Source organism: Filicampus tigris, chromosome 13 (assembly GCF_054856515.1).
Source record: "Filicampus tigris isolate MCC_2025a chromosome 13, RoL_Ftig_1.0, whole genome shotgun sequence".
Taxonomy (NCBI): domain Eukaryota; kingdom Metazoa; phylum Chordata; class Actinopteri; order Syngnathiformes; family Syngnathidae; genus Filicampus; species Filicampus tigris.
This window is the reverse complement of record NC_141229.1, coordinates 20,842,669-20,914,757: the sequence shown is the minus strand read 5'-3', so window position 1 is coordinate 20,914,757 and position 72,089 is coordinate 20,842,669. Positions and strand designations below refer to the sequence as shown.

The 72,089-nt window shown below is 42.1% G+C and overlaps 3 protein-coding genes across 10 annotated transcripts in view; 1 reads left to right on the top strand and 2 right to left on the bottom strand.

Annotated features, from left to right (window-relative positions):
* The window catches only part of dglucy (D-glutamate cyclase), an 18,093-nt gene extending 6,936 nt beyond the window's left edge, over positions 1-11,157 (top strand). For 2 of the 3 annotated variants that reach the window (XM_086049183.1, XM_086049182.1), the window contains exons 4-16: positions 176-262; positions 608-761; positions 884-1,034; positions 1,109-1,231; positions 1,960-2,172; positions 3,701-3,818; positions 3,900-4,042; positions 7,758-7,857; positions 8,750-8,898; positions 9,068-9,208; positions 10,215-10,372; positions 10,448-10,598; positions 10,752-11,157. In XM_086049183.1, the coding sequence (XP_085905309.1) occupies positions 176-262; positions 608-761; positions 884-1,034; positions 1,109-1,231; positions 1,960-2,172; positions 3,701-3,818; positions 3,900-4,042; positions 7,758-7,857; positions 8,750-8,898; positions 9,068-9,208; positions 10,215-10,372; positions 10,448-10,598; positions 10,752-10,753 (1,690 nt within the window). In that variant the 3' untranslated portion in view covers positions 10,754-11,157. The remainder of the gene's footprint in view (positions 1-175; positions 263-607; positions 762-883; positions 1,035-1,108; positions 1,232-1,959; positions 2,173-3,700; positions 3,819-3,899; positions 4,043-7,757; positions 7,858-8,749; positions 8,899-9,067; positions 9,209-10,214; positions 10,373-10,447; positions 10,599-10,751) is intronic. The other variant, XM_086049184.1, reaches the window with a different exon arrangement.
* Positions 11,158-23,719: 12,562 nt separating this feature from the next.
* gpr68 (G protein-coupled receptor 68) lies at positions 23,720-55,649 on the bottom strand. 4 transcript variants are annotated; one of them, XM_086050222.1, is made up of 7 exons: positions 55,565-55,649; positions 45,233-45,501; positions 40,885-41,034; positions 33,241-33,374; positions 30,303-30,525; positions 25,262-25,457; positions 23,720-25,175 (listed from the first exon to the last, which is right to left on the bottom strand). In XM_086050222.1, exons 2-7 carry the CDS (start codon positions 45,317-45,319, stop codon positions 24,793-24,795), a joined length of 1,173 nt encoding a protein of 390 aa, XP_085906348.1. In that variant the 5' UTR covers positions 45,320-45,501; positions 55,565-55,649; the 3' UTR covers positions 23,720-24,792. The 4 variants fall into 4 exon arrangements, with proteins under 4 accessions (XP_085906348.1, XP_085906347.1, XP_085906349.1 ...); XM_086050221.1 differs by lacking the exon at positions 55,565-55,649 and adding an exon at positions 46,194-46,421; XM_086050223.1 differs by lacking the exon at positions 55,565-55,649 and adding an exon at positions 46,194-46,419 and having other exon boundaries at positions 25,262-25,442.
* A 4,968-nt stretch (positions 55,650-60,617) lies between these two features.
* ccdc88c (coiled-coil and HOOK domain protein 88C) overlaps positions 60,618-72,089 on the bottom strand; it is a 65,330-nt gene continuing 53,858 nt past the window's right edge. For all 3 annotated transcript variants that reach the window (XM_086049692.1, XM_086049693.1, XM_086049694.1), the window contains exons 28-31: positions 70,339-70,452; positions 70,149-70,271; positions 68,985-69,223; positions 60,618-63,064 (exon numbers count right to left, since the gene is read on the bottom strand). In XM_086049692.1, the coding sequence (XP_085905818.1) occupies positions 62,288-63,064; positions 68,985-69,223; positions 70,149-70,271; positions 70,339-70,452 (1,253 nt within the window). In that variant the 3' untranslated portion in view covers positions 60,618-62,287. The remainder of the gene's footprint in view (positions 63,065-68,984; positions 69,224-70,148; positions 70,272-70,338; positions 70,453-72,089) is intronic.

The window sequence follows — 72,089 nt, the reverse complement described above, 5'->3', positions numbered from 1 at the left end:
GTTTGGTAAAAAACGCTGAATCGACAAAATCATTGACACATTAATCAATAATTAAAATAATCGTTAGTTGCAGCCCTATTGTGTAATGCTATATGTTATATACATGAAATAGTTGTGCAATACAGTATGTAAAGTATGCAGATTTTCTTGCTTTTTTTCCCCCCTGTGTAATCAGGACAGACATCTCACAGTACAGAGTGTATCAGGATGGTGTTCTGGTCAACAGTGTCTCCAGCCTGCTGAACTACAGCAAGTCACTCAGGTGCCCTCACACAGAAACAAACACACAAAGGAATTTTTTCAGATACGCTTAGATATAGTAAAAGTTTTTTTTTCCAAGATAGAGTACCGACAGAAGATGATGCATTTGAATAAATAATTGCACCAATGAAGCCCAAATCCAGAGTCATCTTTAAATCTCTGCTTAATGAAGCAAAGGTGGAATTGTTTCTTTGTTTCATTTATTACAAATGTATAGACGCATTTGTCTTTTTTTTTGGTTTCTTCTAGATTGTAAGATTTGATAGCGTGTGAATCTGCCTGTAAGATCCTTGATCATAGGTAACATTCGTATTTATTAGGATTCCGACTGCTTATCTGTTCTTAGGACGGTATCGCAGAATCCGGCTGTGCCATCTGTGGAGTGGTCAGACATGGTTTGCTTCTATCTGGGCTGCAGCTTTGGCTTTGAGGGCAGCCTGAAGAAAGCTGGAGTTGTTGTCAGGAATGTGGAGCAAGGCAAAAATGTCAGCATGTACAAGGTATGGAAGTGAAGCAAACGTGTCAAGGTCCTGTCTGCGCATTAAGTTAATCATAAGTGAGTTGAAATGCTAAAATGGCCTCTGGTCATTGCCAATGTCAAGGTGATTGCTTGTGTTTCTAGACTGCTGTTTCCTGTGTTCGAGCTGGTGCTTTCAGTTGCCCTCTTGTGGTGTCCATGCGTCCGGTTCCACCTGCCATGCTGGACGCAGCAGTCCAGGTCACGAGCCTTAACCCACAGGCACATGGAGCCCCCGTGCACATTGGCGATGCAGGTGTAATAACCCGCTTTTACAGGAAATTGCTCTTCTGTTTGAAGTAAGTGTGACCTTTAGCTTCGCATGTTTAGCTGTCCTAGGTATACAGGACCTGTCCAAACCAGATTATGGGGATCAGGTTGAACTGCAGCCCGGGGATGTTCCAGTCTTCTGGGCCTGTGGAGTGACTGCAATAGAGGCAATCGTCAGCAGCAGTCAGTCTCTCATAGTTGAAGATATTTCATACTGTACTATAGGGATGTAACGATTCACTCAAACCCAAATTCGATTTGGTTTTCAGTTCCCGATTTTCGATTCGATTTTTAAAAAATCGCTACCATGCTTGTCTCTGTGCGCTAGTGAGGTGCTGCAGCCATCCACAAACACAATGATGTTTGGCGCAAGCACATAATTTGATGTACACATTCAAAATGTGCTCTGCATCTGGAATGGAAAAAAAAAAGAAAGACATCTCTAAATTTGTATATTCTAATGATCTAGGTGTGTTATGTGTTTTGTTTGGTGTTGCTGTGTAGGGCTTGTGAGTGCTGAGATGTCAGAGTTCGAATTGTCTCGATTCGAATCGATTATTCAATTAATCTGTTTGAATCCATTTTCAATCAATTTTCGATTAATCGTAACACCCCTATTCTACTACTGTTGATATGTTTTGACACTGTTATCTTCAACATTTGGTGAAGTTTACAGATGAGGTCAAAATTGTGCCATATTCAAGACAATCCACGATATTTTCCTTCCACCAATATCACCTAAAATGCTGGAAGTGTCAGTGTGTGTGTACGTGGCTTTTACAGCTGGCTGAGAAAATAGATTTCAGAATCTTGTTTTTCTTTTCATTTTCAACATAAGGGTTCCAGATTTGTGTCGCTGATGCCCTGCTAATTGCGCTGTTGAAAAAGGCCTCATGTTCCTCGATTTCCAGGGCCATCATTGGCATTCAGTCACTCACCAGGCTGCATGTTCTTGACTGACGTGCAAGACTCTTCCGTCATATCCAACGGCGCTGAGAGCAAGCAATCTGAAGCCGCAAGCCTCTGCTACCAGATCTCCGAAAATCCCTTGCTATACAGTCTAGCGTCACAGGAGGCTGTGGCAAAAATCAGGCAGCTGGATGCAATCATAGGAGAGGACCCAGGTATTGTACATGAATATTTGCAATGTACAGTGTGATTTATTTTTTCACATCACAACATTCCTATACACTATTAACCCAATAAAGCCTGAAGCCCCTCGTGAGACATCTCTTTAAAACCTACGGTCGTCTTTGGAGTCACCCTTGAAAACCTGACATTTTCTCCTCCTACAAAATAATTAATGTCTCAGCCCCTGTAGCAGATTGAAACCTAATTCCAAAATAATTTCAGACCTTCGACATGTGGCTTTCACACAGGCCCGAGTTTATTCATCTTTACTGTTTCAATCGAAAATGCAAGTGAAGCACTATTTTTGATTTTTAAAATCGAGCGGTAATTACTATGCCGTATTCTCTAACAAAGACGTTGAAATCGTCATTGTCTACAAACATATATCTTAACCATTCATCACGTTTGGATGGTTTCACGGCTTTAAAGTCCGCGAGTGTGTCGTCTATATCGCTGCCGTGACTTATAGCAGAGCTCCCGCAGCGTACCCCATTACTCCTTGGAAAAAATTCCGGATATGCTCCGGCAATTCACGACACCTTCACATGTATATTCTGATGCATTTCATTGGCTAAGAGACCAAGAGTAGGATTCAAAAAAGAAAATGACGTATACGCTTTCCGGCTTTAAAGGGAGAAACACGCAACAGTGCTCAAGGCTTCAGTAGTAGAAATGCCGTTATGTGCTCCAGTCCTTAATTAATGGGTTAAACTTATTTTATACATTTCGTTACTGAGTAGAGAGGGACCAATTATTTTGATTATTTTATTTCTTTAAAAATCCGATCTTCGGTAAGAGATCAATTTCAAAGAGGGTATTTGGTTGTTGAAATTTCCAGTGACGTTCCTGAGAGTCTGCTGAGCCTGGGAACTCTCTGCACTTTGTTTTTGTTTGCCAAGTCTAAATAAGTAATAAGTTTAACATTTCACTTATGTTAAAGTTTTGGAACACTTGATGTACTGTCAATTTTTTTAGGGAGCTATTTGTTGAAGTTTTCATTGAACTTTCTAAGACCAGCTGCTGAACCTGGACACTCCCTGCATTTTCTGTTGGAAGTTGATAACAAAGTGGTCTATATGTCTGAAGATAAAAAAGAAAATGCATTCGTTATGCTGCAAGTGTTGAAATGTGTGTTTTGAAAACCTTTGATGAAATTTTCCCTTTTACCGCACATGAATATTGGCATATCAGCCTCCTTGACAAGTAATAATCGGCATTGGCCTGGGAAACAAAACGTAACGGTCTATCTCCTTTCCTGAGGTGATACACCTTGTCGCAGCCATTTCATTTTAATTCAGAAGTGCAGTTATTCATTCAAATGTGCCTTGCTGAGATGATGTACTGCTGAATGGAAGAATGAGGAAAAGCTCAAAATGCTTTCCAGCAAGTTGTAAAGCTTTTCAGTCTCAGATAAGAACTGTACTATGACTAAAATGAAATGACGGTAAAGGTGGCGTCCCTCGACACGCCTGAGTGGTCCTCCGGGAAATGTCTTTCACTTTTTCAACCTCTGTCAAACAGGTCAACGGGGGATCGAGGCTTTGTTTATTCAAGATGATCTTCTCCGCTCCTGTCTGGCACTCTCTCACGCGTCCTCTGTTGCCATAACGACAGGCTTGCCCACACACCACAAGCACAGGTAAACCTTTCAAACATGGGATTTTCTCAGCGTCACAATTTGTTCACAAATTCAGGGCATTGAATTGTTTCACACCATCAGTCCTCCTGATGAGACGGATGGCCCACCTGGAGCTATTGCCATGGCAACCATGCTGCTTTCCCTTGGCAAGCAAGTTACACTGGTGACGGACAAGAGAGCCCTGCAGATGAATCAGGCCATCATTGATGAAGCTGTGAGGACAGGTAACATCAAGATTTGTGATTGGTCGATATAAATGTGCCAGCTAGCTTTCAACACTTTATGGGCGGTCAAAGATGAGTAAACATGGAAATACTACATGAAAATCACATTTTTCTGAGAGGAGTGCAAAGAACAGACAAACAAAAATGGCGTCACGAAAAATGGCGGTAACAAGTCAGTTGTCACATACCTACATAGAACGGTAGTTGCAGTAAGCACAACGCACAGCCCGTCGTACGAACGAGCCAATCATTTCCCGGAGAGTAACATTATGAAGTTATAAGGACATTAATCATTGTCATGTCATTGTCATCTACTGTGTTACCAGTAGTTCAATGTTGGTCAAATTTGACGCTCACATTTATGTAACAGTTTTGTTTTGTTTTTTAATTTTTTTTTAAACACACCGTGACTTATAGCGAAGTCAACCCAAATTTTTTTCAAGAATATGTTCCCAGCAGGCCCACGAGTTGAAACAAGGCATTCTGATAAACATTGCATTTGTGAAATAAGGGTTAATCCACCCGTTTTTAGCCATCTCTGGGGGCGGCCATTTTGTTACTTCTGTCCACTGAAAATGACATCAAAACCACTCAGGGCTCAGGTAACAACCAATCCCGGCTGACCTGTTTTCTGAAGCTGATCCATGATTGGTCGTTACCTGAGCCCTGAGCATTTGTGATGTCATTTTCAGTGGACAGAAGTGACACAATGGCCGCCCACAGAGATGGCTAAAAACGGGTGAATTTTGCTGCTTAGCTCATATTACACAAACGTAATGTTAATCAGAATGCCTTGTTTCAACTAGTGGGCCTGCTGGGACATATTCTGGGAAAAAAATATGTTTTGGTTGATTTCCACTTTAAAGAGGAAGTCAACGCAAACATTTTTTTTTCAAGCATATGTTCTATGCAAACCACTAGTTGAAACACGGCATTCTGATTAACATTGCTTTCGATGAATATGAGTTAAGCAGAAAAATGCACACCTTTTTAGCCATCTCAGGGGGCAGCCATTTTGTCACTTCTGTCCACTGAAAATGACATCACAAATGCTCACAACGACCGAGGACGGCTCAGATTCAGAAAACAGGTCAGCTGTGATTGGTCGTTGTGAGCAGTTGTGATGTCATTTTCAGTCGACAGAAGACAAAAGGGCCGTCCCCACAGATGGCTAATAACGAGTGCATTTTGCTGCTTAATTCATATTCCACAAACGCAAAATTAATCAGGATGCCGTGTTTCAAGTAGTGGGCCTGCTGGGAAGATTCTTGAAAAAAAATGTGTTTGGGTTTACTTCCGCTTTAAGGTTGTGTGTAATTACCGGTAATAGTGGCATCTAGGTCAATTCCTCATTTCCATCCGCAATGCCTTGAGCATTGCTGTCATGTTATTTAAAAGCATCAATGTTATGATGTCAATTTCTCTGTAATCACCGTATCATTGTTGATTGTTGGCAGTTTCTGTAAAATGTGTGCATGAGTGCATAATGATTAAGATCGATCATAGATCACTGATCACGTAATTTTTCACAAAAAAACAGTGGTCTGTTTTCGCTGTTCGCGGGTTGGCCAAGTCCCTATCCCCCATGAATAGCGGGGTTCCACTGTCTTGTCTTAAACTGGGATGTAACAATTCACTCAAGCCCCGATTCGATTGTCTTTTTTTCAATCGCTACCATGCTTGTCTCTGTGCGCTAGTGTGGTGCTGCAGACATCCACAAACGCAATGATGTTTGGCGCAAGCACATAATTTGATCTACACATTTAGAATGTGGTATGCATCTGGAATGGAAAACAATTGAAAGACATTTTTTAGCACACTAAATTAGTATATTCCAATGACCTAGTTATGTTATGTCTTCTGTTAGGTGTTGCTGTATAGTGCTTGTGAGGGCTGAGATGTCCGAGTAAGATTTGTCTCGATTCGATTAATTGGTTTGAATCTATTTTTAATCGATTTTCGGATTAATCGTCCCATCCCAAATTATCACCATTCACCACTAGATTTCAGGCATATGTCTTACTTGAACTTGCACTGGGTCTTATGCTGCCCGATACTACGACAATACTACAGAAGGACGCGCGTATCAGGACCAAGGTTATTATCGTAAACTAAAACGAACGAAATAACGAAAACTAAAATTAAAAAAAACATTTTCGTTTACGAAATAAAATAAAAACGAAAATGTTTTTTGAAAAACGATAACTAACTAAAACGACATTGTCTGCTCACAAGACTAACTAAAACGAACGATAATCGTAGCAAAAATACCATTCGTTTTTGTCTTTGTAAGCTTTTGTGATCATTTAAAATGTAAAACCACGGCGCTGCCGGTTTTACGACAGTTGTACAGCCGTACGGCACTTTGACGTCTGAAGTGACGTAATGCGTTTACAATTAGGTCTGATGGGTATAAAACACAACTAAAACAACATTATAATGGAGAAAGTTGGGAGAAAACGACAGAGTCCCATTTGGGATTATTTGATTATGATTGTGTCTCGGATGAAAGCAAATGCATTGTCACGGAGACGGGTCTCGTGCGGCATGTTGCTCTCTCTCTCTCTCTCTCTCTCTCTTTCTCTCTTTCTTTCTCTCTTTCTCTCTCTGTCTTTCTCTCTCTCTTTCTCTTTCTTTCTCTTTCTCTCTCTCTTTCTCTTTCTTTCTCTTTCTCTCTCTCTCTGTCTTTCTCTTTCTTTCTCTCTTTCTTTCTCTTTCTCTCTCTCTGTCTCTCTCCCATGGAAGGACTTAAAGACTTAAATTTGTTGACATATATTCTGATGTTACAAGTCTGCACTCTCCTCTTCAATTGCCAGGTTTTTATCTTATGTTTTATGTTGCTTGTTTCATCCGCATTTTCACTTTAGAAGCAGCATTAATGCACTGCACTTTTCTTGGCCTTATTGCACTTAAGTTTAAGTGGACTGTTATGTTTTATTTTTGTTGATGGTTATTCATACATTGTTAATAAGTTAATACATTTTTCAAATGGTATCTTTATTTGAATAAATAACACTTGTTACTTGTTTAAAAAAAACGCACCTGACGAATAACATCAAATTCTAAAAATAAAAATAAAACTAATAAAAACTAAACCAAAAAGAAGCATTTTCCCCAAAACTAAAACTAATAAATACTGACAAATCTATTCTAAAAACTAATTAAAACTAACTGAATTAGAAATAAAAAGTCAAAACGAAATAAAAACTAAACTAAAATGAAAAATCCAAAACTATAATAACCCTGATCAGAACACAAACAATTTCATGAATGACGCTTTACACCGTATATGTTACCAGTATCGACATCGGAACAATACTACAGTGGACCCACCTAAACTCGCAGTCCGGCAGATGCGGATTGACCTACTCACAGATATTTTTTTTTCAAAACTTTTTATTTTATTTTATTTTTGGGCGGGGTGAGCCACCTTTTCATGGAAAATGATTATTTGTGGCTAAACCCTGATTATTCCAGATTTTGGGGGATTAAAACATTTTTTTTCCGTTCAATGCATTTATAATGGGCATCAATTATACCCAGATTTTAGCTACTCGTGGGCCGGCCCAGTCTCTATCCTCTACAAATAACGGGGTTCCTCTGTACAGTAGTAGGATTTTTTTTTTTTTGTTTGTTTAGTTTTTTTGGACACAATGGCTTTAGGCTGGATCCATGCGTTGACACAAGATTAAGGATGTTGTCTTTCCATCCTCAGGTGTGCTGAAATCATCAATTCCACTGGTCACCTTTGAAGACAGTGTTCCGAACGCTGAACTTCACTTTTTGTGTCACCATGGAGACCCCGCTAAACCGAAGTCAGTAAAGCTGCCAAGTAGGGTTGCCAACTGTCCCGTATTAGCCGGAACGTCCCATATATTGGGCTAATTTGGTTTGTCCCGTATATTGACTATCAACTCTTGCGAATACAGAAAACTGCAATCTACCGATCCTGTAATATAAGATGCTTTTAGTAAAGCTTTGGATGGCGATCGATTGTCAATAACCACGGACACAGATGGGTTGTCAGCTCAATGTCTTTTACTTGTATACTTGCTCGAACATACATTGCTGCTTCTTAAACAGGGATAGCACATTACAGCGCTCCTAATGGAGACTCTCGGTACTACACATGATGACAGATCTAGATCAGATAAAGTGTCAATCTCAGAACAAGCGCAATCACTCCACCTGTCATGTAAGGACTTCTGCGCAAAATGACAGAAGATTGTTGAGTCAGTCAAAAGCAGCCAGAAATATCCATGAAAAAAAATCATTTGGTGATTCACACTCCTCTTTTACATTTCAGATTTTTTTACCCCCGTTCTTTGATGAAAAGAGCCAAACTGTGGTTTCATATATGAGGTGACATATTGTCGCTGTCCTGTGAAAAAGACTGTCCATTTTTTCTTATTTTTGCGTGAATGTGGTTTCAGCATTAACGTGAAAATTAGAAAAAAAATCCAAAATTCATACATCATGCTCACACCACCGTGGTACCGTGCACCTGTCCCTTATTTAGGAGTGACAAAGTTGGCAACTCTACTGCCAAGTGCTCCAAAGCATGTAAACTGAATGGCAAGTAGTCAGACATTTGTGCCCGTCCTTTTCTGGAACACTTTATGCAACATTTAGCGGGAGAGTTATTCATTAACATTCATGTGAATGCTGCTGTCACAGAAGCACGATTGTTATTTTATGCGGTACCAGGTATGACCACCTCGTGGCCATTGAACGCAGTGGGCGAGCTGAGGATGGAAACTACTACAACATGAGGGGGATAAACCTCACGCATCTGGTGGATCCAATCGACGACTTGTTTCTTGCTGCAAAGAACATTCCAGGAATTACCACCATAGGTAGTCAACACATCTGAGTGCCGTTTGTAGCTAATGGACAGGACAGGAATGTAAACATGAATGGAAATAGCTGGCTGAAAATGAACTGTCGCCAGGACAGAAATTGCCAATAATTAGGGAAACGGGCAAACATACGTCAGGCCATGCTACTCTGTCATCCTGTTTGTAGAACAGAACTTCTCCCCTGCAGGAATTGGTGATGGTGGAAATGAGTTGGGGATGGGGAAAGTGAAGGAGAAAGTCAAGAGTCTGATGCCAATGGGGGATCTGATAGCATGTGACGTGGCTGCTGACTACGCTATCACAGCAGGTTTGGGTGAACCAGACATCCTTATGTTGCAATTACCCTTCCAGCCTCGTACTTCCGTCCTTACTCATAACAGTTATCGTCCTCCGACCCTGTCCTCCCTCGTCCTTTTGAAACGCTTCCGTCCTTACGTCTGCCCCCACCCACCCAAAAAAAAAAAAAGCGTCCGTGCATGACGCCGCGGGATAGATGCTAAACGGCAGAGGTTTGTTTAAAGCTCATTATCTGGCTAATTTAACTATTCAAATCCGCTTACCTTATGGCAGTGTTTTTCAAACTTTTTTGAGTCAAGGCGATCAAATCTATTCTAAAAACTAATTTTTCCAGTTTATTTCATTGAAAAAATCCTGCGGCACACCAGCAGCTGAAATTGCGGAAAAAACGTTTTTTTTTAACAATATAAGTGTTATATTGTTTATATAAGCATTTTTTAGGCTATGATAACGTCTTGAATAGGAATGAAATAAACACAAAGAAAAAAGTATTTTATAATGTTTCGTATTGATACTTACTCAGTGTGAAACATGGGCCTGTTTGGTCAGTTTAATTCGCTTGACTCTTAACAAAGACAATTAGCTACCTGCTGCTGCCACCTGCGGGTATGGAAGAGTACTACAATGTAGTAAAGACATGATTACGCTGCCGGGCGCTAGACCGCATAGGCACACCTGACAATAGGTGCTGCGGCACACAGTTTGAAAAACACTGCCTTATGGGCACCCGCTTCTAGGTTAACACATTTCCAATACAAATGCTGTATTAAGAATTGTTCCCTTACAATATGAGAATGTCCAATTTTCATTATTAGCACTGTCACAGAGGTATTAAGTTTACAATGTTTGTTATTGTGGGATCATCATTTTGGTTGCAATATGTGGGAGGGACCAAATAATAGAACGGGCTCTCCCTATCATGTGACAGGCGGACTACACCGCGGATGATTGACAATTGAGAGTGGCAGCACTATCACAAGCATTGCTGCTGGATTGTATCTCTATACCACTTGCAGGGGTTTCCAACTGGGGTGGGTACGCTGTGGCTTGTGGCCTCTATCTGCTCAACACCTGCCCCGTCCACCAGCGATATCTAAACAAAGGCCTGGGAGTGGATCACCAAACCCCTGAAGAGCTGCAAGACTGGACTGCAAATCTGCCATCAGTGGACAAGGTGTGAAACATATTTGGAAATGGCTATCTATGAGAATCTGCCTCACTGAATATCTGTGTGAATCTTGATCTCTAGGAGGAGTCTATCTTGTCAACTCTGATGCGTTTTGGCATTCGAAGTGGGAAAACTGCTCATCTGGCCATGGAGGTGGATGGTTTGACCTTTCACCCCACACATTCTGACATCATCACCAGACTACTGCTCGTCACTCTCGGCTCAGCCAAATGTAAGACTTCATCGCACGTGCAACTTTGATTTGTCTTTCATTGTGTGTTGCTCTTGGCTAAAGCAAATGTCTTTTTCATCTTGTATTCTTGTTGCTTTGTTACATGTTTGCATAATTGTATCAATGTGATTTGTTGGCCATCTTTCCACTTAGAGACAACTCATGCCTACCGTGGAATGGTGAAGCGTGCGGACCTCTACTAAATCTGAAGAGTCCACATCTCATATACTCAGCTTTATTTAATCATTTAGAATCACGCATTGTAAAAAAACACAAAAAAATAAGAAAATACTATAGTGTTTAGCCTAACTCAAATTTATTTTCTCTTATCAGTTTCACATTGTAATCAGTAAATGAGGCCTACTCAGGAAATGTACTGACATTGTATGTCAGTATGTATGTATGTATATCCTGTAACAAATTAAAAATCTGATCTCTTGTGATTCACTGGATAACAGTAGGAATGCATTCTCTGTTGCCCTTTCCTTCTCTAGACACCAAGATTGATAGACCTGTACCTGTAATGTGTTTAAGCACAATAAAACATATTTTAAAGTAACACCCGTCTGCTCTTATCAATTAAACAAAGCATTTTTATCTTTTTCAAGACAGAGCTTTTGATACATTTCTTGTATTGGGAACCATTCAATTGTACATTTGTTCCTCATGTTTGGGTCAAAGTGTATAAAGTTATGTGAGAAAAGGTTCAAGACTGGCATGTGCGCAGACCTTTTGGGTGACAGGTGCTCAAATAAACAAGAAAAACGCCTGTGCTGTTATGGTGGTTACTGTGTAACCCCAATAAGTTGTTCTACCTTATCGGAGGCCGTGGTATGGGGACTATGATATAAAATCGAGTTCGCGCACTTCTGGTGTCTTCCTTGCTAAAACGACCGATACGGCAGGACAATGTTTCAATCTGTCTTTTCTTTTATTTCAACAGCCTCGCTCTAATACACACTCTCTTTCTTTTCTTCTTCGCTCATGAAATGTGCCGTGCCAAACCAACTCAAAAAGGAACAAACATGTAAGCAAAATAAAAATAGATATGTACTCATAACACAACACTGCAGCCTGTTAAAAACAATAATTACAAAATATATGCAATCCAAAAAATTCAAATATAATTCGGCAACTAAATCATGTGTTCCAACTGTATATAGGAACACCTTTCTTCAATGACTCTGCAGACGTGGATGTGTCAAAACTGGTTTACTGATACTGGAAAGCAAAATATAATCACCAAATGCATAAATAAAACGGCATTGTGTATTGTGTTGCGTTAACATAGTAAGCAATGCAAAAGCATCCTTAGACGCCATCTTAGCTATTAGTTCGTGGGTAACAACTACAAACACTGCTACGGCTAGTTTGCTAGTTACTGACGGCTAATATACATCAAAACTAAATAATAAAGTTGTTACACACAAGTGAATTAAACGCACCAGCGATGCAACCTTAAAATAAAAGACATAGCGGTCTCTCAGGAATAGGGTTGGGCATCGTTTGAATTTGGACGATTCCGATTCCGGTTCTTTGATTCAATTCCGGTTCCTAACGATTCTCGATTCCGATTCTTAACAAAACAAAAAAAAAGTTATTTTGGGACAAATCACATGAACTTCTCTGTTCTTCAATTTCATGAACTTTTTACTATTTGTGAAATTTACCATGGATTATTCAAAGGGCTGTTTTTTTTTACCAGTATATTTATTTCAATACATTTTTTGTATTATTTTTCACACAAACTTTATTTTTGAGAGGTTCAAGACAATGCAATAATTCAGCTGTTACAGAAAACATGCTACTGAACATCAATTGATTGGCTAACCTTGTCTTGCTTTAGAAAGAAAATATATATGACAAACACAACGCTGCATTTTATGGGCAAGCAAGTCTATCTAATCTAAGCAGTCTATGTAACCATATGATGTATATGTATGTACAGTAGGGATGGGAATTTCAACTAATTTGCCCACCGACTAGTCTCAAATTTTATTTGCGACTAGTCGACTAGTCTATAAGCAAGAAAACTTGAAATTAATACATATTGAATTCAAAGTTTAAAATGAAAATGTTTTGTGTATTTACAGTAGGGGCTATTTTAGCCAAAACATTCAGGACAGTTTGTTATTTTAAATTCTACTGATGTATCAACAACTGATTGAATAAAAATGAACAATTGAAAGAGAAATACATTTCTGATACATTTGTCAATGCAATGCATGGCATTTATTATGAATATGTAATGAGTAATGGTACCGATTCCCAGTCCAGCAGGGTCTCATTCGCCATATGTTAGGTGCATTATCACGCACACAGGCGACGGCTTTATTTTCTAGTGCCCACGTACCCATCACACTCCGCAGGAGAGCAGCCAAGTTTTTAGCTGTGTGTCTTTCCTCCAAGGCGCATGACGCACACAGCTGCGAAGATGTCCTTCGTCCACATACGTTATACACGTCATGTAAGATTCGGTGGCTATGGACGTCCATCCGTCTTTAGTTAAGGCATTGGCCACATAGTTGACCCGCTCAAACGCTCGTAGTATCTACTCTTTCATTTGGTTATGGCTACTCTCGAGTTGGGGCGTTATTGTTTTGCGACTTGACACCACATAGCCTACTCAGGATCGATATGCAGCATTAATTTTTTAGAACCATTTTCCCTCAACAAAAGAAAGCGACAGCATTTTGCGTTATTTTACAAATTAGTTGGGTAATCTTTGCTGTGCGGTGAGCATCTCAGCGCCTGGCTGGAACAAACGCTCTCATGCTTGTCTGACTGGCCCCGCCGCCATCGACCTGCAGCTTCACATCGAGATTTACTTTGGATGTGGTTTCTCATTGCTCCGAGAGAGCGGTTGTAAGCGAGTTTATGCTTACAAAGCCTACAGACTACCTTGTTGTCATCTGCTGCATCAAAATACTGCCAAACGGTGCCGTTGTTTTTCGTGGTAGCTTCGACATCTTCAGAATGTACTTTTCTTCCCCACACTTAGTGTCCCCGCCTCCTACTATGTGTGCGTGTGGGCAGGGGGGAGGGGAGCAATTCTCTTGCTTGGTGCTCAACTTGTTCACAGAGTCCGAGGCGTGAGGAACAAGATGCGTGATTCTTAATGCAGCGTTTAACCGATTAGTTAAATGCTAAACACTTAATAAATCGTAGACGGTTAAACGGTTAAACGACTAGTCGCGCACATCCCTAATGTACAGTGTTTATGTATATGCCGCAGCTGCGTATGCCATAAGCCAAATATTAGCTGGATATGTGCATTTGTGTTTTGAATTTGTTGGCTCAATGTTGCCATTAGACGTACTTAGCCGATTCTGACTTTTGGGTCATAAGCTGCATCGCGTCAGTTCCATGGCTAGGCGTCGGCCGAATGAGCCAGCCGAGCTAAAACACGTGGATAATATGAACAACTACTACAGAATACAGTACATCTAAAGCAGTGGTCGGCAACCTTTTTTCTGCCACGGAACGGTCCATGCAAGTCTATACCCTTCGCGGCACTGTAACTATTCCCCGTCCGGGGGTTGGGGTCAGGCGGGGGAAGAAACTTTCCAAATACATTTATTTTACTCATTTGTTAGTTTGTGCACATTTAACCGTTACGCGACGGAGACAACTTGTCAAGTTGACATGCGTTTAGAGTCAGTCATAGATGGATGTAACGGAGAGAATCCGGTCACTTTTCAAAATAAAATGTTTCCAGCCTCGGATAATAAATAAACCGGAAGTACTGTACTTTTTTTTCTTTCTTTCATCTGTGCGGTCCGCCGCAGATCGGTCCAAAGTGACATGCAGCCCGGTACCGGTCCGCTGCCCGGTGGTCGGGGACCCCTGATCTAAAGTACAACAACTTTCATTGCGTAGCATAACAAAGCCATCCATCTCCAAAATTATTGACGGCGACAACGCACCTGTGTCATGTGTGAAGCTAAAATGTCGCATAAACTGCCAACCTCAGTGATGTGGAGGAATAAAATGCTTCAATTTATTTTGGGAGTAATTCCGAGGCATTTTGGAACCGGAATTGTGCTGTATTCAGTTACATTTCATGGAGGATGGCTTCATCAACATGAGCTTTAATGCACGTTACAAATACATTTCACACACATTGGTGAATGAGGCCACATGATGTTTTTTGAAATTAGTGTGCAACTTAGAAGCAGCCATAGACTGTGGTTTCGAGCTGGTCAGCCCACTTCAGAGGGCTCACTGGGCGGTTGCGAGGTTGCATGGCATCACCATGGAGGTAGAAAAAAAAAATCAATGTTGAGCAGTTCTAGTAGTCCTTTCCTGACCTTAGAGCGCAAGCCATGGTCCACAGTGAGCTCCCGCAGCATAAGATGGATCTCGTTGTTCAAATGTTTCATTGATAGGCACCCTGACCATTTTTGATCATTATGATCATCTTTTCATCCATTTTGCATGGACATCCAGTTCTTAGTAATATCACTGCCAATGTATCCTCCATGATGATGATGACTCTCTTCAGTGTTCCATGGTATAAGTGACTGCCTTGGAAATTCTTTTGTCCTCTTCTCCCGACTTAAGAAGCCGACAGCAATATTGACAGAGGGAGAGGAATTTGGGGAAGTAATGGCTGTTTTGTACACCTCCATCACATGGGCGGAATGTGACAGCAATCTCCTATCTTCTTCATCTGTTGTCTGAACTATGGGGTTGTTTATCTTACAAAGAAAAACATTCTAGCCCAGCTACATCTGTGAAAAACACACTTGAAATCTCCTATTCGCGTGTGATTGAAAAGGTGGTCAGGTCTGGTAAAACCATATGTTGAACTTTTTGGCCATGTTTCCAGTGCCCATGACCAAAAGAGCACCATACCTACAGGGACTTACGGCTTTCATATCAACATAATTAGGATTTTAACGCATTCACTGCCAGACATCTTCATACCCTCTTTTACCCTAACGTTTCAGAAAAATAGAGAAAAAAATTAAAAAATAAGTTCCTGGGATTGAATGGGCAGTAGGCAGGGGACACCCTGAATTGGTTGCCAGCCAATCGCAGGGCACACAGAGACAAACAAACATCCGCACTCACAATCACACCTAGGGGCAGTTCAGAGTATCCAATCAACCTACCAAGCATGTTTTTGGAACGTGGGAGGAAACCGGAGTTCCCGGAGAAAACCCACGCAGGAACAGGGAGAACATGCAAACTCCACACAGGGAGGCCGGAGCCGGGATCGAACCCACAACCTCTGAACTGTGAGGCGGACGTGCTAACCAGTCGACTACCGTGCCGGCCAAGACGCCACTTGTGTCCGTTAAAAAAACGTCCGAACTTGGTTGAAAAGTGAAAGGTGAAAAGACATAATTTTCATGTGTTGAAAAGACGTATTTAAAAAGACATCCTTCTATAATCTAAATTTGGTTGAAAAAATGAAAGGTGAAAAGACGTCTTTAAAAAGACATCCTTTTACAATCTAAATTTGGTTGAAAACTGACTGGTGAAAAGATGTAATTTTCATGTAGTTGAAAAGATGTCTTTAAAAAGACATCCTTTTACAGTCTAAATTTGGTTGAAAAGTGAAAAACAGAGCTGGGCAGTCCGTTTCAGGGCCGGACTGGACCAATTTTTGGGGCCAAGGGCGGGGGAGAGACACATTTGGGAAAAAAAGGGCTCGATTAAGTAGGCCTAAGGGCGGAAGTAGATTTTAGTCCGGCCTACTAATCTGCCCTCATGTGTGTGACATGGTCACGAGGCATCCAATCTCAACCTACTCGGTGACATGGCAGGGAGGTCATTGTTTGTTGTGCGGTGCTCATTCATGGATTCATAAAGTAGAATGTCTGTGTTTAGAATTGTGGCAAATTCATATATTTTGTGTCCTGGTACTTTTTTAGATATGAATTGAATGTATAAGACACCAACGTCAGTCTGCAAAGTGTGTCAGTGACAATCACTCTGATTGGCTGCCAGCCAGGAAGTCCACCCCCATTCAAAATGGTGCGCGGGAGTGACATATATTTTAAATATCTTTAATAAATGCCAATTACGATAGCAAAGAAAAATTACATTTTCGAAAAGATAGTTTGTTAACATCATGCAGCATTAAAAGCAATACAACTTTATTAATATAGCGCATTTCACAACAGCTGCAGCTGTAACAAAGAACTTTACATATAAAAAAAAAAACAATACAATACAACAACAAAGACGGCTACCGACACAACCCAAATTTAAACAACTATTTTTGGACTAAACTTGTACCACGTTGGATGGGCTAAAACAATACCCAGGTTTTAATAACTATTTTTGGGCTAAAGTTGGACCACAATGAAGGGGATGAACAAAACCCAATTATCAAGAACTATTTTTGGGCTAAATTTGTACCACATTGTGATGAGCTAAAACAATAGTCAATTTTCAATGACTATTTTTGGACTAAAGTTGGACCACAATGAAGGGAATAAACAAAACCCAATTATTAACAACTATTTTTGGATTAAATTTGGACCACATTGGTCGGACTAAACACAACCCAGTTTTCAACGACTATTTTTGGACTAAATTTGGACACATTTCTATGACCCAAACAGCACAATTTTCAACGACTTTTTCTGAGCTAAATCAAGTCTAAGACGTACCGACCAGATTTAGCCCAAAATCCAACGTCCAGAAGACGTCTGGTGCTAGGTGGGATATGTCCTTGACAAAAAGAAATAAAACTAGTGAAGTTGTCTTATTTCCAAAACTGCCTTTAAATTGTGTCTGTCTGCTGCAGCTGTCTGTATATCACTCACCCCCCCACCCCCTCACTCTGTCAATTTCATGTGGGCCGGATGATCAACCCGCAGCCTTTGCTTCAATCAGTGTGGGAGAAGAGGTCAAAGTTGTGGCAGGACAACTTGTGACTGCTTCACTGTGACATCGTGCGTGCTGACATTGCCCTGAATATCGAAACGTCACCGTGCTGCAGCAACCTCGTCCCTACTGGCCTAACCGAGCTCCGTGTGATTTTCTCCTTTTTCCCAAGCTCAACTGGGTCATGTTTTGTTTGGAAGACATTGACAACATTAGGATGTGACTGTGATGACAGAGCTGAGGAGGATCCCAGATGATTCCTTCCAAGAATGCATGAAGGCAGACGCGACACGACTGGGAGAGTGAGTAGACTCCAGCTCCAGGGGGATTCTTTTGGAGGGGGAAACTTGTAGTTTGGATTTGAAACACAAGAGGGTGCAAAAGTAGGTATACAGTAGGATCACATCGGTGAAATGAGTGACATATGATCATTAGCAATTCTGGTGCCCTAAGTTTAAATGCTTTGTGGTGCCCACCCCTGACAGATATGAACAATATCTGAGTACTTGTCAGTTTTGCTTCAAAAACTTTCACAAAAATATGACATGATTAAAATAATGAAGTCTTTGAAAAAAACACTAACAATGGCACCAAATACTCAAATGAAATCCATCCATCCATCCATTATCGATACCGCTTATCCTCACAAAGGTTGCGGGGCATGCTGGAGCCTATCCCTGCTGTCTTCGGGGCAATTTAGAGAGTCCGATCAACTTACCGTGCATGTTTTTGGAGTGTGGGAGGAAACCGGAGTACCCGGAAAAAACCCACGCAGGCACGGGGAGAACATGCAACCTCCACACAGGGAGGCCGGAACCAGGATCGAACCCACAACCTCTGAACTGTGAGGCGGACGTGCTAACCAGTCGTCCACCGTGCCGCCCTGCATTGAAAGAACCCCAAAACAGATTGCATTCGACACACATTGCCACTGATTCTTCTAACTGGCTGCTCTGCTCCTGATCTTCTTTTCAACTTTGACCCTGTCATGACCCAAATTTAATGTGACTTCCTGCTGAATGACAACAATATCTTCCAATATTAATACACGTGCACACTCCCACACACAGTCAGATGCCAACAACCGGTCCATCCGGAGGCATGATGTAACCTCACACACATAATGAGCGTCATCACTGTTCTGCTCTTCAGTTGTTTATTTACAAACACACACATTGGCGATCCTCCAGAGGAAGGATTCAGTTGCACAAACAAATACATTGACGCGCAAAGTGGACTTTAATTTTCCAAATTTACCTGCCCACTGTTTAATTAATCTTTCTAAAATAATAAACAATCGCTTCCTTTCAGCCAACTACAGCACTGCAGCATTACACAAATGTTCTCTCTTTAAATTGTACTGTGCTCAAGCATGGAAGTAATGACTTATTGCTCACTATTTTCACAAGAGTAAGACAATAGAAAGTTGTGAATTTTATATATATATATATATATATATATATATATATAGTATTGTATAATATATATATATCATCTGCCCCCGCCCCATTCCGCCCTCCGACCCCCCACCCCCCAAAAAAACGCGTCTATGATTGACGTCGCTGCGGGAGAGACGCTAACGGCAGAGGCTTTTTAAAGATCATTAGCTGGCTAATTTACTATTCGAACCCGCTGTGGACAAGCTTCAAATGCGCCAGTAGTACTTACCCAACTGCGTGCTTACTTGCATTGCGAGCCCTGGGGTTGGATTTGTCGTATTGTATAATTATTTGGGTGCAACAGAGAGGCCAGAAGTCGCAGTCAAGTTACTTATTTATTTTGCACACTTCCCCTCCTTCCCGGCCTTCAAAATAAAAGCATACCAGCAAACCACTATACAATGCAGGTTTGCTATGGCGTAATTTCGGAAGTAGTGAACGCCAGAAAAAGTGCATGAACTCCACCTTGATGTGCTAGCGTCTGAATATACTCGTGGACACAAATTGTTTTGAAACAAGACGGGGGGCGTCGCTTCAAAAAGACAGCGACAACAAAAGATATTGTGCCTGCTACAACCATAAAGGGACCGAGATGATGATCAAGCGTGTTTGTATTTCCTTATCGTCACAACACGTAACCCGCATCTCCCACCTGCAACTGGGGCATACCATTACAAGAGGGGTCGGGGGGGTGAGGGGGGGCAATACCACAATCCCTATAACAGCAGTTGTCGCTCGCGCAGACGCGGGAGTAGAAAGAAGCCTAAAAAGAAGCCTTTCACCGAGTAGGCTGAGATGATTTTTGGCCGCCTCGCGAGCACGTCACACGCATGAGGGTCGATTAGTGGGCCGGACTAAAATCAACTTCCGGCCATGCTTAGTCCAGCCATTTTTAAAAATTTGTCACCCCACACCCCTCCTCCCCAAAAATGGGCATTGGGCCGGGCCGGAGGATCCAACCGGTCCGGCCCAGGGACGGACTGCCCAGCTCTGATATAAGAACAGAACACTAATCAGGATATTTTATGGCAGGCGGCGTCTTTCTGTGACGGACGAAAGTTGTACAGGATCTTCTGCGTGGAAGGCCAGAATATGACAGATGTTTCCAGCCAATATCATGCAAACCGGAAGAAATTAAGCTATCTTTGCGGATCCTCTCGATCAGGCCCTGAGGTGCAGGCAGAATAAGAATAAGAATGCCTTTATTGATCCCACAGTGGGGAAATTTTCATTGTTACAGTAGCAAAGATATAGGTCACACAGGGGCGGCGGCATAATGTGGCCATTAATGTATAACATTGACGGCAAACATTTAGAATCAAACCTATGTAGATATACGCAGTAACATGTGTATATACACATGTGTATACACACCAACCTACATCTACATAAAAAATATGAGGAACACTCATTTCGGCCTGTACATAGTACAGAGGAAAAAATACTCTAAGTGACAGTGCTGCAGTGCTGTAGTGAAATGTAAGGAACAGCATTGGATAAAAATAAAACTAGACTAACAGTAGTGGGGAATGTTGAGTATTGCACGGTATTACAGTAGTGGGGAATATTGGGTATTGCACGATACGAGCTCAGGTGCAGGACTGCACAATTGCACTAATGACCGCCAGTTTGTAGAGACTACACAATGTTCTTGTTAAAGAGTCTGACAGCAGCAGGCAAGAAGGAACGGCGGAATCTCTCCTTTGCACAGCGATGGTGTAACAGTCTGTCACTGAAGGTGCTGTGGAGTGCTGTTAGGGTGCCCTGGAGGGGGTGGTCCGGGTTGCCCAGCATTGATGACAGCTTGGCCAACATCCTCCTGTCCCCCACCGAGTCCACAGAGTCCAGGGAGCAGCCCAGGACAGAGCCGGCCCTCTTGACCAGTTTGTCCAGCCGCTTCTTGTCCCGGGCCGAGACGCCGCCTGCCCAGGTGACCACTCCCTGGAAGATGACCGATGCAACCACCGAGTCATAAAAGTTCCTGAGGAGTGTCCCCTGAACCCCAAAAGACCTCAGTCTCCTGAGTAGGAAGAGTCTGCTCTGACTCTTCCTATAGAGGGCGTCTGTGTTGTCGCACCAGTCCAGTTTATTGTTCAGATGAACACCCAGGTACTTGTAAGTTGAGACTCTCTCAACATCTGTTCCCCGGATGTTCACTGGTGCAGGTGAAGAGTGCTGGCGCCTACCGAAATCCACCACCATTTCTTTGGATTTCCCCGCATTGATCAGGAGGCGGTTCTGCTGGCACCAGTCCACAAAACCCTGAGTAAGTTCTCTGTACTCCCGATCATCTCCGCCTGTGATGAGGCCGACAATCGCAGAGTCGTCAGAGAACTTCTGCAGGTGACAGGTAGGGGTGTTGTAGTTGAAGTCCGAGGTGTAGAGGGTGAACAGGAAGGGAGCCAAGACAGTTCCCTGTGGGGCCCCCGTGCTGCAGAGGAGCACGTCAGACACACAGTCCTGTGTCCTCACATACTGTGGCCGGTTTGTGAGGTAGTCCTGGATCCATGTGGTGAGGTGGTGCGCCACCCCCGCCCGCTCCAGCTTGTCTCCCAGTAGGGTGGGCTGGATGGTGTTGAAAGCACTGGAGAAATCAAAGAACATGATCCTCACAGTGCTCCCCGCCTTCTCCAGGTGGGAGAGTGAAGTGTGGAGGAGGTAGATGATGGCATCATCCACACTGATGCCAGGCTGGTATGCGAACTGGAGTGGGTCCATTGAGGAGCTCACCAGGGGGCGCAGGTGGACAAGGACCAGTCTCTCCAGGGTCTTCATCAGGTGAGACGTCAGCGCCACCGGTCTGAAGCTGTTGAGCTCCTTCGGGTGGGGAGTCTTTGGCACCGGGACCAGGCAGGATGTTTTCCATAGCTGGGGGACCCTGCCCAGCTTCAGGCTCAGGTTGAACATGTGCTGGACAATTCCACACAGCTGGTCTGCGCAGGATTTGAGGAGCTGGGGGCTGATGCCATCTGGACCCGCTGCCTTCCTCGCCTTCATCTTCTTCAGCTGGTTCCTCACCTGAGATGTTGTGAAGGCCAAGGCTGGACAGGAAGGAGTGGTGGCTATCTGGTGTAGCTGGGAGCTGGAGACTGTGGAGAAAAGAGGGGAGGGGGTGACACGCCCAGCAGGAGGAGTAGGTGGAGACTGCAGCAGGAGAGACTGAGTGGAGGCAGGCATCTGATCGAACCTATTGAAAAAGAGATTTAGCTCATTTGCCCACTGCAGGTCCCCCCCAGTCCGGGTCTTGGGTTGTCCGTGGCCTGAGATGGTCTTCAGGCCCCTCCAGACTCCCCTGGCGTTATTCTGCAGCAGCTGCTCCTCCATCCTCTTCCTGTAGGACCTTTTCCCCTCTCTGATCCTCCTCCTCAGCTGGCGCTGCACAGTCCTCCGCTCCTCTATGTTGCCTGACGCAAAAGCCCTCCTCTTCTCCTTCAGGAGAGCTTTTATGTCTGGTGTGATCCAGGGTTTGTTGTTGGAGAAACACCTTATTGTCCTGGTGGGTATGGTGTTCTCCATGCAGAAATTTATATAGTCTGTAACAGTGTCCGTTAGACTACTAATGTCTTCCCCGTGAGCATCGCTGAATACTTCCCACACAGTTGTGCTGAAGCAGTCCTTTAAGGCCTCCTCGGCCTCTCCAGACCATCTCTGAACCGTGCGGGTCACAGCTGGCTGCCTGCGGACCAGAGGTTTGTACACAGACTGGAGAGCCACCAGGTTGTGATCAGCTTTGCCCAGCGGGGGGAGGGGCAGTGATGTGTATGCCTCCTTGGTGTTGGCATAGAAAAGGTCCAGTGTTTTATTGTCTCTGGTGTGGCAGGTGACATACTGTGTGAATGAAGGCAGAGAGGAGGAAGGGGAGGCATGATTGAAGTCACCAGAGATGAGTACCAGGGCATTTGGGTGCTGTGTTTGTAGCCTGCTCACTGCTGCAGTCAAGACATCACAGGCTGTGTCGCTGCTGGCAGCTGGTGGGACGTAGACGGTCACCGCGATCACGTGACTAAACTCTCGCGGGATGTAGAATGGCCTCATGCCAACAGCTAGCAGCTCAATATCCCTGCTGCAAAGCTGCTCCTTAATCGTGATGTGCCCAGGATTACACCATCTATCGTTCACAAACACAGCCAGCCCTCCTCCTTTCCTCTTTCCACTCTCCAGCGTCCTGTCCGCGCGTATGATTTGGAAGCCGTCCAATTCTACGACCGCGTTCGGTGTTAGCGTTGTTAGCCACGACTCCGTGAATAGCATCAGGCTAGCCTCCCGGAAGTCCCTCTCGTGCCGGGTAAGCGCCGCTAGCTCGTCCATCTTGTTGGGGAGCGATCTAACATTCCCCATGATAACAGACGGGAGGACGGGATGGTATCGTCAAGGACAATCATTCTGTGCCAAAGGGTCACGGCGACAAGGGGATTGACAATGAGGATGTTGCCTCCGTATAGGAAAGTTGAGGTTTCCATGCATTTGGTGAAAACTCCCCTGTTTTGCTACAGGTTGACCGGTTCCAAGCGCTTTTGACACTAAGCACTTGCACAGCAGTTACCGTAAACACCGGTTAACTGTAATGATGGTCTTGACTCATCGGCATAATCTTGTAAGAAGAGATAAAATCAAATAAATCAAACATCAATTACCAAGGCCTACAAAGTGTCTAAGCATAAATCGTTGATCTGAAGTCATATTCCGTGTGTTTTCAATGATGTTTTAACTGATTCAACTTAGTTTTAAAATTCAGATTTATGAGGATTTCAAGGAATCAAAATAAATGCATTCTAAACACTCTACAATTTAAATATAATCAAACAGATGAAAATAAAAATGAACTGTGCCATGATTCAGTTGAGTGTTGGAGATCGTCATTTTAATTGTATAGTAACAGGTGGCCAGGGGTTGGCAGCCCAAATAAAAGAACCCAAATGGCCGTAGATTTTTTTTTTTTGGTGGGAAAAGTTCTGACCAAGTCTGTCATACATTCAGTCATAGTTGTGGTCATTAATAGCTTCAAGATGCCCCTTGTCCGCAAGAGAGAGGTATTAAATAGATCGCTGCGTTTGCTCACGATAGTTAGCATTAGCGTTGGCTGGTGTGGCAAGGCTTGCCAGAACACTTTAATCCAATGGTCGACCTTCCTTTTGGCATGCCACAACCCCCAAAATGATACAAAGAAACAAAGGTTTTATGATGACAACAATCTGACGCTGGAACTCATTATTTCATTTCCTATTTGTTGTTATGATCAGCCTCGAAGTGTCACTCTAGAACTTAATACTGCCCTGATTCTCAAGGGGTTGGGACCCAAAAGTGGGACACAGACAACTATAGTAAAAAATTACACGCATTTGTTTTTTCAAAACAGTACTTTGGCGTGCCAAATTCCCACTTAAAACCAACCATATTGGGTAAGGTTTAGGACATGTTACTCACTTGTGCTTGAGTCACTAGCTACTCTTTAAACAAATACAGTGCAGCTCAGCCTTTGGCTAGCGGACGTCATAGCTAGCAATATGCTTTTGCAGTTATGTCAAACTCATTTGATCTCGGTCTAAAAATGTTACATACTATACATGTATTTTCATAGGTGTTTTTTTAAACACACATTTTTTAAAATTGATCTTAACCTCTATGAAATGGGTCGCAAATTTAGAGCAATAGGAAGTTGCGGGTCCAAGGGTGACAATTGTTGAGAACCACTGCTCTTGTAATCAAGGAAGTGCAAACAGAAAGTCTCTTGGTGTGCGCAGCTTTGTTTAAGCCGTTTGAGTATTTTCACATCGAAAATATAGTAAGTGCTAAGAATGTAACACAGCAGCATCAGCAGTGGTCACTCCCAGGCTGCGGCGGGATGACATCCCGAGGTCGGCACCCTCCTACTTCCTCTTCGGAACCTTTTAGCCTATTCACATCACAGGGTCCTATATCCGTTCTGTCCTCTGGCTCTCCTCCATACTGGTCTTTCCATGATTGGTATTTTGTAAAGTTAATGGTATGATTATTTTTTGATCATCCACTGTGATTAAAATTGTATTTCTGCAGTTCTTGCCAATGTGATCGAGCATAATCACAGGCCTGTGGCCGCTGTTCTCATCAGTGGGAACATTGTGGGAATCTGTGGCAGAGATGGTGGGGCTGGCATTGCAGTTGCCAAGGCAGCAACAGAGAACTCTTGTCGCGGGTCGAAAAATAAACCGGGAAAGACCTCGGCGGGCACTTTCGCTGACAAAACAGTAGAGAGCGGGATCGGCCACACAGTTCAAGGAGGTCAACAACAGTGCGAGGTGGTAATAGTTGAAAATCCCTTTTGGAAATAAGAACACAGGACAGTTGATGTGACACAACAGTTTTACCAAGTCAAACGATGACCTCATTGAAAAGAAAGCATACCTGTGATGAAGTTGCAGTCTCTCTCGAGCACAGTGCGAACTAACAGAAAGACGTGGTACGGGGAGAAGCATATGAGGAAGATGAGGATGGTACTGCTAACTAAGTGGCGGATTCGGGTCTTCTGATCTGGCTGCGTGCCTGCACTCTGGCCCACAGCACGAAGCACGCACAGGTAGCTGATCTGCAAACCAAAAATCTAGGGCAGAATATTAGCAGTCATTGCATTTGCACCTCACCGACTCACCGAAAAGTCTGACTTTTTGGAAATTTCACCAGGATAAAGACGTAAAACGTAAATTTCAGCATTTGTGTGAAGATGGGAAAACCTGCATTTTGTGTCTGTCTTGAAGTCACTTGACGTTACAACGGAAACTCAGAATTTGGATACCCGAAAGGGTAGTATAATTTACAGTTCAAACTAAATGAGCAAACGATCTATCCAACCATCCATTTTCTATGCTGCTTTTCCTAATAAGGTACACAGATGTGCTGGAGGCTATTCCAGCTGACTTCAGGTAAGAGGTGGTCTACACCATGAACTGGTCGCCAGCAACTCACAGGGCACATGAAGACAAACATCCTGTGGACAATTTTGAGTCTTCACTTAAGCTAACATAAGTATTTCGAAAGAAGAGGGCAGCTTTAAATCTCAGAAATGTGAATAAATTTGTTTGCCTCAGCGACTGAGGATGAGTAGAGAAGAGAGCTGTCTTGTTTTGTGTTCATAAAGTCAGTTTAAAGGAGGAACACACGACGTGCTGACGTGCCACCTACAGCATAGCGCAGTATTACATAATGAGCCAATCACATTCGTGTGCACCTCAGGGACCACTCGGGAAACATAAACTCTAAGAATATTAAAGAGTTTACTACAGAATGTTAATCATTTTTTATTCAAAATTTTTCATTTTCATCTCATGAGGATTTGTTGTTGTAATAAAAAAATACATATGAACAGTATGTTGAATGTATATATCCGTCTTGTGTCTTTTATCTTTCCATTCCAACAATAATTTACAGAAAAATACGGCATATTTTGGAGATTGTTCGAATTGCGATTATTCATTCATTCATTATCCATACCGCTCATCTTCACAAGGGTCGCGAGCGTGCTGGAGCCTATCCCAGCCGTCTTCGGGCAGTAGGCGGGGGACACCATGAATTGGTTGCCAGCCAATTGCAGGGCACACAGAGACAAACATCCGCACTCACAATCACACCTTGGGGCAATTTAGAGTGTCCAATCAATTTACTATGCATGTTTTTAGAATGTGGGAGGAAACCGGAGTGCCCGGAGGAAACCCACGCAGGCACGGGGAGAACATGCAAACTCCACACAGGAAGGCCGGGGCCGGGATCGAACCCACGACCTCTGAACTGTCGACCACCGTGCGATTATTTCCGATCAATTATTTTTTAAATCAATTATTTTTTATATATATATATATATGTATATATATATATATATATATATATATATATATATATATATATATATATATATATATATATATATATATATATATATATATATATATATATATATATATATATATATAGGCGGCACGGTGGTCGACTGGTTAGCACGTCCGCCTCACAGTTCAGAGGTCGTGGGTTCGATCCCGGCTCCGGCCTCCCTGTGTGGAGTTTGCATGTTCTCCCCCTGCCTGCGTGGGTTTACTCCGGGTACTCCGGTTTCCTCCCACATTCCAAAAACATGCATGGTAAGTTGATTGGACTCTCTAAATTGCCCCTAGGTGTGATTGTGAGTGCGGATGTTTGTCTCTGTGTGCCCTGCGATTGGCTGGCAACCAGTTCAGGGTGTCCCCCACCTACTGCCCAAAGACAGCTGGGATAGGCTCCAGCACGCCCCGCGACCCTTGTGAGGAGAAGCGGTACAGATAATGGATGGATGGATATATATATGTATATGTATATATATATATATATATGTATATATATATATATATATATATATATATATATATATGTATATATGTATATATATTTATGTATATATATATATACATATACATAAATATATATATATGTATATATATATATATATATATATATATATATATACATACATATATATACATATACATAAATATGTATATATATGTATATATGTATATATATATGTATATATATATATATATATATATATTTATGTATATGTATATATATATGTATATATATATATTTATGTATATGTATATATATATGTATGTATATGTGTATATATATATATATATTTATGTATATGTATATATATATATATGTATGTATATATATATTTATGTATATGTATATATATATATATATATATATTTATGTATATGTATATTATATATATATGTATATGTATATTATATATATATATATATATATTTATATATGTATATATGTATATATTTATATATATATATATATATATATATATATATATATATATATATATATATATATATATATATATACTGTATATTTAAAAATCAAAGAGATTGAACTAAGAATGCCAAGCATATCTAGTTAGACTTCAAAAAAATTTGGTGAAAACTTAAGTCATTAATGGGTGTTATGGATTTATCAAATTAATGTTATAGGAGTTCATTCAATTTTCCATTTGCAAACTGATATGAATGCACAAAAACAGTTGGTATTAATAAAGGCTTGATGATCAGAGGCGCAACAAAGTAGGCAAGCCAGGCAATTGCCTGGGGCCTAGCGCTGAAGGGGGCCCCGCTGGACAGCTGACATCGATCCTTGACAGTCAAAATAGCACAGCTTGAACACTGCACTACTGCAGCAACAATTGTGTGGCGGTCAGCACTACCTGCAAAGGCGCCCCCCCCCCCCCGCCCCCCTTACTTCCAGCACTGGTAGCTGAGCCCCACCTCTGAGAGACGGCTGATATTGGTAGATGTGAACGACATGAGCCGAAACAGTCAATGACACGTTACCCGTCAAAGAGCTCTTGAATTTGGCTCCCTACTCACAGGCTTGTTAGAAATGACGTCTGCAGCACAACAAAAATGAAGCCAATTTATCGATCTGGGCAGACAAAATAAATGTGAGATTGTGTGAAATGTGAGTTTTCTTCTTCAAGGTGCTTTGTTATATTTTTTTTCAAGAATATGTCCGCAGCAGGTTCACTAGTTGAAACACGGCATTCTGATTAATGTTGCGTTTGTGGAATATGAGTTAAGCAGCAAAATCCACCCTTTTTAGCCATCCCTGGGGGCAGTCATTTTGTCACTTCTGTCGACTGAAAATGACATCACAACTGTTCAGGGCTCAGCTAATGACCAATCACGGCTCGGCTTCAGAAAACAGGTCAGCCGTATTTGGTCGTTACCTGAGCCCTGAGTAGTTGTGATGTCATTTTCAGTCGACAGAAGTGACAAAATGGCCACCTCCTGAGGTGGCTAAAAACGGGTAGATTAAAACAAACTACTACTATACTATGTAATATTGATCAGAATGCCTTGTTTCAACTAGTGGGCGTGCATAGAAAAATACTCTTGAAAAAATTTGTTTGGGTTGACTTCCACTTTAAAGACTCTGTTAAGTCATATTTGTGATTCTAAACATTAAAATTAAATGTCATTTAGTTTTCATTTCATTCATGTATTTCACTGATTTAAAAAAGAATCCAAATGTATAAATACAAATTATCTTTGATTTAGAATGAAATGGAGCAGAACAAAGAAAAGTCTTATTTTAACCTCTTTTCTCCCCAGCATTCAGTTACGATGTTTTAAAAACAACAACAACAACAACAAATTGTTGGCCCATTTCTACAACAACAGTGTGCAGTTATCCATCAATAGTGTACTCCACAGCCTTGCTCCATGCACCACACGTAGATCTACACAAGTGATACACTTTTAGCGGGTTTCAGTGTTGCTATTCATGAATTCACTCATTCATTCAATCATTAGTTATTATTTATAAGTCAGTTATCAATTTTTTAATAAATCTTTGCTTCGTCATGTTCCTGTTTTTGTTGTTGTTGGTGGTGTTAGGGGGGGAGAACTGTCCTTCTTGCCTGGGCCCCCTGAGGGGTTAAGAAGCGCCCTTGATGATGGCAACAATTTTGTAGAAGGTACAGTAATACATTCATTTCCATCATTTTTAATGTGAAAAACATCTGAATATAACCAGAAACCAGACCTTAAAGGTGTCGAGGTTTTGGTGGCTCTTTATGTGATTAGTTGCATTTTTTAAAAACAAAAAGAGGCACACCATTGGATCATTGCCCTTGTTTCTTTCTCTTCTCTCATGCTACACTCTAGCGTCCTTTTCACATAGGTTCCGCCCTTCCGACAGGTTGAAATGGCCTTATGATTTGTTATTATTGTTACTACTATTATTATTATTATTATTATTATGAATATGATAATTTGTGATTAGGGGCCACCCCTGATGCATTTGAGAGCCTGCAAATAATGTGGAGTATAGGGTGTGCATGGTCTAAATTTCTGTAATATGACACACTTTTAAAACAGTTGGGTTAAAAATAACTCAATCTGAAGTCAAAAAATATTTATTTATTTTTATAATAAAGGTGCACTCTAAAAACAGTTGGGTGAAAAATAACTACATTTGGGGTTCAAAATGGACCGATCCATGACTCGGCACAACTTGACCCACCTTCTTGCATTGTTTTGTACAAAACAGCACAATCTTTGGGGTTGTTTTTGGTCAGATCAAATTGACCCAAGTAGTGGATATTTATTATAAAAATAAATATATTCACTGTAGCAACACAACTACTCACATTTCCACCAAAGGCAAAAGCAATGTCCTGAATATAGTGCATCATGAACATCAAGTTCACATATTCGTATGCTCTTGTGATGAAAAACACAACAACAATTGGCATCTTCAGCAGGAGCTGAAGAAGGCATGAGGACTCATCAAGGCAGTGATGTTATTATTGGAGAAACAAACAAGCTCAGACCAAACTCACAGAAAGTAAATCATAAAGTGCTTGTTCATATAATGTAAATAATTATAGAAAGAGTGTTCCTACCAGCAGGATGGCCAGCGGGAACATGAAACCAATAGTGAAGCGGTAGTAGTTGATTGGATACTCCCAAGGCTGCATGGGGTAGTGCTCAAAGCACACTGATTGGTTGCTGAGATTTGTGCTCAGCTCTTTGTGACGGAAGAAAACCACACCAACCGCAATCTCCTTAAGCCAGATGATGGCACTAAAAACACAAGCTGCACTTATAGAGCGGAGGGAGGTGAACCTGCAGAGGAGAGTTTTACAGTTGAGTCATGTTAAACGGTACATTTAAAGGTGAAACTGAGGTCTGCAGCAGTATCAGGAGAATACAGAAATAGCATACTGTACAGGCATCTTCATCAAGAAAAAGTCTAATTGTGCTGAGGAATGAATTTCCAATACCATAAGACAGCTGGGAAGGCTGCAGTTTGATCACTTCAAATTAGGAATGTCACGATATCCAAATATCAGGATATGATAATATCACGATATGGACCTCACGGTACGGTAATTAGCACGAAATTGTGGGGAGGTTGGCCATATATAAAAGATACTGTATAAAAGCTCACAATATTGGAAAAAAAGGGTTCATATTATAAAGAACATCACAATTCTGTTTTTGTACATAATAACAGCATTGACAAAGAAATAGGCTTGGCCAGTCATGCGCTCCTATTGGCTCAGCAGTGCAAAGGTAGTTCACAATGTTGTGTTCGGCTGAAGCAGGCCGATAGAGATGTTGAAAAATATTTGCTGGTATGACTGATTAAATGGAACCTTTTATTACTTAGAACATAGTTTTGTTCATGTGAGCAATAATCTGTTTAATTTCTGTTTAGTTTGGTTGTGTGGGTGTGTTTATGTTTTCGGTAGAACACAAATACAAATAAAATAAACATGAGAAGTTACATGTAAATGTCTCTACACAATGCTAAATACTGTAGCTGTGGTCCTCATTATACATATAGTTCAAATAATACAGTTAGCATTAACATCAATGTATATAAATGACCTACAAAGACCGAACACCTAATGAGGCACTTGCTAATGTACGCACACTTTGTGAATCGGATCAATTTGCGGAGGAACTCAAATGTGTTATGTTGGCCATTCATCTGGCAATTAGTGTCGGTCTTAACAGAGGTGGCATCAAATTAAACAGCTCTAATAAACTAACCACTAGAGGGTGCTGGAACTGCACAAATGGAAAACAACTTGGGCTTTTAAACAAATTTGCTGCTATTAATATCGTGACATGACGACGACGATATAGCGTGGCAATTTTAATATTGCGATATTGTGACATCTCTATTTCAAATGATTGCAGATTGATGATTGCAAAAGAGCTCTAGTTATTGCCTAAAATAAACGCAGTGTGACTGTTAAAACTTTAAAGTTCGCTAACAACAAATTGATTATGCCGCAGTAAAATCTCTAGATTTGGATTGGCAACCTGTCCATTGAGTATTGTGTTTTTCCCAGACATGCAACCTTGAACATTCTCATGCTTGTTGGTTAATCTAGTGTTTTGATCTTTCAGTTAACTAGTTGTCTAGTTGTTTCATTTCCTTCTCGGGTCTTGGATTAATTTCTTTGCTTTTTTGATGTTCTTTTTTTTTTTATTTAGTTATTCTTTTTAATAATTTACATGTTGTGTGATATACTGTAAGATGGATGGCAAACTTCAATAATTGTAATTTAACAGTGGAACATCATAAGCATTTTAAAGTTCTGAATACAAGTGTAAAAATAAGTTGACTACCTTTTAATATTAAACATAAAACTCCCTTTTGGTAACAAGCTACAAAGACATAATGCAAAGGTACAGAAAGTTGCGGCCCGTTGGGCTGTGTATGGATTGATTGATTGTGTTTTTCATCACAATCAATCCATTGATTGTGATTGATTTCATCACAATCAATCAATGGATTGATTCATTGATTGTGATTGATTTCATCACAATCAATCCATTGATTGTGATTGATTTCATCACAATCAATCAATGGATTGATTGTGATGAAATCAATCACAATCAATGAATCCATTGATTGTGGATTGACGGATCAGGTTAAATGACAGATGACAATCAGCTGGTATTTGTAACCTTTGCACGGACACCACTGACATTCAAAGAGCCATTCACATATTTTTTCAAGAATATGTTCTATACAGGCTCACTAGTTGAAACAAGAAATTTTGATCAATATTGTGTTTGTGGAATATGAGTTAAGCAGCAAAATCCAAACGTTTTAGCCATCTCAGGGGGCGGCCATTTTTTCTCTTCTGTCGAGTGAAAATGACATCGAAGTTGCTCAGGGCTCAGGGAACAACCAATCATGGCTCACCTGTTTTCTGAAGCTCAGCTATTATTGGTAGTTATCTGCGTGAGCCTGCATAGAAATTATTCTTGAAAAAAATATGTTTGGGTTGACTTCCACGTTTAAAGTTGTTATATTTGTTCAAATAAACATTGCCCATGATTTTGTAAGCACATTCAATTGTGTTTTTGATTTTTGTTATATATATATATATATATATATATATATATATATATATATATATATTTTTTTTTTTTTTTTTTTCATCTGCTACAATACGAGTCATGTTTTCACAACATACACTAATAAGTTCCACCCCCAAGCTTTGAAGAAGTGTCATTTTTTACAAATGTACCTTATATTTTCTACATTTAATTAGATTGCTTCAATGTTACCAAATACCAGAGGCGAGCATTCCGTCAGACTGACAGATAAGTCCGTCAGTCAATACAATATGACAAATTTATGTTTTTTTCATGTACAATAAAAGACACACACACGCACACTTGCACGCACACACACACACACACACCCCAGTTTGGGATGATTTATTTTTAAAGGTAAAAAATGCATTTTTTAAGTATTTATTTTTGTTCTCAAGAAACTATGGTAACTGTTACATATAACTTATTAAAAATAACCTCAAAGGGTGAACAACAGCCAGGTAGCGATCCAGACTTATGCAGCATAGGAAGCCAATGCTGATGTAGATGTTCTCATAAAGAAGAAAGCCACACAACTGACACAACCATTCCCTGTGACGCCAATCGTCATCCTGTAACAACAAAGCATAAACATGAAACAAAAATGTAGGTACACAAAATAACACGTAAGAAGCAAAACAACATTGGATGTGGATTTGTGCTTTAGGTGATTGGTTTATATGAATGTTTAACAAAGTTTCACATACAGTGCCTAAAAGCAATGGAATTTACCGCCCTTCAGTTTTTGCACATCTTCATATGAACAGCTGTCTACCAAAATTGACTTAATTATGTTTTCTCTCAAAATTCTACGCACAATACTAGAGGTGGCAAATCCAGGTGCAGAAAGTTGAAACGTGCTTGTTTACCTGCTGGTTGAGTAGAAGCACCTGAGACTAAAGCCAAACTGTGGCAGGGTTTTTAACTTTATGGACCTGGATTTGCCGCTTCTGCACAATACCTAATAATGGCAAAGTGGGAGAAAACATACTTTGAAATGTTTGCAATTAAAAAGAAAATAATAATAAGAAAACCTTAAATCAGGGGTGCTCAATCCCGGCCCCCAAAAGCCCCTATCCAGCCTGTTTTCCATCCCTCCCTACCTGAACACACTTGATACAAATGATCACAGTCGTTATCAGGCTTGTGCAAAGCTTCGTGATGAGCGGATCATTTAAATCAGGTGTGTTGCAGGCAGGGGGAGATGGAAAACAGGCTGCATAGGGGCTCTTGAGGACCGGGATTGAATATAACGTGCATAAATATCCATGTCCTTTGCCTTGTCACCAAAAATTTAGCCCGAAGACAGCTGGGATAGGCTCCAGCATGCCTTGTGAGGAGAAGCGGTATCGATAATGGATGGATTATATTGAAAATAGATTTTCAAGGGTAATTCCAAAGACAACCTTAGGTTTTAGAGAGATGTTTAGCCAGGCGCTCTAGCATAGAATTTACATACACATAAACCCATTGATCATGGACGCCGAGAAAAACAGTTTTGCTTCCCCTCCTTGAATGACCAGCAGCCGCCACTGCATTTGAGGCACAAATTTCTAAAAAGAAACTTTTATTATTATTTTTATATTTGATCATAGTAGCTATTTTTGTGTTATGGAATACTAATGTACAGTTACATAAAAAAAAATACTTCAAAAGAATAAAGAAACCATGATTTGTATTTGATTGATGGCCAGTCTTATCAGCAACACCCAGTCACGGCCTTACTGAAAATAATTTTAGCTATGCAGGTTTATACACAACAAATATGTCAATGTTTGCATGTGAGAGTCATGCTCATTTTTCAAAGTGTGGCATTGTGTAATGTGGCAAGACATGTCTGTAAAATGTACGTATTTGTAAATAACGAGAGCCGAGGGCACTTGGGGCAGAGTTTAAAACTCAAAATAAACTAAAAAAGAAAAGCTTACGTAGCTTAACATGGCATAAAACTACAATCACCAAAATGTATGTGGACATCTCTACTTATGGCCACATCATCCTCTAAAAATATCACCCCAATATTTTGCATTTTATGGACGAAGCATTTCTCACGTAAGCTAGAGTCAGAGCTAGGACTCTTTTTTGCCGGTCCGTCCTCCGTCCTCTGTCCACGACCTGGGTACCCTTCCGGCCTCATCCCTCATCCTTATTCATAAAAATTATCGCCCCCCGACCGCATCCGTCATCGACCTTTTAAAGCGCTTCTGTCCTTGCATTCCATCGAATTTGAATTTTGATTAATTGCACAGCCCTAGCAGTGACTGAATATTTATTTGCATTAGCTTTAGCACAACTAAAGCTACGTACTCATCCAACGTCGGACAGTCAGGCGACATGCTGGCGTCACTCGCTGCTGTGCTGGCTCTGACGCTGCTCGCGCAACTGGATCTCATCACTTGTCGTACTAGTAGAACTCGCGCTTCTCCTGTTGAAAAATCTCCTGCGCAGTTGGGTAACTAGTGGCCCGTTTGAAGTGTTCTGATGCAATTTTTGTCATTTGCCCATTTCGCAGAGTAGGTTGAGATGAACTTTGGCCTCCTCGAGACCACGTCACACGCATGAGGGACAATTAGTGGGCCAGACTTAAATCCATCTCTGCCCTTGCTTAGACCATCCTTTTTTAAAACTTGTTGCACCCGTCCCAAAAATGAGCATCCGTCCTGGACGGAGGGACAAACTGCGCAGCTCTGGCTATAGTGAGCGCCTCTATGGAGAGGAAAATAGCCATAAAAATCAGTAATATTAGGTTGATCGTTCTAGTAGGGATGTCACCATAAAGTTTGGTGACTATCGATCAGTTTTTGGACATTAGGCGACATTTGATTTCCTACATTATGCGTTTAAACTGTTGTTTAAACAAACTTGCCCCACGTCATGGTTTGGCAAGTGAGGAGGGACATGTTACACTGTGGTGCACATAACTGGCACGCAGGTACACATAGCGAACAGAAATCACTGATGCGTACCGTCATTTGCGTAACGACGCGCATTTGTGTACCTGTACACACTAGTGGTGCACTGCAACGAAACATCTTTGACCCGTGATCGGTAAGGATCAAGCCTCACGGTTCAGGACAGGCACAATCCCCAGAATGGTTGGTGATAAAAACTGTGCGCGTTCACATTAAGGCAACGTGATTAGTCTGCATTCAGCAAAGGAAGTTGAAAAACCTCAAGATGTAAGTCGCATGTAGGAGAGTGTTTTTGCAAACATACTCAATGAACACACTGCCTCCACAAAGGCTAACTTCAAAATAAAGCTTACCAAATAGTACATTGAGTCATTGATGCCAATGCCTAAGTGGACTTTTACTTTGAAATTGGCCCGCATGGTGGCTTAACGGCTAACATGACTTACGTTTTCGACGTTACGGCAGCTTTAACGCTTGCCACCAACAAACACTAACACAATGCCATCCCGAAATCATATTCAGTCTCCAATTTAGGACGTGAACAAACCGCTGGTTAATTACGCTGTCATTGTATGATACGGTACAAGTCTCTGGCGTTAGTCGCTAGCAGCTGTTATCATTAGCTGGTAGTTCAACAGCTGTTCCTTGGCTTTTGCTCAATAAATAATTCTAAGAAAACATTCAGCTCAAAATGGCAGGATACCTTGGAATTTATACACTGTACCACTTACAAAATTAGAGTGTATCCTGCCTTATATTGCGTTAAGTTGTGTTCTTAAATCCTAAATGGCCATTTTAGACATTAGGATTTTTTTTTTTCATGGGTAAAAGCATTTTTTTTAATAAATGAAGACAAAGTTCTATTTATCCTCTCCAGTGAGTACTTGATGATACATCTCCAAGTATTTTAAGTTAGGATGGTGGTGGTAGGACCCAAGAGCAGACAGATGTAAAAGTAACAAATAAATTGAGGACCGGGCGTAGCAGCGACTGAGCCCTCAAAGCTTGGGGCTGTTCCTTGCAAGCAACAAGACGTTCTGGCGAGGAGTAGAACTTTGACCGGAGGCTAAATACTGGATGAGATGAGTGATGGAGAACAGGTGTGAGAACCTCAGCACACCAGTGCACGCCCAGTCCTGAAAACAAAAACAGAAACCAGCACAGGAAAGGGAACTGCAAATACTTCAAAATAAAAGGGAACAGCAAACCACTCATAGAAGTCCTGAAGGAGGGCAGGGTCCAGGATGAGCGAACGAGACACCCACAAGCGCCCCTCAGGACCATAACCCTCCCAGTCCACAAGGTACTGGAAGCCACGACCACAGCGGCGGACATCCAGAATCTTTCGGACGATATAGGTTGGATGGTTGTCAATGAGAAGGGGCGGAGGAGGGGACCCATCAGAAGGGTTGAGTGGGCTGGAGGATACTGGCTTCAGAAGGGAGACGTGAAAAGTGGGATGGACGGGATGACAGAGACTGGGAGCTTAAGGCGGACAGCAGTCGGGTTGATGACCTTCTCAACTTCGCAGGGCCCTACAAAACTTGGAGCCAGCTTTCGAGAATCCACTTGAAGGGGGAGATCACGGGTGGAGAGCCAGACCTTCTGTCCAGGGCAGTAACCTGGGGTAGGAACACGGTCTTTCAGCCAGTTGGCAATTGCGCTGGGCAGTACGGCACAATGCGGCCCTGGCGTGCCTCCAAACTGCCTGGCATCGGCGAAGATGGGCTCGAACTGAGGAAACCCCCACCTCATGTTCCTGAGTTTGGAACAGTGGAGGCTTGTATCCGTAGGAGACCATGAAAGGAGACATTCCAGAGGCAGAGGATGTTAGGGAGTTGTGAGAGTACTCAATCCAGGGAAGATGCTGGCTCCAAGATGCAGGATGCAGGATGGCGAGCAGAGACACAACGAAGAAATCCAAATCCTGATTGGCTCTTTCAGATTGGCCATTGGATTGGGGATGGTGACCACAGGACAGGCTGGATGAGGCCCTGAGAGCCTTGCAGAAAGCCTGCCAAACTCGGGATGTGAACTGGGGACCCCTGTCGGAGACTATGTCATTTGGTATTCCGTGAAAACGTGGCTCACCGGGAGATCAGCTGTCTTCAGTGCAGAAGGGAGCTTGAGAAGCGGGATAAAGTGGACCATTTTAGAGAAGCGGTCCATTACTGTCAGGATGACGGTGTTGCCATTGGAGGGCGGCAAGCCTGTGGCAAAATCAATGGCTATGTGAGACCCATAGGAGGACGATGGGAGGATTTCAATCTGGAGCAGACCGAACAGGAAGCAACAAATTACTTGACATCCTGTGCCATCCTGGGCCATCAAAAATCGCTGTTGAATGAAGGTAAGTGTCCTGTTAACCCCAGGATAACAGGCAAACTTTGAAGAGTGCCCCCACTGGAGGACTTGGGAGCGCACCAGATCTGGAACATAGAGCCGGTCTTTAGGGCTTGAACCAGGATTTGGATTGTGTTCTTGTGCCTGCATAACCACCTGCTCGATATCCCACACTGCGGCCCTGACGAAGCAGGAAGACGGGAGGATTGCCTCGGGGTCCTGCTTCTCCTGTGGGGAATCATGCAAGCGGGAGAGTGCATCTGGTTTGATGTTGCGGGTGCCTGGACGATAGAGGGAGAAATTTAACCGTCCCAAGAAAAGAGCCGACAAGCTGGATGTGGGTAAAGGCATTTAGCAGACTGCAAATAGGTGAGATTTTTGTGGTCAGTGAGTACCAAGAATGGGACCTATGGCCCCCTCTAACCAATGCCTCCATTCCTGAAGAGCAGACACCTGCCAGTATCTCTCTGTTGCCGACATCATAATTCTTCTCCGCGGGGGACAGTTTCCTAGAGAAGAAAGCGCAAGGGTGTACCTTCTGGTCCTTTGAGCTTCTCTGAGAGAGGACGGCCCCGAGACCTGAGTTTGAAGCATCCACCTCAATGATGAATTGGAGTGAGGGGTCGGGATGGATGGGAACGTGCGCTGGGGTGAACAACTGTTTGAGGTGATCCAAAGCTGCGTCCGCCACAGGAGTCCAGGAAAATGGATGGGCTGCAGAGAGGAGTTCAGTGAGGGGTGATGCAACTTTGCTGTAGTCTCTGATAAATCGCCGGTAAAAGTTGGCAAAGCCCAAGAACTGTTGTAGTTGCTTGCGGGTAGTGGGCTGAGGCCAGGACGAGGAATTTGATATGCTCTTTGTGATTCTCCGAGATAGTGAGAGAGGGTGATAGTCTGGTTGGTCACAGTTTCAAGTGGACTGCCATTTTAGCACTAACAGGTCGGGGGGGAGTCAAGCCTAGTCATGGGAAAATTAGCAGACCTGGCCATATCACCATTGATAAAGTTATCATCAGCCCCCGAATCTATCAACACCTGTAGATTAACCGAAGAATGACTAGAGGAGACAGAAGCAGGCAAGGTCATGCGTTGAAGTGAGCAGGAGGATGCAGTCTCACTCACCGGACTACTGGCTGTGGTAGCTGTGCGGGGTGCTCTGGTCCGGAGTGGACATTGGAGGATGAAGTGGCCAGATTGTCCACAGAGATGCAAAGGCCCTGAGTAGACCTTCGTTCCCCTTGGGTGAGATGGGTCCTGCCAATTTGCATGGGCTTGTCGCCCGGAGCCAACATCGGCTGGGGTGTTGGCGCCAAGGGGAAAGGAAGGTGAAGCACGCCTGGACACTCTGTCTTTCTCTGAGGCGATTGTCCATCCTAATGATAAGACTGATCAGTTGCTCGAGGGAATCAGGCTCATTTCGAGTGGAGGACTGATCTTTGAGCTCCTCCGATAGTCCAGCAACATAAACAGACTTGAGGCTAGCCTCATTCCAGCCACTTTCCAAGGCCTTCAATTCTGAATTCGATAGAATAATCGGCTGCTGACTGGGATAGACTGACATAGAAACATCAGTTTCCTGCCGGATGTCTGGCTGCGAAAAAGGTACAAAACCCTGCGCATCTCAGAAGTAAATGAATCATAGGAGTCCAAATTGATAGACTTAGACTTCCACAGAGAGTGGGCCCACTTCCCTTCCTTGCCTTTGAGCAAATTGATCGTATAGGCCAACTTGGCACGGTCTGAAGAAAACGCACTGGGTTGCGGGTCAAGAAGCAATGAGCAATTTAGGAGAAACCAGCTGCATACTCCTACCTCCCCTGTGTAGTGCTCTGGTGGAGGGATAGAAGGTTCGCGTGTTGGGATTGAAGCAAAAGCAGATGATGGGTTCCCCTGATGATTGCCAATTGGGGGCTGGGTTGGAGAAGAGGCACTCAGGTTTTGCCGGCTGTTGAACCAGCACTCAGAGAAAGGCTGCGAAGATAGTCCAGAACATCCGGCAGGAGTTCGTCCTGTTTGCCGAGAATCGTATCATGAACCTTGATGGCCTGTCGAAGAGATTCGGCGTCTGCTGAGTCCATCGGGGCCCGAATGCTCTGTTTTAAGTTAGGCGGGTGGTGGTAGGACCCAAGAGCAAACAGATGTAAAAGTAACAAATAAACTTAAACAAAGAAACTGAGGACCGGGTGTGGTAGTGGCTGAGCTCTCAAAGCTTGGGGCTGTTTCTTGCAAGGAGTAGAACTTTGACCGGAGGCTAAATACTGGCTGAGATGAGTGATGGAGAACATGTGTGAGCAGCTCAGCAGAATTTCTGGGCACATCTGTGGAGTTGAAGGGGTACAGTTTAGTTTCCTCAGAATGTCTCTGTTTGGCCGTGATCTTCAACTCACGTCAAGTGTGAGACTATAGTCCTCATCTAGAAATGACTGTTGTGTCCTCTCAGAGTGTTCTCTGCACACAAAATGGTCTAAAACTGTGGTTAGTGACCAAAAGAATAAGACAAGATCACGGATAAAAGTCAGTTTCCTCTGCAGGGTGTCTGGAACGAAATGAGGTGGTGTGGTCAATGAGGGTGCCTATAGGTGAGGCGTCAAAACGATCCAGGACACGTTAGAAAGACTAAATCTGGGCTGGTCTCGGAAGAGCTGGACAAATCTGGACTGTGGCTGCCACCACAACCTGACACCAAAAACACGATGCATGGATGGTTGGCATGTGCAAAGCACATTGTTTTATTTGTGTATAATTTTGAAGGATGTTTAAAAATTAAGGGTGGTGACTATTTATTATAGGCACTGTATGCAACTGTGAATGGTTGGTTTTAGTTTACCTGAAAAAAGTACTGGAGCCAGAGTGGTAATGATGCCAGGTATAATAGATCAGACACGGTGAGGTTTATCAAATAAACCCCCAGTTCATTCTTTTGCTTTAGCTGCAGTGCTGCATGGTATAGAGAGTACAGGTTGGAGGGAACACCCACCTAAAATAAGGAAGACACATGTGATTCTCTTCAGTGCTAATAAGTCTTGATATACTCGACCCTTCCACCAAATGAACAGATGAAATGTACAGCAGGTATTAGCAAAATGATGTGCTAGTATCTTCGGCTACAATTAGATCTGTTGTTTTAACAACACTATAATGGTCATATACTCTTTAACTCAGAAGTCTGTAGTAATTGATTAGTAGGTTCACTGATTGTTCATTAAATATATATATAAAGATGTGGTTCCAGCAGGTGTAAAGTTTAGTCTACTTGCAGCCACCAAATTGTCAGGTGCACTAGGCGCATGTCAAAGGTGCATGCCCTTGCTACTAGTGTTGGGTGGTACGCAAAATATTCATTCAAAAAGAACTCGTTCGTACATTACAGCTGCAACATTTCTGAGAGAAATAATAACAAAAATAATACGCACAAATTACAATTACTGCAACATCAAGGTGAGCACCAAAGTGGTTTGTTTAATTTTAGGCTCACTCAGTCCGTGCCCAGGGTAGAAGTGGCATGTTTTGTGTTTGAGAGCAGTTCGGTGAACAAATCTTTTGAATGATTCTTTTTGATAAACTGGTTCTAATGGTTCAGTTCACTTAAAAGAACTGTCATGCCCATCACTACGGCATGGCGCAGAGAGATGAACCAAATTCCCAATCAAGGGCATTAAGGCTTGCATTGGCACCAAAATCAGGATATGTTAGTTTTTCCGCTTGAGCTCACCTGCGCTGTCTACGAATATGACTCCCCAGATGTAAGCATGCAGGGGCAAAAAATCTATTTGTACTGTATAGCTAGAACATCACTTAGTAAAGTAGAGACTTTCCGCCAATAGTCAGAGAGTCATTTCTGAAAAGAGCTTCTGTGTGTGACCAATGTTCATTCTGAGCTGCACAAGCGTGAGCAATTGCACGCTGCTCTCACCCTCTCAGCACACAGTGACACTGGCGCACACATTACATTTCTACACTCATTCCTTAATTTCCAACCCAGTTTAATCTACAAACAGGACACCACACCATTCCCACTTCCCTTACAATTTCACGACTGAGGGTGCACACTCAGTTGTTCTACTTTTGCTTGAAGCCTACATTGACACACATACGCTCCCATTCACCAGTGACAAGACGCTGCAGGCAACACGCGGACCGCTCCATTCAGGAAGTCCAAGCATGGGCGTAGTTTATGAGCACCTTAAAATCCCAAAGACATGTTTATGTCTTTCCATACTCCAGCTATTCAATCCCAGGAATGGATTTGTATTTTTTTCCCCACATTTTTTCAAACGTTAGGGTAAAAAAGGGTCTGAAAATGTCTGGTACTGACGTTTCAGAGGTCAGGTTGACTAGAAATTGTTTAAGAGTGGACAACGTGGGTTTAAAATGTATTGAGACTGAATTAATTATGCTTAAAATGACCTATGTGCTAAAATAAAAGTAAGAAACTAGGGGGCTGATTTGATTCATGCCACAAATTTACAATCAATTATAGGTTCTATTTTGATATAAAGATTGTTTGAAATGTTTGTAACATATCATGTAACTTATGATCCCAGGTTTTGGACAGATACGTCTGATGTTGTTCACCTAGGACCAAGGAAGATGGTCCAAGACTCAGTCAATCCTGGTCAGATGTTACGACAGTGTTCACTACATCAATGAGACGGCGCAATCCGACGCCCCGACGCTTACCGACGTTGGATTGGTGTATCTTAGGACTTAAAATCCACACCGGGTCCAGAGCCAGTAAAACAAGGAGCAGACGGCAGGCAGACGCAGGGGTCAGGCAAATAGGCTAGGTCAGAAGACCGGACAGGTCCAAAAACAGGCTGGAGAGTACTGCAAAAACGCAAGTGACAATCTGGCAAACAAAACCTGACATTTCGAGCAGCTTGCCAATTTTAAATAAGAGTTTTTGTTTTTTTTAAAGAACTGTAGAAGGAATGACTGGAAGAAGAATGTTCAGTGATAAAAATGGAGCAAAGCAAATCCTTTTCTAAGCTAACAAACTGCCTAGTACACATGTTGAGGGCTTAAATATGAATAATGGGTAGATCGTCAGCTTGTATCCAGCTGTGTCCCTTTAAGTATCAAAATCAGTTTTGACCTCACGGACCCCACTTTTGTAGACAGGTAGACAAAAACACAGGCGAATCTTAACTGTCATACTGGGGCAAGTCTAGTGTAGCGCATTTGTGAAATTGGTAGACCGTGTCACATCTCGATATTCGATTTCACGCCCCCAGTGCATCCGGCAATTTGGTGAGCCAAAGTAGACTAGAATTTAGACTACCTAAAACCAGGTCTAAGGTGTGGCGCAGGTGGTGTAGCGCCATTTTGGTGGATATTAACAAGACGCAGGCAGACACGTCTGAGCTCCGCGCCTGTATGTGGTGCGTGTCATCGTATTTCAATCATAAATATGACAACAGTGTGGTGCAATCCCTCCAAATTATTGTGGAAATCAATCTTTGAGTTCACCTACGGACGCATGATCAGGGGTGCAAGGTAGTCTCCTATTGTCCACCCCACGTGTGCGTCTGACTACAGTACATCATCCGCAAGGGGAGATTTTTATCTGCAGTTTATCTGTGTAAACGCACTTCGCGTGTGCCAATCTCGAGCACGGACCCTAAGCGAGTCAATTTGTGCTTCCGCAATGTCAAGCACCGTGTGCACCTCGACCACCCCGATTTCCAAATGAATGGGGGAGACACTGTCGATTGGCCGGCGGTTGGCTGTGTTCCATCTCACAATGGCACACAACGGCGTAAACACACTGTTCCACCTGTGCATCTTGATAAATATCAAAAGAAAGAAAACACTACCGATGCGCTCAGTTAAACCGTACTTTGCGCTAGACGCCGGACACAAAAAATAGGGCCCTTGACTACAAGTCCATTAATTAACGTGTAAAAGCAAACATTTGTAGAGCACAATGTTTATTAGTGTCCAGGTTACTAATCCTCCGACAACACTGAAAGTAACAGTATACTAGCATGCATTGCATCATGAGACAGAAGATGAAATCGTTAGCATTACCGTTTCATTATAGTTAATACTGGACTTTAGCTTTGCTTTGTGCAATGCCTCTTTAAGGGCAGCAAGAGAGTGGGTGAGTGAGGAAATGAGGGTGGTTGGTGGGGGGTTGTTGTAGGTGCACTAAGCACGTTTCACATAAACAGTAAAGAAGATGGATCCATGGAGAATACCACAACAGTCTCATGTCCCATGTCTCATTCATTTACTGGGGGAAAAACAGGGAATTATCACTGAAGTACAGCTATCCCTGACTTAAGCACTTGGGCAAGAGATGGCTAACGCTTGGATGAAGTGCTTAAGTTGACCTCAAGTCTTTTAAATTTAAAGGCTTGATTATAGCCAGCTTGTGTTCAGGAGTTGAAGGCTAATAAATAGTGTCAGCTCAAATCAAATCAGCATGAAATCATACAATATTTATAGAATAATATAAGTTGTACTTGTGACACTAAACTTTGTTTGTTGTAGTATGGTGGAAAAGAATTACTTTAATTTACAGCGGTGCCTTGAGACGTGAGTTCAATTAGTTCCATGACCATGTTTGTAACTCAAAACATTCATATTGCAAGTCATCTTACCCCATTGAAATGAGTGGCATTTCTCATAAAGGTTTAGCATTAGCATTAAGCTAGCAGACTAGTGGACTCAAAGGCTAGGTTTAAAATAATCATATAATAGTCATTGATTTATGTTGGTAGTTTGACAGTACACTTCAACTTGGAGTGGTGATAAACAGCTTGAAGCCTCTTTTCTTTGTTGTGAAGTGAGATAGGTTCAATGCTACCATACAGCGCTCATCTCTCTAGTGTTCAAATATCTCAAGTCAAAGAAAAAAAAAAGGCTCATATCTCAAGGCACCATTGAATTAGTATTTTTGTTTTTTCATACCGTTTCATCGATAGTAGACTCTGGACAATAGTGTGCCACTAGGCTCACTTACAAATTTATTAAACACACGCGCGCGCACACACGCACACACGCACACACGCACACACTCCTCAGTGAGAGTATGTCAACTTTTAACTGAAGTCCCCCATAATGTTGACAGGAACATGAACATCCAATTTGAAAACATTCTGTCCTCTTAACAGTGTAATTTCTGAAATATGTGAGTACTCAGTAAATATTTATCGTCGGCACACACTTACCAGTAGTACGAAGATATACACAAAGCAGAAGAGGTACTGGTGGATTTCATGGCTGACGGTGCAGTTCATAATGCCCTCCTCAAGCATAATGAACCAGCACAGCCTTCTCTTTCAAGATCTACTTCTCCAGAGGGTTGCGGTTTTTACACCCGCACACAAATAAATACTCTTGTCTATGAGAGCACTCAACAATGGCCTAAACTCAGAAAAGGTCCAAACCCCTCTTCGTCGTGTTTTCTTCTTGGTTGCTCATGTTCCTTGTTGTTGCCCTGGAGAAAAGAAAGAAAATGTGCTTTAGGCATCATTAAGGGAATAGGGAAAGCAGGTGTGTTATCCATACAACAGTGAAAACGAAAGTTGCCTTTTTCAACTGAACTGTATGCAGGGGTGCGCATAACAAGGTTGGTCTGTCTATTAAAGGAGCACCACGGGTTGTTGCTTGGTACTCATTTTTTCCCCGACCCACCACCGACTCCGTCACCACAGACCGGTTTCACATGAAGACATGTTTCGATGATCCGATGAGCCGCTGCTGAGCGAGACCGAGAAGGCCACGAAGCCCGCCATCTCAACAGCGGCAGCGGCATTTTTTTGTTGCACAAAATGAGGAGGACTATTGGGAGATTTGATTTTCAACAGTGGTGATTTTTCATCTGTCAGTGATTATATGGACGTGGATGGTATCGATTGCACTTCTGCACTTTCGCCTTCGAATCTACCTCACCTGCGCGTTGCGTTTTTACTCTTTTTAATTTTTGGAGACTATTTTTATCTTATTTTTTATTTATTTAAATTTTTGTTAATCTCTGGGTCGTTTGATCTCGCGGACTAGCATACAGCTAGCGTGAGACGGAAACGGGCTAGCTTGGGGCTAGCTTGGAGCTAGTGTATTAAAATGCCTTCAGACGACAGCGACGAACACAATGGCCTGCTGGAGAAGGCAAATAAGACAATCTCTGACCTAAGAAGGGATATTCGTCGTCTCTCAGAGGAGCTCCATGAGAAGGAATCGGTCATCTCTTGCTTCGCGACCCGTTTCCCCGAACTCTCCGCGGTGGTCATGAGAAGGCGCGCTCGTGAAATCCTGTCGGCGACAATGACGGCTGAGGCGGCTGGCCTCTCGGACACGGCGAAGTGGGATCCAATTGCCTGCCCGGGGCCATCCTGCTCGACACCGTTGCAGAGTGACACCTGGGTCAAGGTGGTGTCCCGCGGCCGGAGGGCCGGGGAGCAACCCCACCGCCCCCAACTGGTCCTGGGGAATCGGTTCGCCGCCCTGGCGAGTGAGTCTCCTGTTCCCATCACTGCACTACAGCAGTCGGAGACACCGACTGCTGCGTCCGACGCTGGGGCTGTGCTCCCAGGGGCTCCCTCGGATTCCCCGCCACCCACGGCGACGACCTCGGCCGGGAACCCCATGTTGGGCGGGTCCGCCGGTGACACGGCCGTCCACTCACGCGTCGGGCTGCTCCGGGACGCGGTGTCCCGGTACAAGGGTGGTCGTCATCACCAGCATCATCGGCGACACTCATCGGTGTCATCCACCGTCTTCACTCGGCCTCGGCGGAGCCATCCTGGACAGTGGGGTCGTGAATCTTCCGCCGGTGGTGAGTCCCTTGGCGTTCCCTCCTCACGTCACCCACCGACCACCGTTATAATTGGCGACAGCACCATTAGACGTACTCACTATCCCGGCTGCGTCACCCGCTGTTTTCCCGGAGCGAAAGTCATGGACATAGTTAACATCCTGCCGGGTGTTCTTGGCTCTCTGCCATCATCCATTACCCGGCTCATCGTTCACGTTGGGACAAACGAGACAATACGCCGACAGTCTGAGCAGACGAAGAGAGACTTTCACGCCCTCTTTGCCTTGTTAAGAACCTGCGGTCTCTCGGTCTGGGTGAGTGGCATTTTGCCGGCATTGTCTCGCGGAGCCGAGCGCTTCAGCCGCCTTTTAAGCTTGAACACGTGGCTCCTACGCACTTGTGGCCACCTTGACTTTGCTTTTATTGACAACTTTAACCTATTCTGGAATCGCCCGTCTTTTTACCAGCCGGATGGTGTTCATCCGAACTCTCTTGGTAGCAAGATTTTAGCCGCTAACATCCACCATGTCGTAACCAATTCCACTCCCAGCTGACTCTTGTTTACCAATCATATTTCTTCTTCTACTCATAAACGCTGCAATGACAATGTCACTACCATCACTTACAGGCCAATACCAGCTGCTCACAGTACCACCACCCTCACTAGCTCCCCCTGCAGGCCCTCATTATCATTACCACTATCGGACAATTTTCCCATTGAAACCATCACCGGCAGACGCTTCCCTTGCACACACAAACAACGTGGTTTTAACAGTGGTAATCTAGTATATGTTAATACTGCTCATTCGTACCACCATGAGCACACGTCCAGCACAATAATTAATCTGGCCGTGCTGAACGTGCGCTCCCTTTTAAACAAAACTTTTATCATAAACGACCTGATTTTAGACAATAATTTACATGGTATACTTTTGTCTGAGACATGGCTTGGTACAGATGCTCCAGTTGCTCTCAACGAGGCTTGCCCACCGAATTTTAACTTTTTATTTTCTACAAGGGATGGCAAAAGAGGAGGCGGGACTGCATCAATTTTTATTAATACTCTTTTATCAAAGGAGATCATTTTTAGCAGCTATTTATCGTTTGAACACCATGCCTTTGTTTTTAGCAGTCCCCCTATTCTCTGCATTACCGTCTATAGACCTCCCCATCATTCCACTTCTTTTATTACAGAATTTTCAGAATTCTTATCCATTTTATATTCCAGTTATAACAGAATATTAATAACTGGCGATTTTAATATACACATGGACAACATCTCGGACCCACTATCCAGAGATTTTTCAAACCTTTTAAACTGCTTGGATTTTAAACAGCACGTCTTGCAGCCAACTCACAACAGAGGACACACCCTGGATTTGGTTATAACCTATGGCTTGTCTGCTGGTGTGTCCTCTGTTGTTGACTTGGCAGTGTCAGACCACTACTGTGTCTATTTTAACATCGCCAGTTTTAACCATCTAGCAGTCCCGGTCAGAACAGTGAAGAAACGCTACCTATCTTCTGAGGTGGCAGCAAATTTTATCGAGATCTTAAAAAACACTCCTGCTGACATTTTACCTGCACCCTGTGATCTTATTGTTGACAATTTTAACCTACATCTTAAATCATCATTAGATTCAGTAGCTCCACTTTTAATTAAAACAACAAAAACAAAGACTGTACCCCCGTGGAGAAACAATGCTATCAAAATATCAAAGAGAAAATGCAGGAGTGCAGAGAGGAGGTGGAGAAAAAGTAAACTTACAGTACACTATGAAATTTTATGCGAACAACTGAAATCTTACAATAAAACAGTAAAACTGGCAAGATCTTCCTATTTCTCAAACCTCATTACAGTCAATAAAAACAACCCCAGGGTTCTCTTCTCCACCTTTGAACTTTTAACTAGTTCTGATTTTAATAAGTCCCCACAGAGACCAACAGATGCTCTCTGTGAGGACTTTGCAGACCACTTCAGAAGTAAAATCGATGACATAAGATCCAGTCTTTTAGCCCGTCAAAACACAAGTTTTAATAAACCCGGACAATCATATTTACATGAGGAAACACTGGAAAGTTTTGCCCTGGTTGATGCAAGGACACTTGTTCGAGTTTTCTCCCAGGTAAACCCAACAACCTGCCTTTTGGATCCAATTCCCACATTTCTTTTTAAGACATTTTATGGATTTTTTGAAGAACAAATTTTAAATATAGTCAATTGCTCTCTTCAGACAGGCGTCTTCCCAGCTGCCTTTAAAACGGCGGTGGTGAAGCCCCTTCTGAAGAAGAGCGGTTCTGACCCGAGCGTTTTTAATAACTACAGACCCGTATCCAACTTACCGTTTTTAAGTAAGATTTTAGAAAAACTGGTTTTCATCCAGTTGAATCATTTTTTAAATACAAATAATATTTTGGAGAAATATCAATCTGGTTTTAGGATGAACCACAGTACGGAGACTGCTCTTTTAAGGATCTTAAATGATATTAGGTGCACTGCAGACGTGAGAAAACTCACAGTCTTGGTGCTACTGGATCTAAGCGCTGCTTTTGATACAGTAGATCACCAAATTTTATTAAATAGACTTAAAAATCTAGTGGGCATCTCTGGTACTGTTTTTGACTGGTTTTATTCCTATCTCACAGACCGATATTTCTTTGTAAGTATGGATACTTGTTCCTCTAAAACTCATGAAATTAAATGTGGGGTTCCTCAAGGTTCGATTTTAGGCCCCTTACTTTTTAATCTTTATATGCTTCCCCTCGGGGATGTCATCAGGGGACACGGCATCAGCTTTCACAGCTATGCTGATGACACGCAGCTGTATATTGCCGTGTCTCCTGATGACACAGGACCCATTGATACCCTTTTAAATTGCATTTTAGATATCAAGTCATGGATGGCAGATAATTTCCTACAGCTCAATGAGGACAAGACTGAGGTCTTAGTTATCGGTCCCGAAGGTCAGAGAGAGAAGCTTTTACCAAAACTACACATTTTTAATCCCTCACACTGTGTGAAGAACCTTGGCGTCATTTTTGACTCTGAGCTCAGTTTTATTCCTCATATTAAAAATGTAACCAAGATTGGTTTTTATCACCTTAAGAATATCGCCAGAGTCCGCCCGTTTCTCTCTCAGGCTAACACGGAAGTGCTGATGCATGCCTTTATTTCCTGTCGTTTAGATTACTGTAATGCCCTGCTCTCTGGCCTCCCGAAAAAGAGCATTTCACCACTGCAACTACTGCAGAATTCAGCCGCTCGGGTGCTGACGAGAACCAGAGGGCGGGAGCACATTACGCCAGTTTTGAAATTGCTGCATTGGCTCCCTGTGTGTTTCAGGATCGATTTTAAAGTACTTTTATTAGTTTATAAATGTGTTAATGGTCTTGGGCCATCTTATTTATCTGATTTGCTTTTATCATACCAGCCCTCGCGGATCCTGAGGTCCTCTGGCGCCGGCCTTTTATTTATTCCAAGGGTGAGGACCAAAATGCATGGCGAGGCTGCATTCAGCCATTTTGGTCCTCACCTTTGGAATAGCCTGCCAGAGGATGTCAGGTCTGCAGAGACTGTTGATATTTTTAAGAGGAAGCTCAAGACACACCTTTTTAGTTTGGCTTTCAACAACTTTTAAATAATTTATCTTTTCTTTTGATTGAAGATAATTCTATGTTTTGCTTTGAATGTTTTAAAGCACTTTGAGTTGCATTTTTATGTATGAAAAGTGCTATATAAATAAAATGTGATTGATTGATTGATATATTGTCATGTCATCTTCCAAACCGCTTATCCTATATAGGGTCGCGGGGAGTTGCTGGAGCCTATCCCAGCCGTCAATGGGCGAAGGCAGACTACACCCCGAACTGGTCGCCAGCCAGTCGCAGGGCACACATAGACACTGTCACTGAGCGGGAATCGATCCCACGCTGCCCGCACACAACTCAGGCGTGTGTACCACTACACTATCAGCGGACAGTGATTATATTATTGAAGATTGTGTAAGTGGCCACTCTGAAAGTAGATTAGATATTTTGATTTGATTTGATTCAGCTGTAGATTCAGCTGCTAACCTTATTATCATTGTACAGTCTGTGTTTTACTCTGCATGTAGTTCATTTGTTGTTGGAAAAATTTAATTGTTCTCCATCACCATTAGTGATGGAAAGACTAATTCTAAGAACTGCTTTGAAGAACCTAAACCAGAGATTATGACTATTTTTACTCAACTATTTCGATTATTTGCTGCTTTATATTTTTCAAATGAGGAAGAAAACTATTTTCGAATGAAAATTAAATTACACATCACAGTTATTTCTTGCATTTTACTTTAGACTGAAATTTGTACACTAAACAACTTTGTGGAGAAACTATCAGGAAATACACACACACACACACACACACACATACTGTACACAGCGTCTGAAATAAGTATTTAACACATCACCATTTTTATCACTAAATATATTTCTAAGGTGCTATCGACATGACATTTTCACCAGATGTTGGGAACAACCCAAGTAATCCATACATGCAAAGAAAGCAAAACAAATATGCTTAGAAACTAAATCACGTGTAATGATGTGAAATGACACAGGGAAAAAGTATTGAACACATTAAGAAAGGGAGGTGCAAAAAAGCATGGTAAGCCAAGAAAACACAGAGAATTTATCAATAATCAAACAGCAATCCTGCCCGTGTCTGTGCAAATGAATATCAGTTGGTTCAGTCCTAATTGATGGCCTACAAAAAGGTCTTATTGCCAAGGTGGGTGTAAAGACACATCTCATAATGGGCAAGAGATGTCGCAAGACCATCACTAAGTTATTGTTGCAAAACATAACGATGGAAACGGTTACAGGCGCATATCCAAGTTTCTGAATGTTTCAGTGAGCACGTTGAGGCCATAATACCTAAATGGAAAGCCACTCATGCCACCATAAATTTGCCGTAAGGTGGTCGGTGCCTGTTGTGGCAGCAACTCCCAACCACTAGCGGTGACGGATGCCGTCGAGCTTCACTGCTATCAGCAGCTGATGGGTACCAGCTGGCCAGGCGGAATGCAGCCTTGGTGGTCGCTGAGGCAAACACTGGGTGGGGAATAGTTCAATGAGGCCATGGAGAACGACTTCTGGCCTCCGGGAAATTTTTGTCCACCATCCTAGAGTCTCTATACTCATAGGTTGTGGGGCAGTCCTGGTTGACATGCCTCTGCAACATTGCGTGGACATTGGCTCTGGATTGGCAGATTGGGGTGGTGGCGCCCCTTTTTAACTCTAGAACACTAACGTCAGGTGATTTTCACCCACACAATTTTATGCGATATTTTGTACTGGGAAATTAAAGAAGACAACTTCCAATTTGGCATACAGTGTAAATTTATCAATTTTACATAAATTGATGCAAAATTTTATACGGGATATTATATCGGGTTAAATGTACCCGATGTTACATGCGTTTTGGGGACTTTTTGTGGCGAAGGCTTTTTTTGGGGGGGGTTGATATGTGTCAGTGTAATGTTGGTTAGCAATTTACTGCAGTTTAAAATGGCATGTAGTAATAATACTAAAGATTAGATTATGCTACTAATGATAACAACAATAATGATAATGATTATACTAATGCATATCAATGTGTGATGCAAAGTTTAAAGCAAATTTTAACATGCTTTATTAAATACTTTTTAAATAACACTATTCCCAACTAGGATTAAAAACCTGACATAAAAAGTCAAAAGGGAAATACCATTCGATGATTAATACCAGGGGGAAAAAGTCAGCTGTAAATGCTGTAAATCAACAAATAATAAAAGCGTACATTAGGCCAATATAAAGTAGACACCATATTGAGTACTCCTAAAATTCTCTACAAATTATTTTAAGACCCCTTTACGGTCCAGCTACATAAAAATAAATACGCAGATTGATTTACTGATTTGCCATCACCATCAAGTCCGTCAGAGATAGCAATCAGCCAAAAGAGAGTGGAAGAGAGAAGTCGCTGGGAGGGGGGTCAGGCGTGTCGTCGTCCGGACTCATTTGGATTTTTTTTTCCATTTTATAGTAATAGGACATTGCTTTGCATTTGAATCTATAGGACGGCTATCTCTTCTACTTTAAGGGTTAATAGAAACGAATGTAATTAATATTCAGGGTGATTTTTGTCCCCTCGTATAGTCATTATGGCGCCCCCTGGAGGCCCTGTCGCCCTTTGCATCTGCCTATATGGCCAAATGGGCCAGCCAGTCCTGATGGTGAGGTGGTCGGCCGCTTGCCGCTTGGGTCCTTTCGATGGACGGGCTGGCAACAATGACATGCTATGATCATTTCCAAGCACTGCTACTTTGAGGGTTGGGCATAAACGCAGCTAAAGCGCTCCAACTCTGTGTCATGAGGCTCGTGCGCAGCGTGTCGGCCGTGCAAATTTATCCACTTCAAGCAATCAAGCCATTTTACCATATTGTGCATTCTTTGCATATCAGCTTAAATCCTTCCCCTTGAATGTTGTATAATGTTGATCGCAGTATACAAAATGGCATCGGCCGTCTGTGACAATTGATCACACCGATTAGCTGTTAGCTAACGAATAAATGCTAATGAATAAATGCATGAGATTGAAGTAGGAAGTAAAGTCAAATGTTGCTTTTTACTTTGATTTGTTCCTACTTGATTATGAGTGTGATGGGCATTGTTCTGGTTATTTTATGCAACCCTGACTGTGGACGGTATAATAAAGAGTGACGCAGAGGTGCATTTCAAAACCGCTTTCATATTTCAAACTCAGACAGAAAATAGTCCATCAATGCATTCAACGTTAATAACTACTAATATCTAAACAATGTGGGCTAACAATCTATAAACCCTGACATATCAAGAACAATGATAGTGGTGAGGCTTTGATCCTCTATTCTGAAAGTTTTCCCAGTATTAGTGGCTGGGATGTCAAAAGTGAAATCTTCAATGAGATTTTATACCGCCGGAAGGCTTAAATAATAAACAACAAACCTTTTAACACCCTAAAGACTTTTGTATGGTACTGGAAATACATAAAATGATCCGTGTTTAAAAATGTCAAATGTTTTATGTTCATTTGTTGTAAACAGTCTATAAATGTTCAAAGTGTATGCTGTATGTATGCTATGCATTTTAGATTTTTAACTTACATTCATTTCTGTCCAATGGTGTAAACAACAAACTACTTGCCCATCGGCTTATTTTTCTGTGGCAGTCTGAGTCAAATTGGATGGATGGATGATGTAAAGAGAGACAGACAATTGGACAGCTGTCGTAAAATGGGAATAAATACATTTAAAAATCAACCCCAAAAGCTTACGTGGGGAAATAATTGACAAGTAAGAAAATAAAGACATAGTTAGTTAATTTTGTAAACTTCAAAGGTCGTTTCAGTTAAATTTCTTTCTTCTTTTTTTTTTTTTTTTTTAACATTCTTATTTTATTTTATGTTGTTCCAGTTTGAGTTCTGGTAATTTTGTTTGTTTTCGTTAACCATAGTAACATTGACCCTACTAATAATATTGTGCTGGAAGTCGGCAAAAAAATGGTCACAGGAACATTTAAAGGTGTATTGCATTGGAAGTATTCAGCCTACGGTCCAAAGCAGAGAAGACAATCAATGAAAGCAGCTTTGAAGCTGCCTGTGACTCGTACCCAAATCATTGAAGTGCCACTGAATTCGATTTCCGTCAGGGCTACACATATTTTTGCTCAGCTAGAAAGCACTGGGGAAAAACGTGCATCCGTACGTTGTGCTTTTTCATTCGGTCATTTCATCTGGAAGGAACCCTCCTCATCCATGCACCATCCAACAAGCATACAAACGACTCAATGAAGTCAATGCTGACAGTGATGCTGAAGTGAACTATAGCACTCATATCTGGCCTGCAAAAAGGACTAAAGTCCTGCCCATGATATAAAATAAATAGTATACTATGAAGAATCGAACAATCTGAGATGAACACTATCAAGTTTTATGTTGTTTCATCCAGTTTAGGAACCTGCATTTAGCTAAATTCCACAAGGCGACAAAGAAGTGACTTTCAGCATTTCCCTGTCACGATGCCCTTCCTGACGCAAGCCACCCATTTTTATCCAGGCTTGACAGAGGCTGGCTTGACTTAAAGCACAAAGATTCTTGCCACATTTTGGTGCCCATTGAAATGAAGGATGAAATGTCAAGGTTCTTAAACTAGGTGTCGTTGGTTGGAGCATCATGCCTGGAAGGCAATCTAAAGTGGCCCTCTATCAACTAAAATCCGCAGGCAGCATTTCTAACTATATTCAGCCACTTTCTTACTCTCAAAAACAACTCGTGACAAAGCTAACGACTTTTGTCAATTAAATCTCCTTGTTATTTATGCAAATGAAGGTAAATCAATCCTAAGTATCTTTCACAGTAAATCTTCCATGCAGCGTCTGCATCTCCTTTGTACTTTGGGGGAAGCTGTGGATAAATTGGTTACACTAGACAAGAGCCTGGGATTGAAATGTTGCTAGCTCAAACCATCAAACACGGAGGGAAGGAACGAAGAGTAGTAGTGTATATTTGAACCAGTCCGACTATTCATCCTAATTAGACTGTTTTGTTCAAATTAATGGTGTGGCTGCATGGCTCTGAGTGTGATAACAACAACGAGAGAACTCATTTGGAGAAGCAGAAGTATACCCATGTTGGGTTGAACCTACATTGAGTGACTCACTGGAAGGAGAAAAGGCGAATATTACTTACCGATGTGAAGATGTGCGTAAAATGATCTCAAACTGTGCCTGTCTGCGCTCTTCGGGCTGACTGCGTCGTGCGCGCGCGCTCCCTCTGACGCGCGCTCGCGCTTACTCCAAATATAAATGTTTATTTGGTGCGCGTGCGTGTGTGGAGCAGATTACTCTAAAAGCAGGGAGGGGCAATTTGAGTGATGGATCGGGCCACAGTTTTTCAATAGCCCCTCTGGTCCCATATAGCACGCCGCACTACCTAAGATGTATCACAAAAATTCCATTTTAATACGGACAAAATATGAGCAATCTGGGGTTTTTTTTTTTTCAATTTTTTTGATTGGATATACATCACAACATTTATTTCATGCTCAATACATGCATAAAAGAGCCATGTGTTCAACAACAAAGTTAGCAAAAAATAACCACATATGTGATTTCTTTTCAGTGCAATGGGGTGTTGTGCATAAAAATGAGCATTCACGGATGGCACAAAACGTGTGCACAGCAAACCAAGCTAAGCGCGAGAAAACCATTTTGTACATTTTTCACAAAAATAAGCACACTCAAAATGTTAATGTATTCATCAACTATCCGTCTCCTGCATGTCATTCCAAATCCGCAAAAAAAAAAACATATATATATATATATATATATATATATATATATATATATATATATATATATATATATATATATATATATATATATATATATATATATTAGGCCTACTCACATTGTAATACAGGGCAGTGCAAGTGCAAGATAAACAGAGTCTGGCCAACTTGAGATGTTCACGCTCTGCTCTTCTACGCTGATTGGGCGTGCGTGGTTGTAGGGTGTCACACTTGAAGTAGCAAAGGATTGAAGCTCAACAGATTTCCCTAGATGCCAAGAGACGGAAAGTATGGGTGTGTCAAGGAAGGAACTATTATTTCAGTCGTTGCATAAAGGTTGTGTTGGGCGCAATTCAAATTTAGCTAGGGAATTTCTTTTGTCTTTTATAAATTAGTGAAGTACTTTGGGTTGCGTGAAAGGTGTGAAAGGTGCTATATAAATAAAGGTGTGATTGATTGACATATCTGGACTAAAAAGTAAAATATAGGAGTTCACAAAAATATTGATTCATGAAAATAGACTCTCTTCCCTTTCAGGAGACTTGATTTGACAGTCTGAGCTTTTCAAACAGCTTTTAAATGTCCAGACTTGCTCTATTGCAGCGCTTTTTGTTTCGGCCATAGCTAGCCTGCAGTTGCTTCAACACCCACAAAATGTTTTGAGCTCTCTGTTATGACAAAGCCTGTAACTGAATTCAAGTGTTGTTCAAATGTTACAAACAAGAAAGTTATTTCAAGGAGCAGAAAATCTCCAAGGAGCTGGGGGTGGTTTTTCTTTAAGTTTGTTCATTGGCACCTTCTTTCCCTTTCATAGTCATTCTTTTCGATGTTAACGAGTTAGTATCAAAATATTCACGGAATACAAATATCTCTGCATTTAGTAAGAGCAGAAACTTATTATGATTATTTATGAACATTCCTGTCTTGTCTCCGCACTAAAACCACTGAACTCTTGTTTTTCACTGTGTACTGACAGATTCATCACTAGAGACATTGCACCATAGATAAGCACCGGCTCATTTTCATTTACAAAGTCTTGAAAGGCAGGCAATGTCACTGTATGGAAGCACATAATTAACCTAGTCTCATAGGAACCGCTCAACATGTTCAAGTGATAGTCCTCAAAGTTCTCCCAAACGAAAACTGAATTTGGCAAAGCAAGCGGCTCATTTATTCTGCTGCATTTTCCTGCAATCGAATTGTTTAATTTTTGAAGTATCATTTTTATTGTGTATTTTTAGGAATTCTTGCTCTTTTGTTTGGTTTCTGTCCTATGTTAATTTCCACATCACTCACAATGAGGGTTTGCTCTTAATGATCGCTCAATGTTTGTTAAAGTTTGTTTTGAAGGGGAAGTCAACCCAAATATATTTCTTTCAAAAATATGTTCTATGCAAGCCCACTAGTTGAAACAAGGCATTCTGATGACTATTGCATTTGTGGAAGAAGATTTAATTCACCCGTTTTCATCCATGTCTTGGGGCGGCCATTTTATCACTTCTGTCGACTGGAAATGACATCACAACTGCTCTGGGCTCAGGTAATGACCAATCGCTGTTTTCTGAAGCTCAGCTATCATTGGTAGTTATCTGCGCCCTCAGGGCATCTGTGATGTCATTTTCAGTCGACAGAAATGACAAAATGGCTGCCCCCTGAGCTTGGCTTTTTTTAACCATGAGGAATAATGACTACCGCCGCCGCTGGTATGAAGGAGTATTACATCTCACGCATGCGCAGAAGGTACTTTAATGGTCAGTGTCGTCGTCTGTCGTTGCGGTGTATTTTTCCAGTGCCGACAGTCGGCCGGACGCCACAGGGGGTAAGCGTCGGGCACAGTTGGCCAACGTCAGACTGGTCTATCTAGGCCTTAAAGCGGAAGTCAACGCAAACATTTTTTTCAAGAATATGTTCTATGCAAGCCCACTAGTTGAAACAGGGCATTCTGATAAATATTGCATTTGTGTTAATCCACTCGTTTTTAGCCATCTCTGTGGGCGGCCATTTTGTCTTCTGTCGACTGAAAATGACATCACAACTGCTCACAACGACCAATCACGGCTCAGATTCAGAAAACAGGTCAGCCGTGATTGGTCGTTGTGAGCAGTTGTGATGTCATATTCAGTCGACAGAAGACAAAATGGCCGCCCACAGAGATGGCTAAAAATGGGTGGATTTTGCTGCTTATCTCATATTCCACAAACGTAATATTAATCAGAATGCCGTGTTTCAACTAGTGGGCTTGCTGGGAACATATTCTTTCAAAAAATATGTTTGTGTTGATTCCCCTTTAAAACAAACACTAACATTTTATTTACCAATGTATGGTCGTGCAGTCGGTGGCTGAGCGCGCTTCGCTCACAACTTGTGAACACAGCCGTTTACTTTCCGCTTATCCGGCTTTACTCTGACTAACTGAACGGTACATTGTTATGAGTTTCCAAATAGAACATTGTTCAAAAGTGCCGTTCATTTATTAGCGTGGATGAGACTTGCGAGATACAACAAGGGAAGCTGCTAGGTGAGGCTGCGATGATGAGCCAACCAGCTCACGGAATAAATCCACTCGTGCCCTCATTGGTCGATGTCGCGCTGGGAATCAATCACGCGCCTTGTATGAGTGCCCGTGGGTATTTACAAAGCCTTGGAGTCAACTCCTCTCTTGAAACGTGTCTTTCCACAATATGGCTGCCGATATGGATTTGGGAAACCCACGATGCATTGAGGCCGCGAAACTCGAACTGCAAAGTGGCGAGGGATTACTGTACCGTAGACGTGATTGTAGAAACTCAAAGACATTGATCAAGTTAAAAGGTTTTTATTGCGAAAAGAGTCTAGTTCACTAGTCTAGAAGCATCACAGCAGCCCAGTCAACATTACTTAGTACAGTGAACAACATAAGCATTTATTCCAGCTACATCAGGAAAATGTCTTTGACATCAGCGCCACCCTGACTTCTCTCATCTAAAGCTGTGAGATGCCCGTGAGAGGCAGGGGGGAATTTTGGTGGACCGACAAAAATAAAAACAATTCAGCAATGCAAATATACTTTCCTTTCAGACAGCCAACAGAACAGTAATAATGGCAGACACACAGTGTGTTATTTCAGGCGGTTGAAAAAAAAAAAAATAGCCAGGAGGCATTCAATATCTTTTCTTCTGACATCAGCAAAGTGGTTTGCAGCCACCCACACATTATAAAGCAGAATAGAAACAAAGGCGAGCGAAAGCAACCACCACTGACATCAAGTGTGAGTGTCAAGTTGTCACATCCTATCACACTAGCCACTATTTTATTCTTATTTCTATATTTTTTAGAGTATCAGAATCTATAAATATCAACATTTCCAGTGGAATTACCTGTAGGTTTTTTAAGTTTAGAGCTCACCTGTGTTTTTGGTGCAATAAATCAAACTTTACAAAAGACATGCCAGCATCGCGGTTTCCAGTATGTACAATCATAATAATTTAGCTTGTTGCATATAGAAATGTGCTTGACATTCCACAGGGGAGCAGAAAGAAAGCTTCCACATGTCATCATCTTAACAACTCCAGTGTAAACAATCCTCTCCTTGTTGGCTTTCTAGTGCTGTTTGTGTCTTTGCTGTCAAAAAGCTGGAAGGTTTACAGACAGCAGCACATACAAATATATAAGGTCAGAAAACCAGCTTCATTAACGTGACATTCATAGACATCATCACGCCTCTTCATCCTCACTTTGTTTTACACCATGTCTCATACAGATCACTCCATTCCTAAATTATAGAACTACTGTATAGCATAGACAGTATAGTCCAATAGTCTAGAAATAGACACTCACAGTTATGATATACGCATATATATATTAGTGCTGTCAAACGATAACATTTTTTCAACTACTTAATCGCGAAATTTTCCATAATTAATCACGATTAATCATATTTTTTTCAACTAGTTTTTTACGAAGCTTGGAACCGTTATTTACTTGAGTAAAATCTTGTGGAAATGTGGAAAAAAAGATTCAAAGACGGTTCTAATAGCTTTCTTTGATCCCTGAATAAGATTCTTTTCCAGTAAAATACAACAGTTGAACGATACACCAAAGACATACAACTAATATGAATTGAATTTGGCTGTGCAAAGTGTACAAATTATTTTGGATTTCTCCAATGAGCCGTGAAGCAACTTTTTAAAGTAAAACTACTTAAAAGTCCACCTTTGCGACAGTGACTCTCCTCTAAGTATGGCTGCATAGTGAGCAGAGGTCAGCTGATACAGGAAGTAAATAAAACTGTGTTAACTTATTTTAGTGCGTTATGAAATTTAAATTAATCTCCATAGTTAATGCTTTAATTTTGACAGCCCTAATATATATATATATATATATATATATATATATATATATAATATATATATATATATATATATATATATAATATATATATATATATATATATATAATATATATATATATATATATATAATATGCATGCTCACATACGCGCGCACACACACAATGGATAAAAAAAAAAAACACACCTACACACCCATGTCCAAACACCAGGTTTTTGTGTTCATTTCAAAAAGTTTCCCACCGCTGAGAGACATTTTTTTACGAGGTAAGAAAGATAAAAAAAAAAAAAAAAAGAGAAAAACTGTGACAAAGTGGTTGCACAAGTGTGCACACCCCCTTATAAGTGCGGATGTGGCTATGTTCAAAATTCACCATTTATTCAAACTCATGATGAATGGGAGTAAGTCTGTGCATTTACTGTTACTCTTACTTCCATCATTTTTAATTTATACACAAGTGTGTGTAGATGTTTTATATTCACTGTAGACACATGCACCCGATGGAAAACAAAGTAGATTGAACCAAAAAAGTTGCAACTATGCTACACTTTCAGTCATTTTGTTCTTATGACATAAATGTGTTTAGCAAGGGAATAATCTGTCAAACACTTGGTGTATTTAACTGCATTGAACTTGCAGAACAGATTTCATTGATCAACATGATGTAGCTAAATGTTCAACAACACTTCAACCACCACCCTCACATTTATATTTCTATATGTAATTGACTAACGTATGGGGGGGTTGAACACACAGCACAAAGCAATAGAGTTGGGTATCAGTTTGGTCCCATTTTGTTCTACTGTTGGGAAGTGTACCAAAATAATCCACTGTATATTTGGTGCGTTTGGTTGGGGCACTAACCACAGTGGACACCCAACCGCTGCATAGTTGTTTGAATTCACATTGAATTGACGTGTCACAATTCACATCCGGTTTCTGTCACAGCGATCACAAGGCCAGTCAATCCAGGTTAACCCTTTGGTGGCTTGCTGAACTCCTCTGTCCTCCTTGCTTGAAATGTGGCGTAGTGTTGACACAGGCTGAGCATCATTTGCAGTCAAATATCAGTGTTGCATGTAGAGAATGCTTCCGATCTCCACTGTTTGTTTTGCTGTCCGCACATTCCTCCCTCCCAGGCCTCTCAGCATCCCACTTATTCACAGCATACTCACTGCCTCTGTCAATCCACACCCACTGCGGCATCACCACCACTCTCTGCTCACCTTTTCCTGTGTTTGTTTGGGAGGATACTTCATGTTTACTATTTCGCATGTCACTAGATGAATGAAGTGTACTTCAAGCACTCACTTTGTAGTAACACAAGCTCTAGACTATTGGTCCAAGGAAGCCAAAACCAGGTTAAATACATTGAAGTCACTTGTCACAGCTTTGGTGGCTTCTGCATCCCGAAATTGAATCCCATGGTGGGTCCAAACTGTTTGCCGGATTACAGTGTCAGTAGAGTGAGAATAACCGAGTGCATGCTGGCATAGCAATCCGCCATGGACTACCGATGCAGTGGTTCAGTTTGGACCCAAAACAGAAGCATCGGCCTTTGAAATGAAAGTTCAACTGGGGAGCCATTTTAAAAATCCGGCTTCGTTCCCAGACTTCCAGTTGAAGGTGTTTACTTGTGAGGGTTACTATGACCGAGCACATTCGAGAAACTGGGAAGGCTGGATATTTATGTCTAACAGTTTCAGTCAACGAGAAGCTCCAGAAAGTAGACCGTGGTGCGTGTCCCCAATTTTAGACGCGCACCCAAGCCAATATTTGTCTTGGCTTCACTGTTTAGACGCAGCCGTACTCATACCACACAGTCTGGGGGTCGTTGTTGGGGTCAGGGGAAGCGGGTGTGCTTTTTGAGCGTTCCACAGAGTTGCACCTCACCCTCTCATTCTCTTTCTTTTGCTGGGACGAGTCACCTGCGCGCTCCTCCCCGAACACCTCTCCATGTTCCAAGGCATCGTCCGGCTGAACGGTGGGCACAGCCCTCACGGGGGTTACCATGGCAACCTCCCCACGGTGATGGTAAGATGATGAGGGGCCGTTATGTGACACTGGAGTCCGTCCTCTATCGCGCTCTCTCTCCACATATCTGTCCGTCTGCAGCGTGAGAGAAGACGAATGGTGAATGGGTGAGTTCGGGACGCTGCTGTCTCTGTGTTGATTGGTTGAGCCGGCCAAGCGAGCAGACAGCGGCCTCTCTCTTCCGTTAGCCCCTCCTCCTTGCCTCCGAACCACCGTGTCTGATTGGTTTGGAGAGCCCTCATTTCCATGAAAACTGTCTGGCCCATTGGAGCGGAGCAAATCAGCAGAGGCCAGGCTGAACGTCCTGCTCAGCGACTGGTTGATTCTCTGGCTCATAGGTCGGCCAGAGGCCTGGCATTGGCCAACCGGCTGCCGAGAAGATGGCTTCACACTTTGGCCAGACCTCTGGTGAGATGCATGTACGGTGGGCGTGACATAGCTGGTGGGGGTGACCTGCTCTCTGCTGGTGGGACCTGAGGAGGCCGGACTTCTGGTGAAGTATTCCGTCATTAAGTCCTCTCTGCTTCCTGGTGAAACCTAATCGAGAACAAAAACATTTAGTTCCAGTCATTGTAAAAATCTTTCCACCCGAATATTCATATGTGTAAAAAGTGATCAAGGACTTTCTGCATAATTGCATTCCACTTACTGCTACCGCTCTCTTAAAAACGGTGCAACGATTATTTGCACAACCGTCATAGTAATTAATAGAAGTACCGCACCGATGATCACTTTATCTCTGCTTGATGACTCTGCAGATTGTTGCACAGCTGTCATCGGGTGGTACTACTGCACAAACTTTATCTACAGTATATTTACATTGACTTTCCATACTTGTGTCATGTCTTTATCGTAGTTGCTTGTTACTACAATACTAGTGTAGCTTATGAGCGACCGGAGACAAATTCCTTGTGTGTTTTTACATACTTGTCCAGTGAAGGTGATTCGGATTAAACTGATCAATCAAGTTACAAAGACAACGGAAAACCCTTTGAAGCAATGAAGGAGACCAAGTGTTCATTCCATTCACTAATCTTATCAATTCAGTATTGCCCATTTTATCGGATTCTCATCTGAATACCACAAAATTTTTCCACTAGACTATCGTAAGAATAATGACAGGTTTTATGTTCAGTGAGACTGTGAATGTTTAGGGCAGGGGTGTCAAACTCATTTTTCGTCGCGGGCCACATTATTGTTTCGGGGTCCCTCGGAGGGCCGTTACGACTGTGAACACATGTAAATACCATCACATATACACAATAAATTGATGGATAGCTAGTTTTGAAATCAGAAGCCAGTAAATAGTTTGTTCAACTATTTTTCAATGTAAAGGAGGGATTTGTAACAAATGCTTGCAATATCTCATATGTTGTGTTAACAGTGAAGACAATTTCAAAGAAACACATCGTCAATACACACGATTTGCCTTCGAGGGCCACATAAAAAGATGTCGCGGGCCGGATCTGGCCCCCGGGCCTTGAGTTTGACACCTGTGGTTTAGGAGATTCTAACTCCGATTTCAGACAAGGTCACAAATGTGGATGAAAGGCTGGAATGTAACAGTTGATTTGCAGGCAAGATTTAGCCTCAGAACAAATTAGACTTGTCGGGAAGTACAATCATAAAACTTGAGTATGACAGCAAATTAGGTTTGCTCAGCTGAAAACCATACATCTTGACAACAGTGAAACTCAGCATTCTGAGTAAGGATGTCAGCAAGCAGTACGTTTAAATCTAGCAGTTTATATGATTTAAGCTCATGTTTGGTGTATAAAACTATGTTTTCTTGGCCGTTGTTGGTGCGCAGAGGAACGGACCATGACTTTAAACTAAAGGTAAATACATTATAATGTGTTTTCTTTTTTCTAGTTAGATGCTGCATGTGATGTGAAAGAGCAGAATTTGGACCCAGGCAACACGCCATGCCTAATCCTATATGACAAAAATATAGTTGACATAAAGAGCCATAGCAACTGACAACAGTAAGGAGTCAAGGACCCAAGCCAAAACACAGTCACAAACAGTCACACACACAACAAATGTATATTATCCAAAATCCCTGAACATAGAAATTTTGAACAAGAAATACGCCATATCCATTTTAAAGATAGTTGCTAATGGCTGAAGTACAATTACGAATACACCAACCAGCCCCATTATGACTACTTGCACAATACAATGATATCCAACAGAAGAGCTATATTAAATTGTCTACGCTAACAAATATAGTAATAGACTACTCAGTTTTGATCGACACTTTCAGAGGTCTTTGACCTTTTTAATGTTTTAATTACCTAAATTTCATTTTCTTCGTCTGATGAATCTGAGTCAGTCTCACCATTTTCATTGCCGGATTCTGAATCCGAGGACCTTTCTGGCTCAAATAAATATCCCTGTTGGCCCATTTCTTCTTGACTTTCGGCCATTCTATCAACAACAATATGTCAACAACAACAAGCTGGCCTATATTTCAATAGCAACTGGCGGGTGCAAGGGAAATCCCAGTCAATGACCTGACGTCACGTCCGTTTCTAAAATGGCATCTTGTCGTAAAATTAACCAGGGGGGTGCGGGGGCATTGTTTTGGCAAATACAAGACACAAAGATGAGAACACCAGATAATGATCAAACTTAACAATATTGCTCCATTTCCCCATCAATACCTTGAAGTGAGCTGGTGGAGGTACACTTTAAGGCAGAACATTTGAACAAGTCAAATACAGGGTCCGATACTAGCAGTGCTTTCCACTTCTCGCGGTGAATTACCACACAACCTCCTCCACGGCCATTGCCACGGGGATGGGGCGTGTCAACGAAGTTAAAAGAAGTGGAGTCGTTAAGTTGTCAAGTCATTTGGTTGCGGCCAAATTTCTGTTAAAAAAAGAAAATTCAGGTTTTGGTCAGGGAGAAGATTCCGTATGAGATGATGCTTATTCGTGAGTGAGCGAATGTTCAGTAGTTCGAAGCGTTACGCAGTGTTGTCATGTTTGACAGTTGTAATGGGCGACCTAGCAAGGCTGGCTAAAACTCTGTGATCAACAGTCTGTTTGGAGTTAGTGGGAGGGCGAAGGAAGTGGACCAAGTGGATTTTATTGCTCGTGTGGAGCTGAACTACAATGGATGTATCTCCGGCGAGGCAAGCAAGCGATGCCCGGATGCTGGAGCAGCGCCGGTGGCGCTGGAGGCTCATGCCAGTGCCAAAAGATCCAACGGAGCTCAGCGGCTGTGTACTGAATTAGTCCAATCACAGGTTGGTGGCAGAATGATGGCAGAGTCCAGAGAAGCATAAAAAAGATTTAAAACTTGTTGCTCAACATAGCGACCATATTGAGCCAGAGATGCAGTAGATAAGCTAACATTAGCCATCAGAACACAGAACACGGAAACTAATAAGACAAACTCACAAACGTGTGCAAAAACTCATGACTGTATTAAAACGAACATTTGTCTCGCGTAGTCTTGTGTCTTAACTATTACTCAAGTCTCCTGCGGCATTTCTTACGAAAACCTAACCACGGATTTGGTCAGCTGGTCCATCAACACAACTGAGAAGATTGTAGCGTGAAAAGCTGGTAGCGTGAAAAGCTGGTAGCGTGGACAGCGACAGCTACACCGTGAATCTCTCGATTACATAGAAGATGGTGCGTCCATCTATCCTGTCCATTGTGGAAGACATCTACATTATTAGAATTCTGATAAAAGGTATTCTGCGGTTTGGAGTCGGCAGTTCCTGTTAGATGGTAAAAAGTCAGCCGACGGGAGCAGCTTTATTGGTAGTGAACAAGCTGCCGGTGTGTCTGGATGGTGTGTGGCGAGCGGTCAACACTCGGACTCAGGCGACGAGTGAACTCAATCTTGAGACACTGCGTAAATGGTAAACAACATGGAGACATTGAAAAATGTATTGCCAATTTGGCTAATTAGTGCCCTCTGAGAGGCACCGGCAAAACTCGAGGTCGACTGATATTATTGTTCCCAAAACAACTGTTATCTGGACTTTCTCCTGGAAGCGACGCGATATGTTTTGACGTACTAGCAGGGACATCGACACGTACTTTACGCTTACACAACCCACTACTCCACACAATGCGTACACATTCCCGATACTTCATTGTCTTTATTGGCTTTCCCGCAACCCTCCCTGTGATGGCCCCAGGTGCGCTGCGGGTAAAGCCTGAAGTGGCTTGGCTGCTATCCAGAGCGCCTGGGGGTCATGCTTTTTTCCTTCCCCATCTTCCACATGTGCATGTCTCAGAGTTCTGTTGTGATGTTTTATTAAATATATATTCTGATTTTTTTTTCCAGTCTCAAGCAATGCTCCCCTTCAAGGAGAATGCTTAGAGTATGTTTTTTATTCCCTCCTCTTTAGTTTCCTTCCACAACTAAGATCTCGTGTCGCTAAGCAGTGAAGCACCAGACTTCCCATTCTGTCTCCCTGTCATTATTATTGTTTATGTTTCTTTGACCGGCTTGTAACAGGGAAGACAAATCCATGCGTGTTTTCCCACACTTGGCCAATAAATCTGATTCTGATTAAGAACAATAAAACCATAAAACTAAGTGGGTACCGGTGTGCAGTGGCAACCAGTCATGCCAGCGTCCACTCAGACTCGAACTGATACAACCACTGCAAACTTCAAACGCAACAATGTGATGTTAAAATATTCATATCTGACAGTGTCAATCAAAAGCAATCATTATGATCTTGGCCAAATATTTAACCACTATGTAGCTAAACGAGGCAACCAAAATACAGTATGTTCATTTCTCAGTATAATGCAGTATAATTCAACACCATTTGAAACTATTACTACAATAATAACCCATCCACTTTCTGTAAAACTTACCAGTAGGCTGATCATTAGTCAGTCCCAGGGATGACACAAGACAACCTTTCCCACCTTCAGGTAACCGAACATATACGGTAGGTTTTAGGGGTGTAACGGTACGCGAAATCACATTTCGGTTCGGTTTCTTGGAAACTTCGGTTCGGTATATTTTCGGTACAATTTTATTATTTTTTTTTTTTAAATATGTTTATTTTGAAAAGATGACAAATAAATGGTACATTTTTTTTTTTTTAGAAAAAAAATAAAAGCAAACCATTCGGGTGTTATTCTAAGAAATTACACCAGAATAAAAAATACACTAACAATAAAGATCTCTTAATTTTGTAAATTATTAAGACACTGAAATCTTTAAACACTCAGCAGCAACAGCCTATGACTATGACACATCTAAGTATTCAAGTTAAAGACAAGTTGTCATTACAGTACATATACACTTTTTGTGATGAAAAAAAATCCATACAATAACAGTTACAATTATTGCTAACTGTATTAAAACTTTTTATAATGAAATACAGTAACTTTAAAGTCTTTATGTTCAACAGCATATTGTAACGAATTGGGTTATCTGTGTTATGTTCGGATTTGTGTTTTGCTGAGTTGTGATGTTTCAGAAGTTACATCGTACGGCTAGCGAGAGAAGCAGCGGAGAACAAAGAACAGAGCTGTTGTACTTTGTTTTGGGCTAAAAATAATGCTTGCTCCCTCGTCTAAGAAACATTCAAAGTCGGATATTCGTTATTATGTTAGACGTGTTACCTTGCAACATAGCCGCCGATCTTATGTAGCAATGTCGGTACACAACTTTGGGACTTGTACACGTACCTTTCCCCCTCTGCGATTTTAACAGGAAAGCTAGAATGTTCCCAAACAGGAGACCGCAGTGTACGGGGGATCTTCGAGCTATGGCTTGTTTGGGTATGCCATAATAAGCCATTTATCCATGCATTTATGATTTATCACGGCTTCTGGCGGCCTGGCTCCTGTTTAGTGAAGCCGCCTTCCTCTCCCATGTGCAACAGTCATTAGCGGTCATGCGTAAGATCGCGCTAATAAGTGGACCGAACCGAACGCAAGTGGACCGAACCGAACATGCCATACCAAAACGTATTAATACACCCACGTGTACCGTTACACCCGTAGTAGGTTTTAAGACAATTGGATGATGTTTTCATGAGTGAGTGAACCCACACAAGTGCAGAGATATGCTTGAGCTGACAGATTAGAACCCAGGGCCGCCTTCTTGTGAAGTGACAGCACTCAACAGTGTGCTATAACCATGCCGATAATACAAAATTGCACGATTAAATGAAAACATCTCCACAAGTGTCCATCAAAACTGCACCGACAAAAAACAATAGTCACTCTGAAATACCGAATTTAAAGGAGTAGTCAACTCAAACAATTTCTTTACGATAATGGGATTAGTTACTTGTTCTCACTTTGCAGGGTAGACATCTGCTGTGGGTTTAAAGCTATAATACATTATTCAAAACCAGATCTGAGGCGTATATACGCATTGGAAAACACAGGACAATATTTATGTATGTAAAATACAGACAGTATGCAAAACGGCTACAAGCAACACTGATGAATATCCCTCTCACCGGTTGTGGTGACTTCAGGTTGCTCTCTTGCAGAAACTCCTCCAGAGTGACCATCTCACTTCCAGGAGAGGACGGGCGAGCCCTACTCCTAATCCCGCCTTCACGCTGTGGTTGGGCCCGCTGGGGTGCTTGATCGTACGGGAGGGTTGCGCTGCGTGATAAGGTCTGCTGTGATTGGCTGAGACCCCTAACATCATCGCTGGACAGGCTCGTTGACCGGAGGTGACAGTCGGAAGCATCTAAAATACAAAACGTTTTGGAATAGTCTTGCACATTCGTCGTGTTCAAAAGGCAACACAACAACATCTACCTCAATAATGAAATAAGTGAAACAACACAGTTTCGCGCTGGATGCTAGTCAAGGTCCAAATGATCAGAGTTTCCTCCAAATTTCCCACAATAAATAATATTCTCTTAGAGTGTTAAGTGTAAAAACATACACCTATACAGTCTTGGAATTTTCTCGTAACTTTAATTAACAACAAGTTCGTTAAAGGTCGTGCCAGTGTAAAATAGTGTTAACCACCTTAAAGTGGAAGTCAACCCAAACATATTTTTTTCAATATGTTCTATTCAGGCCCACATCCGGATTTATATTGCGTTCATGGAATATAGCAAAATGCACCCGTTTTTAGCCACCTCTGGGGGCGGCCATTTTGTCACTTCTGTTGACTGAAAATGACATCACAGTTGCTCAGGGCTCAGGTAATGACCAATCACAGCTCACCTGCGCTTCTGGAATATAAATTAAGCAGCAAAATGCACTCGTTTTTAGCCATCTCTGTGGGCGGCCATTTTGTCTTCTGTCGACTGAAAATGACATCACAACTGCTCACAACGACCAATCACGGCTCAGATTCAGAAAACAGGTCAGCCGTGATTGGTCCTTGTGAGCAGTTGTGATGTCATATTCAGTCGACAGAAGACAAAAAGGCCGCCCACAGAGATGGCTAAAAACGAGTGCATTTTGCTGCTTAATTTATATTCCAGAAGCACAAAAAAATCAATCAGAATGCCGTGTTTCAACTAGTGGGCCTGCTGGGAACATATTGCTGAAAAAAAATGTTTGGGTTGACTTCCTTTAAGGGGAATTAAAATAAAGATGTTCCACTGCACTGCTGAATGTTGGCTTTATTAGAGTTGGCTCGAGCAAACTGTCAGTACCTTTGCAGTTGACTGGTGAGTTCGAGCTGGAGGTGTGGTGACTAAAATCAGCTGATCCTGGACGACATCCCATGTGGCTACGTGGACCAAATACGGTTTCAGTGTCTTCATCGAGGAGCACACCTGCAAAAGCATGGTTACATCTCCAGCTACACTTGTGTTCTGCTCTTAAGCGGGCCTGGTGTTCTACCTCTGAGCCTGCAGCTGGTGCCTTGTCCCAGTTGAGGACTGCAGCTGCTCAGGGCCAACGAAGACGATTGATGGCTCGGGGTGGAACTCAGAGCTTTGTGGGTCTGTGCTAGGCCTGAAAAACATGCGCGCACACACACACACACACACACACACACACACACAGGATTATTCTTACTCTGGGGAGAAAATAATCCATCCAGCCTTCCATTTTCCTCATTAGGGTTGCAGGTATACTGGAGCCTATCCCCGCTGACTTTGGGTGAGGGGCGGGGTACAGCCTGGACTGGTTGCCAGCCACTTGCAAGGAGAAATGAATATTTAGGCTTTTATTTTTTAGCTTTCAAAGACACTCTTTTTCAGGAATAATAGTTGACATATAGATGCTTCCAACTTTGTGGTAGCAGTTTGGGAAGGGCTATTTTCTATTCCACAATCCACAATGACTGTGTCTCAGTGCTCAAAGCCATATCAATATAGGTATGGTTGACATGGATGAGTTCAGTGTGGAGCTCTGACATCAACTTTTTCAAACATATACAGAACAGTAGAGCTGGGCAATATGGAAAAAGAATCACAATTTAGGCCGTCATTATCACGGTAAGGATATGTCACAATATATTTTCAGTTACTCTATAAAAAATTATTCAACATATTATGACTGCTTACCTTTTCGCACTTTATTTTGAAATGACAATGTCATTTGAGAACATTTATTGTGCATCTCAAAAGTCAAAATCTAAAACTCAGAACTCGTGAATACTATATGCATTCAATATACTACATCCATCCACTCTCTGAATCGCTTATCCTCAATATTTATGTCCTTTTAATCTTCTAGGCCACTCCTCCTGGCTGACATACGGGACGCCGGAACAGTTCCTGTTTAGCAGTGTCTGTAGCATTCCATCCATCCATTATCTATACCGCTTATCCTCACAAGGGTCGCGGGCGTGCTGGAGCCTATCCCAGCAGTCTTCGGGCAGCAGGCGGGCGACACCCTGAATCGGTTGCCAGCCAATCGCAGGGCACACAGAGACAAACATCCGCACTCACAATCACACCTAGGGGCAATTTAGAGAGTCCAATCAACTTACCATGCATGTTTTTGGAATGTGGGAGGTAAACGGAGTACCCGGAGAAAACCCACGCAGGCACGGGGAGAACATGCAAACTCCACACAGGGAGGCCGGAGCCGGGATCGAACCCACGACCTCTGAACTGTGAGGCGGACGTGCTAACCAGTCGAGCACCGTGCCGCCAGTCTGTAGCATTATTTTGTAGAATTTTCTCCTCAGGCATTTATCAAATGACCTGCTATTTTGCTGTCAAAAGTTGGATACGCTCCTCTTTAACGCAGTTCTACCGAGACCTCTGTGAAGTGTTCTCAGTCACCCAAGCACTTTATTCCGATCTTTCATTAGGTTAGGGCATTCCGCCTATGCGACGTACCGGTCCATCTATTCGCCTATGATTGACGCACATTTTGTAGGCGATAAATGATAGACGGGAAACTTAAAAGGACAATGTGTAGAATTCAGTGCCATCTAGTGATCAACTAATAGAATGCAACAGCCTAAGATGGAAGCGCGTGCATTTTGAAGCACATGCAACTATGGTGCCTCCGAGAGACCACACGTCGCAAGCCTACCAATAGTCATCACAAACGACTTCTAGTATTCCCTCAAGTCATAAAGTAAGTACGGTAAGTAAAGTAAGTGCATTGCATTGGTACGTGCGCTAAGTTTGTCT

What these genes read in the sequence shown, in the direction of transcription:
- gpr68 (XM_086050222.1), bottom strand. Translation starts at nt 45,319, where the DNA reads ATGCTTGAGGAGGGCATTATGAACTGCACCGTCAGCCATGAAATCCAC. An exon ending in TCCCGCTGGCCATCCTGCTG is followed by an intron (nt 25,458 to 30,302) that starts GTAGGAACACTC and finishes ATTCTGCCCTAG; the next exon opens with ATTTTTGGTTTGCAGATCAG. An exon ending in AGACTGCAACTTCATCACAG is followed by an intron (nt 25,176 to 25,261) that starts GTATGCTTTCTT and finishes TATTTCCAAAAG; the next exon opens with GGATTTTCAACTATTACCAC.